At 32.3% G+C, this 72,089-nt stretch overlaps 1 protein-coding gene across 1 annotated transcript; it reads left to right on the top strand.

Annotated features, from left to right (window-relative positions):
• The first annotated feature begins 12,668 nt into the window (after positions 1 to 12,668).
• Positions 12,669 to 58,301, top strand: LOC137929736 (cyclic nucleotide-gated channel alpha-3). Its single transcript, XM_068772808.1, has 12 exons — positions 12,669 to 12,796; positions 20,317 to 20,460; positions 28,439 to 28,626; positions 29,864 to 30,361; positions 40,814 to 40,957; positions 52,241 to 52,433; positions 53,879 to 53,979; positions 54,230 to 54,367; positions 55,541 to 55,708; positions 56,314 to 56,458; positions 57,298 to 57,540; positions 58,021 to 58,301. Exons 1-12 carry the CDS (start codon positions 12,669 to 12,671, stop codon positions 58,106 to 58,108), a joined length of 2,178 nt encoding a protein of 725 aa, XP_068628909.1. The 3' UTR covers positions 58,109 to 58,301.
• The last annotated feature ends 13,788 nt before the right edge of the window (positions 58,302 to 72,089 follow it).

Below are 72,089 nucleotides of genomic sequence, written 5' to 3'. Positions count from 1 at the left end.
CACAAATTGGTTTTTGATTTCTTTATAAATCAAACACAAATATCTTACCCTTCACGGAATTCATTTTATTATAACAACACAAAATGAGAAACGGCCGTCTTAATATCAATAAATTTGCATTTTGAGGTACCTCGTTTCGATGAATAAAATATACGGGAGACTGAATTGAAAACGAGGCTATGAATTCTGCTATGGAGGTAGTAATGGTTTTTTGGGTGTTATATCAACGAAAGATGTGTACGATTAGGTTAAAAGTATTATCAGGACTCTTTTGTAAATTATGTGTAGGTCTTTTTTTACATAGTCTTTTTCTCTTGTCTCTTTCTATGATTGAAGAATTTTTGTTTAAAAATTAAATGTTACTACGTTACAATAAATACATTGGGAATAAAATACGAACGTTCGAAAGACCGTTTAGGTCCTTTATTACATAAAATATTAATAATTCTAAAGAAAATATGTAAACGTATTTTATCTTTTTTATAGAATTAACTTTCGACGATTTATTGCATAGTTAAAAATTAAAGGGTAAAATACAAATAAATAGATATTCGCAGCCTAAACTTGGCACAGCAAAAGTAGAAAGTTTTTACAAGTTTTGCTTTTGTGGGGAATATAAAATACGTGTATTGTAAATTTAAATATTAAACACATAAGTGGATTTGTTGTTTGAAAATGTATTTCGATACCCAGAGATCTCGACGGAATAGCTTTTCGGGCGTATTTTATTAAATCAATGCGTACGTTTTCTGATTTACTAGTATCAGAAAAGCTCCAATTCACAGCACAGGAAATACTTTTATTCCACTTTTAATACTCTTATAGGCCAACTAGTATAGTTTCCATAAGACAACTTATTACTTCGATGGTTATCGAACTAGTGACCGAGCTCCCGACTCAATAATCAAAACGCTGTTTCAACCTCACCACTCTCAATCCTTTTACTGGAAGTTGTCACAAAAGAGTGATGGGGTCGAGTAGTGTTGATATTTAAGACAAATAAAACTACCTTTTATGCAATTATTACACTAGATATAAATAAAGATTTATCTACTGTCTGATTTAGCTACACCAGATAAAAAATAACGGCAATTAGTTTGAAATTGATTGATTTTCTAACATAAACTGGTTCGAATTTTTAATAGTGAGATAACTATGTACATAAGATACGAATAAACCAATCAAAAGTAAATATTTGACCGGAGAGAATCAATGGATTTCGTTTATGTTATCTTGAAAATTAGTTAAAAATTTTGCGTTCAATAATCATTATAGATTGTTACTTAGTATAAACAGATCTAATTAAAAGTGATCTAACAAAGGACCATTAGAAGATTAAGATCGAATAAAACAGCAAGCGGAAACAATCTCTTTTAAAACGTATGCCCTTTTAAAATGAATGTGTACGCTTGTGCCGCTCTCGAAATTCATTTGCCCAAAATCTAATTCAGGTTCGTGAGAGCTCGTCTAATGTGATTATAAACCGCGAGCCAGACTTGCATTATTATATGTATGTTTAAAACTTGCAACACATGTTTGTTGAGAGTTTGTGCAAAATATTTTGCCTATATATTTGTATTAGAGGTCTATACCTGGCAGTTTGTGTCTATCGGCTAAAGTGATAAAGATGATGATGAGGAAAGAATGCTTTTTGTACATCACTTAAATACAAAGTGTGCACAAGTCTAAATTCTTACTTTAAACAATGAATTTAACCAGTACAATATTAACAAAGTAACAATATCTATTAAAAATAAATTGCTTGAAAACAATTTGAGGTTGCACCAGCACATTTAAACAGCGAATGAAACAGAAAAATGAAATGTTTGCATTATTTGCTCTCTTTCTATTATTGTAGTCCGTTGCTACGAAGGTTGCGCGCTTGGAGAAAAGCGGGTCGCGCCGCGGTGAACGTGCCACGGCGTATCTATTAATTGAATTTGAGAACTCGTCGGGAACTTTCGCGAACTTGTGAGAAATTTGATTACGTCGTCATCTTTTCTCGACTGATGAGTTTTAATTTTTAAACTTTTGCATATCCATCAGAGGTTTAGTAACGACATGGTACTTTAGTGATTGTGCTTAATGGAAAATAGATTGGATTTCTTTTTAAAAGTGTTCGCCTTTTTATTATTTCTATATTAATATGGACGATGTCAAGGACTCTAGAGAGCTCTATTAGTAAGATACAGGGTGATTGGTAATAGGTGTAAAAGCGGTGAATAAACATCTCATTTGTTAGCAAAAGTCTTTAAACTTTTTACACTTATTTCACAACCATCCTGCATAAATTATTCACTCTGAAATAAAAAAAATCCTTCTGACAGTACTGAGTCTGTAGTAAGGGATAATAAACAGATATTAATAACCATTAATAACCATTGATTTTTATATAGGCTGTACTATACATTAAATAATGTCTAGTGGGCTTTTAATTTACTCCTTTAAAGCTTCGTCACCTATAAGCAATCGCTCTCGTTAGAGTAAATTGGTCAGGGCAGGTATATAAAATATTTAACTACATGATTAAAACATATTTTAGCGGACGTCTTTAACCTATAGAATCAAATAATATTCACGAGTCGGCTTTACAACGCGTATTAGATAAAAGTAACATCAAAATAATTCTTCTGGTTTACAAGTATTCGTGGTATTTAAGTTGTGTTAGTAAATTTTAAGATATTTATTTTTCCAAGTTCACGAGTTCTTGCATTTATCCTTGTCGTTTTTAACAACGGTTGCTATTCTTTTTATTCTGTGAAGCTACGTAGTGGAACAAATATACACTCACAGAGATTTTTCTAACGTTAACAAAGAATTTGTGATTGGAGTAATCTTGGGAGTAAGAATTTTTTTAAACGAACAAAGTACCCAAACTTTTTATTTTATTTTAGGTTCACATACTAATTACAATATTTAAAAAAATATATAGTATTGACTTTATCGTACGTAAAAACAAATCTAACAAACTGATTAATGTTGAAAAAAAATGTGTATGCTAAAAAAATGGAAATTACTGAATACATGGAATACATGGAAATATATTTTACACTTAGTTCAAGTATTTTACATATTATATACATTACGTACTTATATATATGTAAGTGACATATATAACACGTGATGTATACGTACGTATATATCTTGTAAAACTAAACATAAATGTTTGACATAAGCAATTTGCTCAACATCCAATTTGTTCAATGCATCTTGTATATTGATCTACAAAAGAGACTACTTTTTAAGAGTAAGGAAAATATTTGGAGTTACAAGAGATATTTGAGAATTTAATCAAATAAAGTTTTAGGTTACTAATGGCAACTTTGTTAAACGAAGTGACTACGACATATAAATTTCGAAACTTTAAACATGTAGTCGGTTCTTGAATGTAATTAATTCTAAATCAAAAGCCATATCAAAGAACCCTACTCTTCATTAAGAGGCTACCATAATAAGATCTTTCTTCTTCAAGTAGTCTTAGATGATACTTGACAATTAATTGCTATGGGCTTGCTCTCTCTGCGCCCGCCGCTGTCTCCGACGAACGAATTAATGGAACTAATTAAATTGTTGCTATCTTACGGTACAAAGCTTGTAATAATGAATCGGTCGATGTTACGACTATCTTTAACTAACTGAAATAACAACGGTTGGGGTCAATGACATTCGGAAAATTATCTACGGTTTTCCGGTGATCACACATTTTTTGAGTAATTAACATATTCATCGCAGTAATAGTATATACAATGTCAGGTAAAAGTATTACTTAAGGAAGACAGAGGAGTGACCAATGAAAGGTTATTTGCCGAATAATTATAGTAACGGGTTTGATTCCCCATAAATGCACATTTAGTTAAAATGTTTATATACTTTATAAACGCACGTACGATGAACAACTGGCGTAAACCGACTGTTAGGCTTAAAACTCGGACGATGTGTGACATTTCCAAATCCACACTGAACTAATTCGATAGACTACGCGGTGTTTTAACAGATTAAACAAAACATGGCTAATACAACCAAAACAACAATAAATTAAACATATGTTAATATATGATAAGCTCGAATGCCAGTGACATCAATTGACGTTGTAAAAGGTTTCAGCGTTTCGACCGTCATATTCGCGTGCAAGAACGTAGTAATTTTAAATATTAAAAAGAATCTGGTATTAAATCATTATTTACAAGATATATAGATTATTCTTGGAAATGTAACTTACTTATATGTTTAGATTTACATTTGTATATATTTCATTAATTAAAGCACCGCGCACTCTAATAAAACGACACTAAAATAATTGTGTTTCATCAAGACTAGTGTTTGAATGTTGAATATATTAAATAAAGTAACTTCTCAAACCATTACTTAAGTAAACAAAATGTCATTTAAGTAAAATCGACTAACTTTACAAACTAATACCCCGTCCCCTTCTTTATCTAGCAAGATAGCAGTTTGGACAGATTTGACAGCCCTGTTTGCGGACGCCGTTATCTTACGCACCATCGGTCACAAAGGAAACTTGAACTTTTGCTTCGTTGGTTATAGTTCCCTTGATTTTTACGGATGCTTTATTTCACTGTATTGAATAAAATGGTGTACATGCTGTAAAATGTATCAGAGGTAAAAGATATGTATTAAATTTACTCCTCAATCAAATAAATAACGCGGAGTTTTTTTTCCTCTGTCTGAAATATCAAAAATTTGTTTGATAGCAGATTTTCATTTTTAAAAACATAAATAAAAAAATGTAATATTAAACACGCAGTTTTAATAAATGCATTAAACGAATGAATAGAAACGCGGATTTTATTCTTTGAAAAATATGTCATACCATAATAATATCAAGTTTTTAACGAGGCTTAAAATTTTCCAAAAAAATAATTTTCAGTGAGATCACATTAATAATATGCGTTTTTCGGCCTAATTAGGCGCATTTAAACTACAGGCACAACAAATCCCAATTTCCTAATTACTCCACAACTTGGAAACTATTTCACCTTTTTTCATATATATGACTATGACTAGTGCAACTTGTATTTGCAATAAAAATATAAATGTCAATACATAAATCGTCAGGACAGTCGTTAAATGATTGTAGCAACAATTATATGTATGTCGCTTATTCTAGTATTGGACATTGTTTATATTTAAAGAACTGTGTCAAACAAAGCATTACAATAAATAGAAAGTTTTTTGAATTATTGTTTTTTGTTTCCAAAGGTTCGTATTGATTATTCATCGCCATGACAAAACATCGTCCGTCGGATCAGCTAATGTAGTTTATATATATTTACATATAAACTACACTAGCGATTTTAAATCACAATTATCCCAATTTCTTATCTTACCCTTGGGTTACAAAGCCGTTTTTAAATGGCGACGTTAAAACATTTTGAATAAAGCGGAAATGTAGGCCTAGTAAAATTAACTACACGGAAAGTTCAAAGTTAATATAATATTCGTTTATAAATTTGTAACAGGGGTACTTGGAAGTCACAGAGGTAGTTAAGTTGGCTTTTTTGTTTAATTTTATAAAAGTGACGTACGCGAGCAAGTGTAATACGTTACAATCGGTTCTTAAATTCTGTGACTTTGTGAGTAATGCTCGTATTTTAAAGGTGAGTCATAATCTTATGTAATCCAAAATTAGTTACTGATCGAGCCAAGGTGCGGCTATCTCGGCCTCCTTCGAGTTAGAATACTAATCGCGTTTCGAATGACAGCCCCAGAGGAATCTTCTCCGGGACACAATGCCCCTCTGTCATTCCAGGTAACATCCGTTTAAGTGATCAAAGAGTTTGGTGACATTTAGATCATGTAAAATAAATAATTTAACAAACCGAATCGAGTCCAAAGGTAGCCTTGAGTTTAGTAAAGACCTTCAGACTATATCCCATAACTGGCTTACAGCATTTGCCAATGATAAAAAATCAAAATTTCAAATAAATACGACTGTCTAGCCACGTTGAGTTAAGACACCTATCGTTGTTTTATTTTCCATTTAACATCATAAGAAAGAAAGGTACAATTTTTGAAGGTAGATAGCACGAAAAACCATCTGGTTTATTTACGTATTTATGTTTTCACAGTTGGCATTGAATAAAAATATTACTTTTTATGATTTTATATAGTAGGTAGTAAAGTACGCTAGTAATAACAATAATAATAATCGAAAGATGACAAGTCTTTGTATGGAGTCACATTAAGAATCAAGAGTATCATGTAATCAAGTTGGTCATTAGTTACATTATTTATAGAGTGTCTTTATAATTTAAGACAGTATTTCAAGGTGAATTATAGCGGTTTTTAAACGATATTTTTTGGCGAAGGAAATACTCGCGGCCGTGGTTGCTAACAGGCAATGATACTTTAATGGCCTCTTTTAAAAGAAAATTTACTTCTACCACAGTCCGCATCGTTCTTAAGCGTTTACTGACTACAGTTTTGCGTACACCCATAAAGCATTCATAATATATTATACATAGTATGCTTTAAATTTATTTTTTAATAGCTATTAGAAACAGCAGCGTCAAACTGTTGTGCTATGACCGTACTTAACAAATGGAAATATTTATGTATCTGTGTATTACACATGATATATTTATGAATAAAGTATATATTGAATTTTTCATATTTATTTTTGCCCTTTATGTAGTTACGACCGAAAATACCGAAATTTACGTTAATGAAAGAATTTTTTTTATTTCTTTACATCTTTAGCCTGTGTTCTGAAAGATCAGGGGATAGAAATATAAATCGATTAGTATTAGGAAAATAAAAACTCTCACTGCAATTTTATATTTATTTCACGATTCAACAGTTGCTAAAAAGAAAAAATATTCCGTGGTGTGATAATAACGCCAACTAAGGATAGATCAAAAGATATTTTTCTATATAAATGAGAGGTTATCTATTAAATTTATTATCAATTGTTTAAGACAGAATGAGGAGTGCTAAGATCTGTAGACAATGAAAGTACATTGACTAATGGATTTGCAAGCTGAAGTGGGAATTGGCAGACTACAGCATGCAAGACACGCAAAATAGGTGGTAGCTAAGGCCTTAAGTTCTTAAATCTTAACGGTGGCCGGGTTAGTTCAGTGTAAGGACCCACAAGATGGAAAGATGGCCGTATTAAGTTCGTTGGAAGATGCTGGATGCAGGCCGTTTCAAAGCGGTTCCATAAAGAATTTTTTGAATAGGCCTATGTACAGCGGCGGACGTTCTTCGGTTATGATAATCATTAATTGTATAAATCAAGTGCTACTCGTTTTAAAAACAAAACTATAGTTGGCGTGTTAAACATTTTAAGACATTTGGCGTATTAATATGGATTTCGTTTAGTAATTTTTTTTATTGGAAGCTGTTATTAGAAAGTTGGATTATATTATAGATTTCTTTACACTTTAACTTTTTTATATTATACCAGACAATATAATCTAACACGTTAATATATAGTGACATCGCTGGCAGGGGCGTTACTCTATGCGATGCAATATTTTACTTGCGAAACTGCTAAACCAACCATAATTTTTCTTTCTGAACAAAAAGTAAATTATTCAGCTCTTCAAACAGTTCGAAGATTGGTCATTGTTCCTTCATTGGATTGTAAATAAACTTTACGGAAACTTTAAATGAAAGACGCATTTGATTGTTAGTAAACGATTATTACTAATCTAGGTAAAAATTTTGCACGAGAATTAAATATTTTATTACATAAAATTTATAGTGCTTATTCTGGCTTGTAGCTATAAATAAATTGATATTAGTTGCTCTATGTATCTATCACAGAATATATCTAGAGCTGAAATATAAGTGAACGTATTTTTTTGTAATTTACACAATGCAGCTTAAGCGACATAGCTTGAGCGACATTTTTCGTCCGAGAACCTCTTAAAAGTTACAGTGGCCCAATTTTTGATATAGTGGTGTATTAATTGGACATTTTTACGCTTTTAACAAGGATTTTAACATCTGTTCAATATCAAAAAGCTTGTCTAATACATTTTCCATAACACTATCACCATTAGGATAAATCGTACGCCATAAAATCTGGAGACTTCTTTTTGTTTTTTTTTCGCTATTGTTTCTAGTTCAGTCATCAATGCAAGATATTTATTTTACTTTTGTTTTTATACAAGAAAACCACAAGATGAGTTTAGAATTAATTTACTAAAAGGTAAAGCTTAATAATGAGTGAGCCCATTCTATCCCCTGGCTCTGCACGAAATTTTTGGTCTAATACAATGTCCTCCACAATAGCTCATAGGCTGGGCTCATCACTTTTAGACATAAAATAAACAGCATTACGATTATTTCCTTACATTCTGTTTCATAAAGTTTTCAAATAACGATGCCACGTGGTTTTTGTTAAAATTTTTAAATAAACAGTGGAACTTAATATAGTTCACATTTGTTTTTTAAATTGTTCTTTACAACCAAAGCTTTAAGAGCTCAATGCGTACAACTACTTAACTTGGTTCCGGTAAGATGAGGCCACTTGTCACACAGTTAATACAAGCATGCAGGTTGTATGATAGGTGTTCACAAAAAAAATCATTTAGAAGAGTGGTCATCACGAAATTCTGATTTGTCGATTTATAATTGTTTTATTGAGATGTCTTTTTTTTCTTTTATTGAGAACAGTCTTCTAGTTTCGACAATATTTAATTACCTATAAGCGTCTTGTCTTCCAAATTTTTAGTGTTGTTTTGAAGATATGGAAGACATTTTGAAGATATAATTTTCAAAATAATTATGTACTCGTCTAACTACAACATATATTATATCTACAACATTTTTAACCATACCCAATGTAATGAGAAGAATATTTCATTTGCGCCCGTGGCCCTAGGGCAACGGATATGTGCAATTTTCTGTCTATGTATTGTAAAATGTTATAAATAATTTAAAGTTTAAACAAACGTTTTAGTTTTCAAATGCATAAAAGTGTTAAGAGATGGAAACTCTCTGGTGAAGTCAGAATACATATAACATTATAAAAATACAAATATTTCTGTTACAACAATTTTCAATAAAACAAATGTAAATGACGGACTAGCGACTTGAATGGATATTGTAGTGCGTTCTAGATAGTAGTAAATTTTAATGATAAGTTGCGTCGCAGTGCGGCACCCTTCCGGAAACGACCGACACGTTTGCAATCGCCCTCGCTACTCCGAAATTAGTACTCGGATTCTTTAAATATTATTCCATATTCAAATTAACTTTAACTTTTCTGCATGTGGATTCTTTATTGCCTTACTTAATAAAAGATTCATAATAAATTTGTGATTTCTCAACAACCGTATTCAATAATACAAAGTTATAAAGGAAATTAATGCATTGAACATAAAAAGAAAAATAAAGATGTATTGTACTTTTGTGACTGCATTAAATACTTTGTAGTGACTTGCGCGAAGAAAATATTTTAACCACTGCGGTATGACGTCATCTAAATATAATTGAAATCGTTAACATGACAATTTACACTTTTATTATAACTTGAATTGGCCGCTTTAATCTGGTCAACGCTTTCTTTTGTAATTGTTCTAAAATTTTAATCACATTATGTGTGGTTATCACTATCATTATTAATATAGTACTATCATTAGTAATTTTTAGGAATTTTGTTATGATTATACAAATTTTAGTACTTTCCATTGTAATAATGTGAAAGATTAATTTAGATTAATATTTACGAGTTTTAATAAATTGAAGTATATCTACTAACGCTTAACACTTTTTTATATCTATTGCAACGTCCGTGGTAACTTAGGTGCTAAGGACCGTGACATACAATTCGGGGACATATATATAACTTAGATATATATACATGAGTCAAAGTTTCCGATCCGTAAAAGCTTGTATCGCAGTAAATGGAAACATTACAAAAGTAGCGATGTATTGTAAATTAACTTTTATTACCGTTGTATCAGCTTTTTTTGTATTCCAAATCACTAGTAAAAAGTTTAAGGCAATATATAGAAAGTAGTAACCATTATTTCAAACATATTCAGAGTTCCATTACCTTCTATTGATTCACAGCGCTGGTTGTCATAACCCCTGTTAGTGAATTTGAATATCTAATACGTCGGTAATTAATGCCGACTTTGCATACCGCGGTAGGTGCTTTTACTTTATATAATGTTTTAATATTCATTTTAAATTATCTCGTTTATTTGAAATTCACGTGCAATCAAAATGAAATATTGCTATCTAAAATGAATAAAACTGTCAGAGAAATTCGTAGAAATCGAATACATTGAATGAGCGCTTTGTCTCCTTTTCTACGGCTTTTGTATTTGTACTGGCGACGATCTCCGTCTGACATCCGCGAACGAGATATTTCCAAGCCGTCACACATAAATTTTACCGAGAAATGGATTTAGGAACAATATTCGTTCTTTATACGCAATACGACACGAGGAATTGTACCTGCTTGACATTATCTAAAAAGTATCCTTTGCTCTACAAAAAGAATTGAATAGTAAAAAAAAAAGATTTTTTTTTGTTCCCACTATTTTGTATCGTTATCACGATACATTACAATGTGTTTCTACTTTTTTGTAGGTCACATATACATCCGGTAATCCGTTTTTGTTAAAGACATTTAGACAGATATAACTGCGTAGTACATAACTGTCACCGAACAATAATATTTATTTTAATAGGTAACATATTTATGTATCCCAGTGGAAGTTAACAAAGATAATGACACGTACTGTTTTATGTAGCATTCGCACTGTCTTGTGTGTGTTTTCATAAAATTCATTCTTGGCAGTTGTATGTTAAAGAATACCAAAAAAATTCTGGAATAAATATTAAAAATATGCATTTTTGTCACACACTACATCAACCCCTTTGCAGGAGGCATTTCGTAAAATCAGTTCTTAGTAATCTCTATTTAATAAAAGAAATATTTTTAATAAATTACAAGTCTCTAAGCCTTATGATTGCAGAGATATCGTGATGAGTCAGTACATAAGTGAAAATATCTTATATATAGATACATAGACGAGTAGAGAAGGTATTTCCAATGACTGTTAGGCATTAGAATCGACATAACCTATTTAAAATAAGTATAAGCAGTTTGTAGGTGAAATAACTTATCTTCCGCACTGCGACGAAACATGACATTAAAATTTACCAAAAACCAGTGCCTGCTGCGAATGAAACAATTCACGTACAAGCTATTTACATACAGATTCGCTTGTGACGTCAGATACGCTTGTGACGTCAGAGCTCAGTTATGCGACGCGGGTTGTCCGATAAATAATTATTACTTTTGCATTTCTTTCAGTTAAATTCATCTTCCTCTTGGTATAATATTTCTCTCACAAATCTCGTAGTTGATATTTTTTGGATTTTTGTATAAGGGAATGCTAGTTTCTAAATCTAACAAGCGACCTATCGTGTTACGGCATTATTGTCACTCACAAAGCTACAACTACTATGATACATTCATTTTTTAAAATAAGAATAAACAATTTCTCATTACTTTTACTTATAATTATGTTAAGCGTAATACTAAACACGTAATGCATTTTTATAAAAACGAAAGCCTTGTTAATTTTTTTTGCACATCTAAAATATATTTACTTTGCTTACATGAATAATGTTCAGTATTAATATTGTCCGTGATAAATCTCCTTTTCTAAACAATTTTTGTTTAACGCTGGATTTTTCATTTTTTGATTTTGTATTACAAAACTATACTTGGTCGTTATGGACGCGCCGTATCACTTACAATCAGGAGAACGCCTTCATTTCGACTCTTTGTGATATAATAATGTAAATCAAACATCCTCGTTGTATTTCGTACTTGGTACTGTACCTTTGTAAAAAATCTTCTGCTTTAACAGTGTAATTTTAAAGGCCATTTAAAATTTTTATTTAGCAATGCCTCTGTAAGCCGAAGTATTCTGGTAGGAATTTCTTTCAGTCTGGTAATTTGGATCGGAACTTTAGAGAACTGAGCTCTATAGAGAGCAAAATTGTAGTCGACAGCTTATAAAAAGGCTGGCCCGTAACAATAGCCTTTATTCGATTTATTCATTTTGTTCGTTTCGCAAGATGGCTCACCTTTATTGTCTTCGTTATTTTCCTTTTATTAAACCTCCTTTGTCGCGTGTATTTTACTACTTTTGTGCATTAAACAATATAGTTATTTGAATATGTTCTACAGTTTTATGTGCATATTTACGTATGTTCAGTACTTAACTTCTAAAACTTATTAAAAGTTCTATAAAACATGTCCAGAGAAGATTCCTATTTGTATTATTAGTGGACATACAATCAAGAAGTTTTACTTCATTATCATACGATAACGGAAACAGAGTCAGTACATAGGTGGTAATCTCATGCTTTTTGTATGTATCCATTATATCATCATCATCACCATCATCATCTTCATATCACCCATGAATACTCATAGCGAAGCCTTTGGCCTCCTCAAAGATTGCCACAATTATATGTATCGATATATAACTCAAATATATATCGTTATAATATTTACATCACAAAACTTTTCGCTTAGACAGTCTCCAGCTCTCAAATTATCGATTGCACGAATAATATTATTGTATAATATTCGTTATATCACGACCAATTCGTTATGCAGTTGAGGGGTTGGATGTATTTTAACGTGCGGTTGTTTTAATGCAGAAATGATGACGTGCCGGCTGAGTTCGCGGCGGCTGGGCGGGTCGCGCGGTTCACTGCAAGCCGGTACTGCGTGTTCCGCCGCCAGCGAGCTCGACTTGTCCTCGCGTTCTCGACGCTCGCACAAAGCTAGGTTTGTATATGATCTTTTTTTAAATATTAACATTTCATTACAAATATTGTCGACTGTATACTACGCTTAAAATCAAAAATAGAATCGCGTTAAGTAAAGATGAATTATTCCCTTTGTTCTGTATTTTCTGTCTAGTAGAAATCTTTTGCAATAGAATACTCTGCTTCTGCGTTGAGCGATGGTAACCCAGAGGTAGGGGACTGATATTTGCGATCGTAGGTTGCTAGTTCATTTCACATTAATTATAAAAAACTGCCACTGCTCACAAACATGTTTCCAGGACATGGGCACCAGCGTCCTCTGCATACCATAACACTACACTGTGATTGCCAACTCGCCTACAAGCGCTGCCACTTTGGTATATAGTCCCATAAATATTTTCGGGGGTGATTTAGGCTCAACAGTGGGCATCTATCTGAAAAGAAACTCTGAGCTGTTACTAGTATCAATATTATTGATATTGACAGATATTAACTTACAATAATAAACAAGGCACTCTTTTTATTAGCCGCCCATGAATCAGAAAATCTTCGTAAAGAAGGGGTGTATTGAGCTCACGAATATTAGCAACAGTGATCACAAGTCATACAGAAGAACCTGATATGAAATGTATTACCCGTATTTATAAAAAAAGGGATGTAAAGCGATTACGGTAATTCATATTTATTTAGCGATATATTGTTGAGAATATTATAATAGATGAAGTATATTATTACAAAAATATTAGGATGATAATCGATAAATAATATTAATGATAACCAAAACAAACTCATACAAAATATTGAAAAAGAAATTGTTGAGCACGCTTTTCCTTTTTAAGGACAGTTTATGTCAGAAATAAAAAAGTTTTAAATGGTAGTGAAAACGAATTTTAATTATATTTTCGTAATCCAGTATTTGTGAAATTTATGTAACGTTCGTATGCACTTCAATCTTCATCTGTTCGAAACTCCACAATATTAATAGCGGAATACCTTCATTTTGGCACTCACGAACTGCTAGCAGAATGCAATTCACGTTACGAATTAATGTTGAAATAGCCATTACTCTTGAAATAGCAAATAATTGGAACATCTTAGTTATCTCATTTTATGATTAATGTTTCATAATTTTATATACATAAAAGTTTATTTTTGTTTAAGCTAGATAATCAGCTATGGTGTTGTTCGCAAAACTGATTTTATTTGAAATATAGTTACGAAACAAGTCATTGTAATTTATTGTAATTATTTGTAACTTGCCGTCCCGAAGGAGTTCGCAATATCAACAGTTATTAGCCTGTTATAATCTGATAGAATAAAAAAACAAAATGTATTTCAGAGTGATCAATTCAATTCGACACGATTTCTAAACATTTTTTTCAAATGTATAGTGTATCCAATATTTTTGGCTTAATTAGATCCTTACATGCCTTTTGTTAGTTTTGTTAGACGTTAGTTTGAAAGCATTCATTTACTCTATAATTTGTACGTGAAAAGAAAAAAGTTTTTATTATTTCCAACAAGTTTCGCGCTTTGTACAACATTAGGGGATAGATTTATGTTTACATATAATAGATTTGGAAAACATAATCAACCATTAGATTATTCTACACTACAGTATTTGAACAATTTATTTGATGTAGTAAAATAAAAGACGGCAATTGTTATTTTCACCATCTTGATTACATGAATATGTTTATTCTTTTATGAACTGATAAATATTTATGTATTAGTTTCCATGTATGTTTATATATGAATAAAAGTCTATGTACTAATCCATTTATAAATTTTTATTGGTTGAAAAAATATCTGATGATAATTTTGTTATTTATACCTTTAAATTTATTACAGGTGCGTATATTTTTTGGGATAATTGATACACGACTTTTGTGACATATATCACATTTTGTCCGTACTTAACGGGTGCGTATACTACCTTAACTGCCAAGAGGGTCACATTAATCTTCCGGCCCTCTATCGCTGAACCCTCGTCCTAGTCCTTGTCTTAGCGTTATGTTTTATCCTGAATATATTAATACACCCACGTCGATTTTCTCGGAGCGTGTCAAGTGATTTGCCACGTAACATGCTACTTTACTTTAGCAGGTTCCAGAACATTAAGTTTATATTTTAGTATAGACAGAAAATAGACTAGTACACATATTTTTGGTGAATTTATGTGTAATATTTTCATTGTTATATCATAAGCGAATTCTAAGATTATCAAATAATCTTTTAACATCTTTGTCCTTCTCACCTTATTGTTTCAAGCATCCTACTTTGAAATAAACTGTACATCGATAAAGGACTAAGACTTGCGATTGTATGTCGCGGAATCGATTTTCGGGATACAATTTTATATAATTCACACTTTGTGTGTTAATTACATAGGACTACCACTGCCCACAAACAAGCCTCCAGAGAACGGGTAGCAGCGTCCTTTATGTACCATAATACCACACTGCAATCGCCAACCTACCTGTCAAGCATGGCAATTATAGTTTACCACCCCGTAGGTATCTTTGGAGAAGAAATATGCTTTGCAGTGGGCGTCTATGTGCTGAAACTACCACGCCGATTACAGAAAGTGTATATTTATGTTATTAATACAACAATATACATAATATTTACCGGTATTTAATGTGATGCCTATACAGGCAATAAAATTGAGCGATGGCAATACTGTGCACCGGTTAAGGTGTTGATCGTAGTATAGTAGTGATACGACAAAAACTTTTCTGAAGAGCTTACTTCAACTGGTCAATGTTAACATCGTGATCATTGTTATTATCATTTCAGTTCTCGGGTGTCCCCAACTGAACATAGGCCTTCCTCATATATTTACAATAGGACTTGTTGAATGTGGACTGCATTCAGAATCTACCAACGACCGTCCCACCCAGCACGTGCCGAATCGTAGTCTACATTCCTGACTCTTTAAGACCACACTAGGCTATATTGCCACACTCTGGATTTCTTAACGAGATCGAATCATGAATTAGCAGATCCATTGGACGAAAGTTACCGATTTGTGCCATTGAATTGGAAGTTAAAGTGATAGTTTGCAGCCCACAAAGCACGCACTGTGAACACGGCTTTCTAACTTAATTGAAGTTGAATAGAGTAGTAAACAATAGATACAGTATGGCAAAGGATATTTTGAGCAATTATTGTTACTGCAAGTTATGTATTATATAAATATTGTTATTGCAAGTTATGTTTGTTTGCTAAATTCGTCACTTATCGATATAATAAAATAAACATATTCTACTTTTGCCACTGTACTATAAGTATTCACATATTCATTTTTATGACAGACTTACAGTCCAAGCGATGGCAGAAGTTCGGTGCGAAACGTCGTCGCATAGAAATCTGTCAAGTTGGGGCAAACGATAAAAAAGATATATCGCGTTTATAACACTTTTAGCTTCACTGGGTTATGAACCCATTTATCCGAAAGCTCATTGACAAGAACACTTAGCAATCTCCTTATTAAATTAATATCTTTATTTGGGTTCTGTTGATATAAAGGAGTGTTAAAATAAAATTTCATAAATTAGCTTTAATAACATAGTATATGGAATTAACAAGAGAATGTCCGGAATTTGAAAATTTGTTTAAAAAAATTATATACATAACTAAAATCTGGCGATAAGCCTTTATATTTCAATTTATATCAATAATTGAAATAAAGTTCGTTTGAAATATGTATCGTATTTGGTTTTTTAATAATATATGCATTCCATTTATCGCATTTATTTTATAGTTAAGTATTTATATTGTACTATGTGATTAAATTTAGGTTAGGTTGATGGTTTTTTCTTCTTTTATCAATATTTTTTTGTTATTGTCGTTCATATATTAATCTAGTCGTTCGCAAGGTTAGCGCTATCCCACGATCCTCCTGTAGCGAGAGGCACAAAATACGGGTGCCAGATTTCAACATTTGGTTAGTCTTTTTTTTAATTCAAAATCCGAATTTTGCGATAAGACCCCCCCCCCTATGTATCTGTGCACCTCTGAATAGATTAACTGGCATGAAATGACATGGGCATTATGTTCGCCTTCATTCTGAATATAAGAAATGTAAAATCAATGTATAATATAACAAACGAATTCTGCTAATTCACTTTTTCGAATTCTTAGTAACAACAAAAGAAAAACTAGAAGCCTATCGGGCATCGAAAATATAGAAGGCACGAAAGTGAATAACGGGCGATGGACATGTTTCATGTTTTATTTGTTAACCGGAATCTGTTACTATAGAGACAAAATAAACAGACCATCTATTTTAATATTATAAAGTATTGCTAAAATCTATTTAAATAAAAATTGAGTAACGAATAGATATTGTACAAATAAAACAGCAGCTTATCTAGACGGAGAAAGTAAAAAGAGTTTCTAAATGTAAGATTAAAAATATTTGCCAGCGCTGTGTTTTCTTTCAAATGCGTTCACAAAGAAAATTTACTTTGATATAACAGAACATTCCACTCAAAGAATTTAATTTTAATGATATTTTACTATCCAAGATGCAGAGGGAAACATTATATGTTAAAAATTACTTTCTATTTCTAGATTAATAGCTTTAATTTCTATTCTTTAGCGTTTGGGTTTTTTTGGTCTTGAATAATTGGGACAGCTTCAGTATTTACCTTAAACTATCGCTTTCGACTCGTATAGTTCATTCAATATCAACATATATTATTTTGTGTTTGCCCCTTTAACGAACTTAAATGTTAATTTAGATGAATGATTGATAATTAAGAATTATAATGCTCTCTGGACCTTATCGGCAAGCTTATGATCGCGAGACGACTATGCTCGGAATTTGTAGAAGATATCGAATCAAGAATAAGAAGATGGACCGAAAGTAACCGACTTAATCCAGCATATAAGCACATTGAACTGGCAGCGGGTCGGCAACATAGCTCGTAAAACAAATAGCCGCTGGGGCTTTAACGTTCCAAAGTGGAGAACACTGATCGGCAAGCGCAGCATAAGGGATCGGTCTAATCCATAAGGTGAACGTTCCTTGGATGTAAGCACCTTTCAGCCAGATCTATAGGAAATCTATAAGGGGAAGGTCTATGTCCAACACTGCACGTTCTATAGTTTAAATGGTGATACAAAGACAAGTGTCACAGATGACTGACTATTTCAAGAGAATAAAAAAAATTTGTTTTGTAAAAGAAATATTTTCGGAAAGTATCAATTTTATTAACGTGGCATATTTAAACGTGCAGCGACTCCATTAAGGTATCGGTAAAGTGGTTCGAGAGCCTGTCTCTTGTTTGCTGAGAAGAAAGAGCCCTTAGCCGAAGTACCGCCTTAATCATGAGTGTTGACTTGATGAATTCTCTCCCCTTAACTGGAAGGGCTTGTTATGAGTATTATAAGAACAACAACATTAAATAAAAATGAATTCAATACTCTGCATCGGAAATGGTGCTTATTGACAAATTGTTGAAAATGTATGAGGAAAGCTCCAGCTGTGGACGTACTACGATTGAAAAAATAATGATCATAATGAGATATAGAAAGGTTAAATTAATAATTTTACTTGTCTTTGTCTACTAATTTTGATTTTTACTACAAGCAATCGCTCAATAGCTGAAAGTTGGAGGTAGAACTTTATGGTCGTAATTTTTTTATCAATAAATCGATTTACAGCCTTTTTACTACTTAACAACAACTCTTTTACTGTAGTTTATAACTCGCTCTTTGATATCTTCTAATTATCAACATTTTCTAATCAAAACTATTAAATTTGTCGTGAACAGGATGATTTGTTAGAAGTTTAAAAGATTTAAAGGGTTGAATGTATGAATATTTCATTTGCTGCTTCTTATTGTATGGTATACCCCTTTAAAGATCAATAGTTTCGGACGTAATAAATAATGTAAGTAAGAAAAAGCGTCTGCGGAATACGGGTAACAACATCTTAAAGATTTTCAAAAGACATTTTTAACATCTTTATACAGTATAATTGAATATGGGTGTAAAAGATTTAAATATTTTTTCAAACAAATGAGCTACACATTCTCCATTTTAAAACCATAATTTTTTATGGTTTTTAAAAGGCGAATTTAACACATTTATAACCAAAAATCATGTATAAAATGATTTTACCAAATCAAATGTAGCCTGTTATCGTCCTCGAAATTACCAGAAATTTCTTTCAGCGCGTGTGTCACCCTTGAAATCCATCATTTCGCTTCGGCAGCGTTAAGCCGGTGAATTTGGTACATAGGAAGCGTATCGACGTCTATCCAATAGAACCTATCACATTTTTGAGCGGTTTATATCTCATTTTACGGTACGACAGCTCAGTGGCGGTTCTTTTAGATTTCAGCATTTGGACGTGGAAGGGAGGAAACCGATTTCAAACGTGGTCGCTCGTGTTCCACTAAAACGATTGGACCTTTATTCCTTTTTGCGGCACTGGTTCTTTGATAAGAAAAATCGATGTGTTGGATTTTAAGTAAATTGTTTTCCTATTTGATTCAAGCTGAAACATTTTCTACATTACTACAAATATATCCTTACAAAATGCCGATCGAATTTTTACTGTTTCTTTGATTCATTTGAATATAAAACAGTTAGTTATTCGTCTATTGTATTTTGTATTAAATTGTATCAGAGTCTGCACGCAAATTTTTTCTTATTAATCTATCTGAATTGTTGTTAACTCTCACTTTTTAATACATTGAATCAGTAAACTTATTTAAATGCCTTGTTTTGATTTTAACGAATTAAAATGGTTTGGTATTATACAATTCTATTTTAGTAATAAAACTAAAATTAAGCTATTAATGAATACATAATCGTATCGAAAACATAAATCACATGTAAAAATAGAGAAGAAAAGATGGCCAATGCCACGAACCTATACGCGCAACGTAACGTGTTGTCCTTGTTAAGGTCTTCGGAAAGCGCTGGATACAAGCCGCTTCTAACCGGCATCATTGGAAATCTGTGACTCCACAGCCTATTTTGAGCAGTGGAAGTACGGCTTTAATGATGATGATGTTATATTCACACCTTTTACATCTCTAACAATTGGGGATGTTTTTTTAAATGTCTAATGTCACGTCTAAACTTCTTGATGAATTTACTTTTAGCGGTCAACTTAGTATAGATTCCTGGTTTACTACGATCGAATTTGTCAAGGGATGTTACTAAATTAAATGACAACGTTCACTATTTTCTTAACGCGTAAAGACAGAGATATTGGATGTAGGTGTAAAAAATTTAAAGAGCTGAATGTATGTATGGGCTATGCACTAGTATTAATGGTAATTATTGTATAGTAAATCCTGTCCAAAAATCAACCGTTTCAAAAAAAAAAAACGACAAAATAGTACAAAAGAAACTTTATACATGGTGATTGGAAATAGATGCAAAGGCTTTAAAGCTTTTTACTGACAAATGAGCTTTACGTTAACACGTTTAAAACTTTTACACCTATAATAAATTACTATAGGACCTAACAAAGGTGGTTGAGTGGTTGCGGATGACGTAGTTTGGTGTTAACAGATTAAAATTATTGGGTGCTAGCGGAGAGGCGCCCCTGCTGAGCGGCTGGCGAAGTACCCCGCACACGCCGCACGCGCCTGCCACGCCCGCGCCACATCACTCCCATAATCACCTCGCAACGCCGCACTGCAACGGGACGGACAGGTATCTCATTTATTACAAACAATTCAACCAAAGTCGTCAGAAGATGCGGGATGCAGGCCACATTCAATCGGGTTTATTGAATATGTGGAGAGGCTATCCAGCTGTGGAGGTTCTACGGCTGGAATGATGACGATGATAAATTATTCTAGATAAATACAATTGTAAAACGCTATTGGAACCGAAAGGTACTCCTGTGGTGATCACGAATCGGCAGACGCAGCGTGTACAGGTCTGCCCTTAGGTTGACCGACGATATAGTTAAGGGTTATAGGCCGCGGAGACTCGTTGGGTTCCGGCAGCGCAATAGCGGTCATTGTAGCAATCTTTTGTGAGAGCTGTACATCTTACAGAGAGGCTGTATATATGATTATAATGGTTGTATACGAATGCTATAAATTGTTAATACAAAAATTAAAATAAAATGATGCTTGAATGAACAATAATAAATAATTTAGTATATATATTTAGTGTTAATAATCTATAATTTCTGTCGAGAATTTAACGATATCATACAAAGTAAATAAATTCATGATATTCAACCAGTCATCATCGCCTAATTTTACTTTTTAGACGTCTTCTTATAAAAAAGTAGTCACAAATAAACTTATACAAAATGTCTAGTAAATCATCAACGGATTGTTTAAATTGGACAGGGTAAATAGTGTACTCCGAAAAATTGTTAATTAAAATCGTTATGGCATTTTAAAAATTATCACCATTTAAAAAGTAAATAATTTTTATGCGCGTTGTGGTGTTCTCTCTATAAATACAAAACTTTCACACTTGGTTTTTTTATTAATTTTCATGATACCATTTGTAACATCTTTATATTACAACAATAATTCTTTTACTTCAAAAATTCAATGACTTATTTACATTATTATTCACGTAACTTAATTTAATACTTGTGTACATCATGACAAGAATGCCAGAAAAGCCCAATTTCATAAAAACCAAATAGAATCGGATTGAACTTTTCCATAAAGATATCCTTCAACCTAAAGCTTCGAGAGTTTATATTGCAATGGCTTTCTTTTTCAAACCAATCACTTAAAATTATTACCACATCCATATTTAACCGACCGTGTTAAAAGTAAAACATAAGAATACAGATTTTTATTAATTTTCCGACACGCCCTTTCTTTTGATTTCGATTTGGCGTTAGATTATGGGACATCTAAAACAATTTTTAATATTATTGAAGCGTAATTAATTGCAATGCAGAGAGAAGATTACTATGAAAAATTAAAAAAACATTAATTTTATTCGTGTATCATATCCCTATTATATTATATTTCACACGTACAAATATTGAATGTTTTTCATTCTAGGTCTAGTGACAATGTAATTAATATACAAAAATAATATTAGCTTTCGATTTATGAAGTCACTATGTTTTTTTATGAATAATTGTTAGTTCTCTAAGAGAAATGTTACAATTATTTTAACAACTGAAACTGCAAGGCTTTCTTGGCAATACTAAAGAATACAGATCAGCAAGAAGTAGCATCTAGTAGGCCTTTGCCACGGGTTCATAAAATTTCATTATTTTTGTTTTATTAATTTACCAGAAAAAGATACTTGAATACCCACCATGGGGAAAATTTTGCGTAAATTAATTTTACCCCAGGGGGTTTTCTTAAACTTGTATTTAAAGCTTTAAAAAAAAATATTCATCACGAAAGTTCAGCCATCACGGTGTTTACCTGCGCCGTCACAAGAAATTTTATTGTTCCATAAACTGAGTGCTGCGAACAGGAACAGGAACAGGTTTCCATTTTGATGATATAATTTTTGGTATAAAAATTATTTGTGAACTTTATTAACTAATCAACATTTTTTGATAGACTACAGACTTTTTATTCGATGTACGAAGTGTTATTTTTTGCGAAACTTTTTATCTTTGAAATGAATAATTTGTTAGTCTTTTACCTTTTAATAAAAGTTTTACGGGACAATACAGAATCATTTTTCTTTTTAATTTATTTTGTGTTATAATTCTGCTTCCAGATAGTATATATTTTAAATAGAATATGGAGTACTTGCATATATTTTATGGAAAGTATGTTGGAAAAGAAATACAAAATACCTAAAACATTGCAAGCAAATGTGCTTAATTGATATTTTCGTTCAGTTCTATGTCAACACATAGTTTTGTAAAATATTATTCGGTTACCCAATTACCCGTTTATCAAGCGAGGCAGTCAGGCACATAGATCCCTACTCTACGCGGTCGATACTCTATCAGTTTAAACGAATTTCTATGAAGCTTTTTCGATCAACGGTGTACAATAAAGTTATAGAAATCCATCGACGAACCCTTGTCACGTTGTCGGTTAAACTGTCCGGACTTGATCGACCAACATGTTTCTAAATAATTTCCTCTTTTATATCACACCATGTTCTTTTATAAATAATCAATGAAACGTTAATGTAATTTGTGTGTTTTGCTTTACTTATAATTTTTTGTTAAAAAATGCGTATACAGAAATGTATTACTTTTAAAATAATAATTACGAAAACAGCACGTCAAAAAGCATCATTAAAAAAGTATGTCCAATAATTTTTAGTTTATTTTATTAGAAAAATGCGGAGCGAATTTGAATTTCTCGATTTCTACTGTTCATCTTTGCATATAAAATGAACCCGAGTCCATAAAATCTGTAATGAGATCCCTTTGCAAATTTCCCGTTCAGCTCGGAACCAAATTTTTCAAGAGAATCTTTTTTGCTTTACTTTTTGCACATTGCCAATTTCTGTAATGTTACAAAAGTTAAGTAAAGAGGATAGTTTCCATTAGAGGGTTCGTTAGCCTGATTGCCTCTTTTATCTGATAAAAATCTGCTCTTTATTCGTAGCATGTTCAAAAAGTGAGCATAGAGATCAGGTTATATTATAAATCGGTCGTTAGGGTATCTTTCATAAAACTTATGTTTTTGATTTCATAGTTATAATAGTTTTAAAGAAAATATTCATATAGCCTTTATGCTCTAACTAAATAAACTAATCGGAGTTAAAATTAAACAGAGGAAATGTTTAAACTTAAATCTATTGCTTAGAGCATGTATATATATATGTTTAGAGCATTATATTTCCGAAGTTGAGACAACCGACCGACAAGCGCAAGGAATGACGGCCACGCACAAGGTGGATAGATGACCTTGTTAGGCTGGAAGGCGCTAGATGCAGGTCGCTTCCAACCAGTCCTATTGAAAATCTATGCCGGAGAACCATGTACCGACGAATACACAATAATGGCGAACATAAAATTTAATAATTAATTAATTTTCTGTCATTACTGCGTAAGAATTCTAAATTTTAATATAAAGTAAATAAAATCATGTTTTACAAAAGGTCTTTCTAGAATAATCGCATTCATTGACAGTGTTAATTTGAAAATTAACGTTAATTCCTAAAGGGCGGCCACATTTCAGTTCAGTGGACATTTCCGGTCAAATTCAATCAGCAATTTAAATATCCACAATTTTACCGAAGTTTCGTTTTCGTTTTTATTACAATTACGATATATCTTAATCAAACAACTGTTAATACAAATTTTTACAAATAATTTCTTAGTTATTAAGCTGAATAGTGATCATTGGAGTATATGTAAGAAGTTCGTTATGATAATGAATATTCTTCTAATATAAAATAGAGAAACCTTTCTATTATAATTGCTCTACCTATAAATATCATTATTACGGAAAAATCTTTTCTCTTACATAAAACGTTTTTAAAGTAATGTTTATAACATTGAAACTATTAGATTAAAACTGTATGGAGCTCACTCAAAACGATCTTTACACATTTTTGTTTCCTTTTTTCATTGTGTTTATTAATAGCGCGGTGTACAATCATTCAACTAATACTACCAAGCGGATAGAGAGTTTCAAAACTTGCATTTGGCCTCATAACTACTTTGTGTAATGTTGTTACAGCAATATGGTCTCTTCGACACCCTACTCCATTTTAATATCATAAAAATACGTAAAGAAATTAGTTTGTATTTTGTATTGTACCGCGCTTATTTAATGTTAGTAAAGCAGTGGCTGTTTAACCTTCACACTTGCCTGTTTCATTCGTCAAGCGGCAACTGAGACTGGAGTCGCTCGACGAATGGAACAGGAGGTATGTGGAAGGAACGACGGCTTCGGTAACGAGGATGTTTTTCCCGGACGCCGTCTCAGCCTACCGCGTGCTCCGCAGCATCGAGGTGGACGCGGTCTCGGCCCAGCTCTTCACGGGGCACGGGGGGTTCTCTGAGTACCTTCATAGGTTTAAGCTCAAGGAGGACCCCTCGTGCTTCTGTGAACCGGGCGTGGGCCAGACCGTGATCCACCTTGTGGCCCGGTGTCCCGCATTCGGGGGACTCCGGTTCGGCTTCGAGTGCCGGTCTGGAATTCAAGTCAGGGAGGAGACAATACCCTCCCTGATCAGTGGCGAAAATAAAAAGACATTTTTATCCCTATGTCGAGAAATCGCAAAAAAAGCCATCGACAGAAACAAAACAAACATTGTGTAAAAAATATAAAACAAAATAAAAAGCTAGAAGAACAAAAATGTAAAATAATAGTATAAGATCAATGTTAAGCAATGTTAAATAAAATTAAAATTATAAATGTAAAAAGGAGAAAAAAGGGAAGAATGTCAGACGAATAGAGCGAATGAGAAAGAAAGACGAAATGTAACATGAAAGATAGACAAGACTGAAAGATTATGTGAAGAACGATAGAAGAGAAAGACAATAAAAATTCTGTGAAAAAATTATATTAAAAGATTAAGTCCCTGTCCCACTCAAGATAGGGGTACGAGAGGCCCCCAATAACGGGGGTCATAAAAAAAAAAAAAAAAAAAAAAAAAAAAAAAAAAAAAAAAAAAACCTTCACACTTGATGACGCCGTTAATAATGGTATTATGAAGACGTCCATTGCGGTCGCCGGTTGGTAAAGGAATTGGTACTCGAGATGTCAAAATGATAATTAAAAATGTAAAAGAAAAAACTTTTAAAAAGGAACCGACAATTTAAACGATAACTTTAAATTTTATTTCTCTGTTTTCAGAACAGGGCATTATTTTTTTTTTGACGCATGTACTTACATATCGAGAGAAATTGTCTTATAAATATTTAACACCGATTGGTGCGAAACGGGAAATCACAAAAAAAATAATAATAACAAATTTCAAATTGAAAAGATATATACACATATATATTTAATTGAAGCAGTATCTATAGCAATATGGCCTGACTAAATATAAAAGATTTTTCATTTAAATAACATTTTGTACCTAAATTGCAATGAAGTCCCATTTTATAGATAATATCTTACGTCTGCGGCTTTGAGATAAAAACGTTGGGTTATTAGAGATGAAAGCACGATAAAATTTCCGCATGATAACAGATACCGAGCCGTGCCTACCGGTGGATTTTGTTTTGTTCGGAATAGGCCGGGAAGATTTTGTGCCAATTGCAGAGGCAAACGCTTGGCACTTCTCAATTGAAAATAATTCACTGATATCGAATTCTTTTAGCAAATACTAAATACTTTGATTAATTTTAATTCTAGTTAATTTAAATATCCCTTTTTACGCTTTAAAATATAGTTTCTCGTGTTACAAATATTTATCTTTTTAAGTCTGAAAATAGGCACTGATTGTCGGTTAGGCTTATACTGAGGTCTTTTCCCGGGAACCCACTTTATTTCTTATCACAGCATAGAGCGTCCGCGGCGGTCTCCCAAACCAGTAAAGTATCTAATTTATCTCGAGTCAAGGTGCTAAAGGTAACCCTTGAACCTGTACTAGAACAAAGTTATGGGACAATCATTATCACCGCTTTGCTATCCCCATCCGTTAAAATGTTCATTAGGCAAATATCGGAGTATAATACAATTTATATATATATACATTACTTTCTATACAAATAGATATAAATATGCATACATGTATACATAACCATTTTACATGAAAAAGGTATTAAATAAATAGGATATCCTTGCGTAGGTTATTAAAACATATGGCGCTAAAATCACGTTGTTAGAGAATTTTAGATGATGGTTTTGGTTGACTGATACGGAGAGACAGAAAAATAAGGTTGTGATACGAAAAGGAATCGGCAGAAAGTTAGCCATGCATACTCATATGATCTATAGAAAAGTAGTTACATACAGTTCAATTTCTTGTCTAACATTTATATAGACTATAAAATAAGATAAAGAAAACAAGTCAAAAATAAAACTGTTGACCTCTTTTCATGTGGTATTGGGTAAAATTTATACAATATTTATATATTATTAAGTGACTGCCATGAATACCATTTAAAATTTATGACTTTGTAGAGAATGCAAATCGTGAAACTATTGAAACTGCACTAGTCTTAGATAATGAATCTGGCATTGCCGGCACCACAATCTAGTGGCAAAGCTCCTTCCGCCGAGTTTCCGTGAGATTAATTGGATGTAGATGCCCGAGAACCTTGCGGCTTGTACACAGGTGTTTAATACGGATTCGATAATTTAGACGTGAACTTTATTACTATTGATTTGGAATCTACTTCACACATTTGAACTGATTGTTTAAAGCATAGTTAACAAAATAGATAAAACAGTATATGTTTTATTATTAAAGATTACAAATTCAATTAATCCATCCAATCGTATGTATATTTGCTATACATAAATGTAACATAGTAGTTACGGAAAGTTAAAAGTAAATGTTAAGATAATTAATTCATTATTTATATTATTTTATTATACATTTAAAATAATTTGTTGTGATCATTTATTTACATCACGACCGAAAACTGGAAGAGCCCAATTAGATAAAAACAAATAGCTAATATTATAATAGCACCATTAAAATAAAAATACGAGAGTTACAATCGCGCCCTGGTCTAAGAAGAGACAACAACAAACTGTGATGGGTTTGTTTTGTCGTCATCTTTACAGATATCTATAATACGGTAGCCAGAGCAATTAATTTCCAAGCTTTATTTTGATTTTAAACTGTAATAATTTTTTTACGTTTATTAGTTAAAGATTTATTCCTTTATAATTCATAGATATTACACGGGAATGTTTTGTAAAACCGTACACAGTTGTCCACGTGATTTATTAATTATTTGGACAATATTTTGAATAATCGTCGTTGGCTTATTCGATATATTTTTTTTTATAAAATTTTAATAAGCGTTACTTAAAAAACTTATCAAATATAAAGAGAAAAAAGGACACATTTGTAGTATTAGCACGTACTTGCTCTATCTTAAAACATTTTCACTTACATAGCACATACATATATGTTGTTGCTTATGGACAATATTCGATATTTGGTTCACGAATCGCCTTCTCTAGCAGTCACGTCTCGACGGAATTGATTGCCAGATATCTTATGAAAATATGTATAGATAATGTACGTACGTAAGTACATAAATGTATATATATATATATATGTATGTGTGAGTAGCGTTTAGTTTTATAACGCGTTTGGAGCCAAGCAGAACTTGAAAAAAAATTAGCTCTTCGTTCAGTTATGACAGAAAAATAGGAGTTGAGTATGAGTAATTAGTTGTACCTCTTGAGCGGTGCACAAAATTTGACGTCTTCTTTTGTACCAATACGAAATACGAATATGGAATACGAAAATTTGAAATGTTTCAAGTTTGTTATAATAACATGCTGAATACATAGCTAAACTTTGTTGTTGATGCAGTAAAATAAACGATAAAATATTAAACAACTGCTCTATGTGTGTTTTATCCGGCGCACATTTTAAAACTTTTGCGCACTAAATATGATTTCTGTATAAACTGGCACATTTAAAAGTTATCTATTTGATTTAGCACAAGTTAGCTCAGTACAGCGCACAGAATGAGTCAGAAAGTAGATTAAGAAAACTATTGCAGATTAAATTCAATGCAATCGAAAAGTTTTGGTATTGTTCGTGAATAACTTTGTTGTTTATATTGTTCTATTTGGTGCAGTGGGAGCAGAGGGGGCCTGCGGAGACGGTCGACCTACACCAGTGGGCGGTTACGCTCTGGGCCGCACTGGTCATTCGTGTTCGACCCAGCTGGACGGCTTTGCTATTACTGGTCCATGGTTGTTTCCCTCGCATTTCTTTACAATCTATGGGTGATTGTTTATAGGTTCGCCTTTCAGGAGATCAATGGTAAGTTTTGAAATATGTTAATCATCAATATATTTAAGTTAACGATAGTGATTTACATAAATTTATATACTCGTATTAAGGTAGCAAACAGTCCCATACTCAAACAACGATACATTCAAAAAAGCTTTTAGCACGATTTAAATAGTTTACATGTTTTGAAAAAATAATTTTTGGTTAAATGATATTAAATTACTTGAAAAGATGTTAAACGCACTAAGAAATTTTGTAATAAATAAATAATAATATAAGTGGTAAGAAAAATTAATACATTTAATAATTTGACAGATAAAATTTATGATGGTGTGTCCTTTGATCTTGTCATGAAGAATGAAATTTTAAGGGTAATTTGTTTAAGAAGCCGATAAAATAATAATAACAATATCATTATTAACAACAAAAAACGGTTTACAAATAAAAACTTTCACCAGCGACGTGTGGCGTCTGTCTTGAGTCATAATATTTTCACGAGTCTTTTTCAACTGTCAACACAGTAATTACATATAATAATATGATATGTTCGTGTGATTTTTGTAATCAGTGTATGTAGATAGATTTATTACAAAAATCATACATTGTTAGAAGAGACTAAATAAATTAAAAATGACAGGCAACACAAAACACGGTAATTGCATGGTTCTTTTTGGGAAAAGAAAAGTATTATGTATTTATATATATATATATTATGTGTTCTTTTGTCAACTCGGTTATTTACAATTCGATCTACTAGATCTAAGAAAATAGCAATAAAGAGTCTATTAACCGCGTAGACGATTTAAAATAACGTCATAAATTTAAAGTAAAGGAATTCCATGTATTTAATAGACGACCTTGAAAGAATATTTTCAGAGGATAAAAACTTAATTTTCATTCGATTTCTTATGAAAAGACGTTTTCATTTAAGACAGCAACCAAGATTAGCAGTAACGTTCGGGATGCAACGGCTTAGTGCACTCAGCGTATAGATCTCCACTACTTGTTTCGCTAAGAATTAAATTATTCATCTAAATAGCTTTTCTGAGTTAAACGTCTGGCTAAAAGCAACTACATTCACTGTTTATATACACTTCCAATGCAAAAGCTCGCGAGTATAATCAGATCGTTCTTTATAAACCTGTCAGAAATAAACCTTATCGTATATATAATAAAACTTTTATTTAGAAACGTCAATTTAAAACTGTCATTGATTACTATGTGGTTAGATAGAGCTACAAATTTATAAATGTTTTCTTTGTTTCAGGTGAAACGTTAATAGTGTGGTTCTGTTTAGATTATTTTTCGGATTTCCTTTACCTCGCGGACATTTTGTTTCATTTTCGAACCGGTTACCTAGAAGACGGAGTGTTACAAACGGACGCGGCGAAGTTACGAGCCCATTACATGAACTCTACCACCTTTTACATCGACTGCTTGTGCTTATTACCGCTGGACTTTTTATACTTGTCTATCGGGTTCAATTCCATACTCCGTTCATTCCGACTAGTAAAGATATATCGTTTTTGGGCGTTTATGGATCGCACAGAACGTCACACGAATTATCCTAATCTATTTAGATCGACCAGTTTAATTCATTATTTGTTAGTGATATTTCATTGGAACGGGTGCTTGTACCATATAATATATAAAAATAATGGGTTCGGTAGTAAAAACTGGGTGTACCATGACACGGAGACGGCTGACGTGGTGAAGCAATATCTTCAGAGTTATTACTGGTGTACATTGGCGCTCACCACCATAGGTAAGTATGTTTTGTTCTATTTCTCGTAAACCTTTATTAATAATTTCGGCCGTTGCCAGTAAACACGTGTTTGCTTGTTATGTATTCAGGGTTACTATAAACATGCGTGTCCAAATATTAACAATTTAGGGTTTTGTCCTCGAGGACTCCTACCGTTACATAATGAATTAGACTAAGAACTCATTTTAGTTTATGTCAGTTTTAAAGCGCGGGTTTAGCAGTGAAGCATTTCAAGCGAATTATGTTGAAAAGTAATTTTATAGCGAAATGAGGAATTAGCTTTCATAAGAGTGTTATTATTATTCCAATACAAAAGTAAAACTCTAAGACACTTAACTAACTAAAGAAACATATTTATCATCATAATAATCTTCATAATTTCTGAGTGTTTAAATTTATATTTCCTAATTACATTATTATTGTTTTATAATTACTTTTCATAGACGAAATTTCGTTAGTAATATTTAAAACAAAATATATTTTTTGTAAAACCATTCTATTAAATAGCTGTACATAATTTTGAGGGCCACATTTTACATCTAGTGAGGTTCTAAAGGAAACCACTACCGTGCTTAATCCCTTATGAATAAAGCGGGCATGAATAAAAACTCATCATGTTAATAATCACACGGAGAGGTATAAAATTGTAATCCGTATATCATGCGCCTTTCATTCGACCTGAAAATTGTGTACTCGTGAAAATTGCCATTATTTCCTCGAGGATGTCTCGTTAGCGCCAGCCTGAAGCTGCCGTTAAACTTGATAACCGCATAGATTGCGTGTCACCGTTTCATTATATTGTAACATATTCATCAAAATTCAAACATATAAATGTTACGATGATAAATTTATGTACCTAAATCGCTCACCATTAATTCACTTGTATATAATCAAATCTTTACTATGAACGTCACTGAAACAATTCAAAGTTTATAATTAAATTTGATATTAGATAAACGCGTGTTAAAAAAATTAATTCTCTTATATAAATAAATGGTTTGATAAAACGTTTCTATTAGATAGCCAGAGAATAACAAATGCAAAGGGGGAGAGAAAAGATTAGACTTTTGAAGGAGTAAAAGATTTTATAAGCTTCCATTATGCAAATGAAATTTAGAAGAACGTAAAATATTTCTTTGAGATCCTTGAAATAAGCTTTATCGCTGTCAAGTAGCCGTGATGGTGCCTCTTTATCGACAGACACTGTCGACTCGCTCATTTCGCTTCTCAAGTAGTCTAGGCTTTCTGTACAAACTATAACTAAGATTGTATACGAAATATTGTATAGGAAGTAGTGTTTGAGTGATTTATGTTATTAAAATATTACATATAAATTTTCAATATTTACAAAAGTACTCGGAATGATTCATTAATCATCTTCTCGTCCAATATTATTTAATGCTTAAAGACGAAGGTCCGCAGAGATGATTTACGGCACCGAACTGTGGCTTCTTACTTCTGTTCTTACTGATATGATCACAGCCACTCGACGAGCTATGAAGACGGCTAAACTCGGGCTTTATCTACGAGATCGAATCAGGAATGAGGAGGAGATACGTAGACGGACGAAAGAAACTTACAGCTCAGGAGATTAGCAAAAGAAAGGGCAGTGGACAGGCCGCAGAACAAATGGTGGTCGGGGTCTTGAGATTACGGAGTAAAGATCACGGACAGGCAAGTGCAGTTTAGGATTCACTCATTGGAAGACGCTGGATGCAGGGAGCTTCCAACCAGTCTTATTGGAAATCTATGGCGGAGGCTTGTATTCAGCAGTAGAGGTTCAAGGCGGAAATAAAGATGATAAATCGATAAATGGCTATAAATACAGAGTATGTGCCTGTTGAAAAACAAAAATGCGGCCTACGGTTTTAGTAAAATATATGAACAATTAGGTAATCGCTGTACTTTTTCTACTATTAACTGAAGAATTTATTATTCGTAAATAAATGGAATAAAGATAATTGAAGGAAATTTCACTTATATTACTAAAATAAGTTAGTCTAATAGTTTTATGCTTTATCTGGTTTTACATATTTTATTTTTTAAGTACAATTTTAATATTATTCACGTAATTAAACGGCATTTATGTTGCATTTATTATAAGATATTTATTTTTAATATTTATGAATATTGTATGCTTGTGTATGCTTAATATAAGGTGAGTGTAAGCATGTATTTGTATTTTTATTTTTGATATTGACTACCAGCTACGTGTTCTTCCTGTTTCACGTTATGTTGCCTGCAAGAAGTTGTCTTGAGTATTAACTGCCCATTATACTTTTTAGGTTATAATAACTCTAACTGTTTTTAATTATAAAAATATACACCGTAAAATATGACGGCTTTTGCACTTAGTCCTTGTACATATTAAACGTTGTGTAATTTTGTGATAAAGAATTCATAAAATTTAGTCGATGTTTGTTTCTCTAAATTAATTTATGTTGTTCTCACAACTAATGCCTGTTCATGAACATCGCTTAAATAAAAAGGTAACTCTATGTTTTTGTACTACAGTTATGTGAAATAAATTATTAATAGAATCAACCGAAGCCTGTACATTTTTTAAATCATCGTCTGTGATTATGCATGTTCATTGGAAATATTTAACTTTAAAAATTTCACATATATATCCATTCATCCTGTATATGAAAGAAATAAGAAGCAAAATTTCTATAAACAGAAATAAGAAGCTGCATGTTGCCTAACGAGTTTTCAAGAAATCTCTTCCTAAGTGAAACTTTATCTGTTGCTAATGGTGTCGCTTAACTCGTTCACATATTACTTCACGTTAATGAATGTTTAAATGTTTGCATTACATCACGTACTTAATTAAACGTCGATTTAATTAAAGAAATACTCTTTATGGCGCGGGGCGTGCGTGCTCTCGACATATTGTGCAATTTGCACGCCCTATCATGATATATTTATTTCCGCGATACATGATATTTTTGTTTTTATAAATGATTAATTGTCCACATAATGTTTGAATATTAATAGAAGATTTTATATAAAAAATGAAGCTTGAATTTAATTCCTTATGTATTACAATATAATCGATTCTAATTTTAGTTATTATTTGACTTAATTTTTAATTATTAATTTATTTAATGTTAGGTTCCAGTTCGCGTAAAATCCTTCCCACGGCATGCCCCGTTTCTTTGTCGTTAGGTCTGTTTCGCCAGCTTTTTACCTGCGCTCGCTACAAGCTCAACGAATTTTGAGTATCATTTAATAAAACGCTTGTACGCAGTTTTTAATTCATTGTATTGTTAACGCACTGTGTTTGTATATTTTATACGAAGCAGTTTATGCACTGGTCTTATATTTTAATTACTTCACATAGTTTTATAGTACCGAAAGAAAAATTAATACCGAATACGATATTAATAATGGCACAGTTGCAAGTAGAAGATATAAAATTTTTTAAATATTTTTTTATTGTTATCTGTTTAATAATTTTATATGTTTTCCCCCAATTTAATAGCTTCAGATGTCAGTCCAACAACTATTTATTAAATTTATACTTTGACGTTGCAATGACGTTTTAAAAACAGAATAGCGAATGAATTACTTACAAGATGCTTTTAAAAGTATTTGAATAAATAGAAAAGTCGACTTGGGCGTATGAGCATGAGAGAAAGCTGTACGGTAAATTCTCAATTATCAATGATGTGTCATTATGCCGTAGGAACTGCTTGCTACCTTGTAATTAAATTTGAAATATGTTTTCTTTTCAATGTTACGATATTTGGTCTCTAATTGAAACAATAATCTTTCCTAATGTCTCGTATGTGTAATATATATCTGACTGATACACATCACATCTTAATAATAGCGCATACGGAATTGATAATTTAATATTAACCAAAGGCATTAAGCTTCTCTGTGTTAGAATATTCTAGTTAATGTTTTGAAATGTTTCCAATGTGGTATTATTTCGTGAAACGAGCCGTGCAGAGCCCTCGAGGTTGATCGATTTTCCTTGTATAGCTATGAACTTTGAACAATATTCTTTTTTTTGTACTTTCTTAGAAGTATACGCTTGAGTTCATATTTATGTGGTTTTAATTAGTATGATTTTATGTAAAAACACCAAAACACATGAAGACGAAGGTCTTTATCCAGTGTTGCTGGTGATGATTTACGTATCCGAAACGTAATCGCTTACGATAGGCCTTATAATAAGTTCATCTAGAGAGCAATTGGGTGGGCTGTGCTTGGATTTTTGCTGTGAGGTGGAATCAGAAATTAGTAAATCCGCAGAAGAACGAAGGTCACCGACGTAGCTCAAATAATAGCACGTCTGAAGTGGCATTGGGTGGGACACATCGCTCGTACAACCGTCGGCCGTTGTGGCCGACAGGTTCTCGAGTAGCGTGTGGGTGACAATTAAGTTAAGGTCGCACAAAGTCGCTGGAGGGGGGGCAGGACAAGACCTGTCATTGTGGCGATCTTGAGGGAAGCCCATGCCATGCAAGTGTGTATCTATCGGCAGCTGATACGATTACGTCAGACGTATGCACTTTTAAAAATAAAATGTAGTGACTATGATTTACTATTATGTAGAAATGAAATAATTATTTAGTTAATTTGATGTATAACCTCGCCTGTTCAGCTAGGCATGCTGATCTTAAATATTTAATGGATTAATTTATTAATTAAATATTAATAAATAATTAAATAAATAATTATTTGTTAACATTACGGTATGTAAGTCACTCACGTAATGGTAATATCCTTTATGAGCGTGACAAAAACGTGTTACAGACTCTTTATTGGCGATAGCTTTAGATACCAAGCTTGCCAAACGTAAGAACTGTAATTAACATTAATGGGATCCATACGGTGACACATGTTAAATTACGTGTGATGGAAGTTAAGAAATAATAGTTAATATATTCGTATTGAATTTGTGTATACAACGATATGTATACTATATTACTGCTAGCATGACATTAACAGTTAATATCAATAATTTATATATTGATGCATAAATATCTAATGAAAAGATCCTTTATTACTAAATTGAGAATTAGATTAAAAATGTTATTACTCTAATTGTTTTATTTTTGTTTACAACGTAAAACGTGGTCCATCATTTTGGGCCTCAATGGCCAAGTCCACGTTGCTCAACGAGACAGCAAGAGGTCTGTGTTCAGTATTTCTTAACGAGGTCGAATCAGAAATGAGGAGATCCGTATATGAATCAAAATAACCTTGATAACAAGTTGAATTGACAGTGGGTAGACCATATAGCGCGTTGAATTGATGGCCACCGAGGCATTTAGTTTATGGAGTGAACACCACAGAACGGCAAGCACAGCTTAGTACCCACATAGTGGACAGACGATAATTCTGAGTTCGTCGGAAGACGCTGGATATAGGTTTTTTTTTAATGGCCCCTGCTATGGGGGCCTCTCGTACCCCTAACTTATTGGGATCAGGGACTTTATAATTCAAAATTTTTTTCAGTATTTTCTTTATTAATCACTCTCTTTCACGGCTCACAATATCTTCCATTCTTTACTTTCGTCCTTCATAATATCTTTCGTTTTGCTCTTTTATACCTTCTTTCTTTCTCTTAATCTAAGGTGGCTAGGTACATTTTTTTTATTTATTTATTTTGTTCTTACATTTTATTTTTATCAGCTAGATATAGGTTGCAACCGGTTTAAAACAGGTACACTTGGAAACCTATGCGGTACGCCGATATCCAGCCAAGGATGTCCTAAGGATAAAATTACTATGATGATGGCTCAATTGTTTTTATTCTTGTATTGACGATAGGAACGGTTTATTTATCTTAATTACGACATGTAAAAAAATATAGACAAGAATATTTGCTATACTTTATTTAAGTACTTAGCGTATATGAAAGTTGATATATTCTATATTATAATGTAGTGTGGCGAGAATGGATGTGTTTGCCGACCCCTCCGTCGCCGTCATCGCTTGAGAGGCGATCTGTCTTCCGACGCCCTCTTTCATCCCATTGTGCGAGTTTCCACATCTAATATCGTTTATTGCTTACCAAAATGAGTTATGTTTAAATTACAGTTTGATGTGCTCTCGCTTGTATTAAATTGTAATAAATGTCATGTACTTTAAATTAGTTGTGGTTTCGTTTATTTTTATCATATTTTTCGATAAATCCCGTATATATTTTGAAAAATTTAGTGAATTGTATTTCATTGCATGAACATCAACATTTGGCAAAGTAGCAAAAGTTTAAAGAAAATATTCGAGTAGTGTATATAAAAATTATACGTATACATTTTTCCGTATAATTCAGCATTATATACAATACACATCAACAACATACGCTACAATAGATTTAAAAGCGTCACGTAAGATGTCTTTGATGCAACATAAACCGGAGTAAACTGAATTCTACCTCTCGATATTAATTTACAGCGCGTGTTGCCGGGGCAAAGACAATCTGTGCGATGTTACGTTAAACAAAGCCTTGCATATTATTCGTTTATCGCTTCGACGGGCTTTTATATCGCAGTCCAATTATAATGTTACGATCCAATGAATTGACACCTCACACGTACGAAATAGTTTGTTTATACAACGGAAATTATGGGTAAGGAACGATGGATATTATTAATGATGGGAATTACGAGCGATTATTTTATAAAATAACTATAATTTTACTACTGTCTATAAAATCGATAAATTATAAAGCATTAAAATCGATAAATTCTTAAGTGAAAATCGAACAAGTGGTCTCTGGGGCCCTAAGGTTCTGAAGAGAATAGCACGGACTTTCAAGCATAGCATAAGATGTCCACAAAAGCATATTCAAGCATAGCATAAGACGCCCACAAAAGCATATTCAAGCATAGCATAAGATGTCCACAAAAGCATATTCAAGCATAGCATAAGACGTCCACAAAAGCATATTCTAGCATAGCATAAGGTAATTGAAAGACGTAAGATGCAGGCCGCTTTCAACTGGTCCAACTGGAAATCTAAGGAGGAGGCCCAAATCCAGGAGTTAAAGTCTTACGGTTGAAATAATGATGATGATACTTATAGCATACAAACTGAGGAAAAAAACTGCTTTATGTCGTATTAAAATGTGAATAATATAGACATCGATATTTAAATCTTTAATGTTAGTTTTTATGGTCCATGAAGAAATTTTATAAGTTTACATTATATTGCTCTAAAGAGTCGTATTACGTTAATCGAATTTGGAATATTCTCTTCAAATAGAATCGATATTAACAGAGTAACTTGGGTATTTTGTAATAAACAGTAATGGATTATGTGGCGCACGCAAATTGCTTTCAAGAGATAAGGTTTCTCAAAGTAGAAGATATTACAAAGTTACAAACTAGAAACTCGTCCTCGGTTTCCAAGAGAAGAGGTTATTTAGGATAAACCATCAGTGGAAATAAGTGTTTACTCCTTAAATGACTTACATTAACTTCATGTTATTGTTATTTTCAGTTAAATTTCTTAAGATGTAATTTCGCTGTTCTAACATTAAAATAGTTTTCGAAGTATACGACATTAAAAATAATATCGATACATTTTAATGAAATATATTAAATTTTTATTTAATTGATTTGATTGCTAGAGGTAGAGGCCGAAAAGGGCAGTTTAAAATATTTTCACGTTAGTTTTCAAGTTTCTTGATGAAAATTTACGTTGATGAACACAAATTTAATTTTTTTATGTTGATTAATGGAAGAGAATATACAAATTTAAGTGTCACTTAATATTTGAGAGATGTTTTGTTTATTCTGAATTATTTTTAAATAAACGTTAACTACATTTTCTAATAAAGATTTCTCTTTAGGTTATTTTTTCTCGAAATATTTTAAATATATTCTATATTTTGAGATATATTTCAATTCATTGCAATAATTGGTCATGGGGTTTATATAACGTTGAAAGAGAAGTTATATGAACTTCTTAACGAGCTCCCCGACGCACGGAAATGTCCCGGAAATGCCTTAAAAGTGGGCAAACATTAAACAGTCGTCCGTGCGGAACTGTTTGAACTTCGTAATCGTTTAGGCCATTGGCGCACCGCAAAACTGACGCTTTTGCACCACAGGCGAAGCCTTCTTACTATTATAAAGGTAAGCAATATAAAATCTTGTTCTTTATTCCTCCTGTAGTTGTAGTTGTTTACAGAAATGATGTTCTTCATGATAATAAATGCATTATTTACTTAAGTAATGTAAAGCAAAAGTTTTTTTTTAGATCTACTTATCAGAAAAACTCTAATTCACAGCACAGTAAATACTTTTATTCCACTTTTAATATCCTTTTAAGCCAACTAGCATAGTTTACACTAGACAACTTATCACTTCGATAGTTATCGAACGAGTGACCAAGCTCCCGACTCAGTAATCAAAACGCTGATTCAATCCCACCACTCTCAATCCTTTTCCTGGAAGTTGTCACAAAAGAGTGACGGGGTCGAGTAGCATTGCCATTTAAGAAAAATAAAACTACCTTTCATAAAATTATTATATACCTTAAGGTTTGTATAAAAGCATATGGTTTTAAAAAATAAGCTTGGAAAAAAAATTGTCGCTTTGAGAAAAAATTGTAGGCTTTATTAAATATTGCTTTTACTCTAACATCTTTATCGAAAAGCTGAATGTATATAAAAGCGTGTTGAATGACCATTGTGTAATGGACGTTAATGGGGTCAATATCCAGGCTAAGTTCGTAAATGCCAGCGGTCATGGACATTAAAGGTCACCCGAGCTATGTGAACTCATATCTACGTTAGGTGTTATTCTGAGAGCTTTATGAGCGGTTGACAAAGGCATTGCTAAACAAACTTCCCTCTGTAGCTATTGCTCTGTACCCTTTGGCGTCCTTTACTTACATAATTTTAAAATGGTTTTATTAACGACCAGTCATTTATTTTACATTTTGGTATAAATATTCTAAGATTTTTTCCATTGTTTTTTTTTCGTAATGTTTTGTTAAATATTTTATGTAAAAGTTATAGTAGGCTTTCAATAAACTTGTATACCAATATAGATAATGAGAGAAAAAAATCGTTCTTCTATTGCTATTTGCCGACTTTATTAAAATTATAATCTTTTAAATGGTGAAGCATTTTATTGTTATATATAATTTTAAAAACGTAAATCCATTTTAAATTATTCGCAATCCAGGTGTGTCGCTCGGATTAATTACGTGTAAAAATTTTTGCGGGTTTGTTTAAAATTCATTGAAAGGCTTACTGCTTAATCCGTCACAAAACAAAATGCTTAATAGAGATTTTTTGAGGGTTTTTATTTATATATTACGTGTATGGTGGTTATTAAATGCATTTAAAAGATTTTATTAGTACTGACTCTTTTTTTTATAAATAACAGTCGTAGTTCCTTGAAATGTTACCTGTGTCAAATTATTATAATTGATTTCTTTTAAAACAACAGTAAGTAGAGGAAATTAAAATTTAAAATACTTTCAGCATTTTATAATACATATATGTCTTCAATTAAGTTTTGTGTATAACAATTTAAAAATGTGTCACAATATAATATAGAGATTTAATACTATTCGTCTGAAAGTTCAATAAAGTGGCTGTTCTTTATTTAAACATTTTCTAATGCAAATGCCTACGGATATTAAATATTCATGTATTATTAATGCAATTAACAACTTGAATCCATTGCAAGTAAATATTTGAATTGTACTGTTTCGAAATAAATTCCTCAGAGCCCTGTGCTATCGCTGCTTGGAATAATTTACCTGTCGCTTAAATTACAAGATGTTTGAAATTCGAGTTGTGAAAATTTCAACTTTTCCTTAACGTATTCTACCATTATCTGTTATTTTACATTTTGAACAGAATCTCATTATTCTCTCAATTGTGTTTAAGTGTTCATCGAGATTTATACATTAATAGTAAAGGAAAAAATTAGTTCATTGTTAGCGCTGTGGTTAATTATATAATGTTAACTTTCGATAAGTTGATAGAATTTAAGAACTTGTAAAATTCTATGTGTGTTATTTGGTTTAGACCAAGTTGTTCTTAGGAGGTGATAAAATAAAACAAGAACTCATCAAATCATTATTATTGAAGTTATTATTGGACGAATTTCGCTTCTTTTATGAAAACATCATATGTCGGCAAAAGATATTACATTAGAGTACCAAAGCTCAAACCTTCAAATACTGACATAGGCACGTTTTCAATAAATTCTGTAGCATTCAACCTATCATGTGGGCATATTATAAAAGAACGGTACAGAAGTTACGAATTTAGAATAAATATATATAAATGTAAAGGATTTGCGTTGTATTCAATATTATAAAATATTTTATTATGGTATAATATTTGAAAGAGGAAACTTGTTGGTTTCCTCGTTTAAAAAGAAATTCAGAAGCATAAACAAATTTTGTGTATTATGCGTTATTTTCGTGTCTGATATTATTAATGAAAAGATTTTTTAATTTGTGCAGGCGATTTACCTCGACCACGAAGCAAAGGCGAGTACGTGTTTGTGATTGCGCAGTTACTATTTGGACTGCTTCTCTTCGCCACAGTCCTGGGGCATGTCGCTAACATCGTCACATCAGTTAGTACGGCAAGAAAAGAATTTCAAGGTGAGTACTTTATTATATGTATTTTGATATAAAACGTTTCAGAATTGTTTCATAACAAGCTGTCAGAACTACAGAAAACAAACCATCATCATCGTTGCAGCTGCACGAAGTCTGTAGTTGGACAAAGACTTCTCTCATAGATTTCCAATGGAATCATTAATTGATATTAATCTTCCGACGACCTTTAAAAAAAAAACAAAACAGAAATTTTGGATGAGAAATCCTTTTTTTACTTATATTATATTTATCATGTTCATTTTTGTGTTTAAATTTAATTAAAGTATTAAAAGACATCATTTTAAGTATAAGACGTGCACTAGTAGACACGCTTTCCCCGTAGATTGGAAAATATTTTCGCCGCTAAATTAATATTTTTGATAATAACGTGAAAATATCTTTTATAGCTTATTAGAGCTTGTGTTGGCAGAACGGTGAAGGTAAATTTTTTTGTTAAAAACTTAAATTTCTTTATTGATTGTTTCTGATTATTTATGCCGTAAAAAATATTTAATAATTTTGTCGCATCCGCTACAAATTTATTATTATAAATATTTTGAATTACTTAGTCAAAAAATGTTTAGTACGGAGGCAAAAGCAACTCCCTTGTATTTAATAACAACCGTTAAGTGGCCGTGTTTAGAACTTCGGCTCCTTGAGCGTTGGTTTCAAAATGAAATTAATTCAGTAACGGAGAGCGTAAACATTACCTATGTCGGCCATTTGCACGCTGATAGCACAAGTTGGGGCGCCCAAATTACTGTTACTCCTTTCCAAAATAAAAGTTTTCCTCTAGTCATAACCAGTTTTATAACTACAATTACCTTTGCTGTAAACAGCAGGGTTATTTAGAGGCAAGACTCTCATACTATTTCATATTAAACAAAAAGGAAGTAATTTTCAATAGCATACGTTAATATGTATTAATAAATATATATTTTGTACTAGCGATTACATAACAGTTAACAAGACAAAGCTAAAATTACTGAACTAGCACTGAAACGTGATCTCTTACTGCGTGCCTCATTGTCAAGCTCGCAGTCGCTTAACAAGGTATGGAGGGGACTATGCTCGGGACTTCTCTACGAGATCAAAAGTAGGCATCCGTAAATGAACCAGAATATCTGGCATAGCTCAGCGGAATAGCAAATTGAAGTGACAGTGGGTAAACCACAACGTGCAGAATATATGACCTCTGAAATCTTAAGGTGCGCTGCGTAGGGTGTCCATCACAAACTAAACAGACAACTGAGTCATGGTTGTTAGAAGATGCTGGACGCAGGAGATTCTTTATCCAGCAATGATGATGATAATTGATGAGTATTATTTACATTTCCAAAATTTTAATCTGCAAAATGATTCAACGAAAATTTAGTTATTTTTTGCATGACGTCACAATAAGTGTTGAAATTGGGTCAGCTTTATTCGTAAATTGTAGCGATGTGACGCAACACGCACATTAGGCCGAGAGCAGGTGCGCGTGCTAACATGTCCATTTAGGTGACATGTCTGTTACGGTCTTCAAAAATGTCGATCCTGACAACTTACCATTGCAGGAAACGATGAAAAATAGTGTAAATAAATCTCTAGTGGAAATTAAAATAAATTCACATATAAATTAAAATACATTTATGTACATTAATAACAAAAAAAATGGACAAACATCCTTACCTCGAAGTCTAGAATAAACTCGGTACATGTATTATTTATTACGTTATTACTATCAAAACTACGTGCAACTTTGTTACGTGCTGATAAAATGTCAGCAGTGAAAATGTATTTGATATACATCGCAAAACTTACGATTGCTTGGAAATGAAGATACAATGTTGTCTGAATAATTTTACACTTTCTTAAATGCCAAAACATGATTTAATTAACATAGCAAGAGGCATAGCAATAGCAAAGTTTTTAATTATTTTCTTTGCTTTCTATTGTTTTATACTTATTACTTATTTATCACACTTTGTTATAGATTTATATACGTAAAAAGATGCTTTCTATATCAAAAGATATGATGAGACGATAACATGTCTCTAACCGCAACGGATACGTATATCTCTCTCGATATCAGTGTAGTCACAATATAAAAAATTACTATAGAAGACGATATTTACTTTTTGAAGTTCTTAGTCGAATATATCGTTTCAAATATTATTAATTGATAAAATAACAACAATTCACTAGGTGATTTCGGATGTATTATATAAATTAAGTTAATCAATCAGTTTATTTTTAAACTAGCTTTTATTCACTTCAGTTCTGTATCTCATTTAAAATGCGAGACATGTAAGCCATAACCTAGTGTTTTAGTGCCAATACCATAAATAATTGACATGCTACCCACATTTCACTTTGAGCTTATTAGGCCCTAGACGTGACCGGATTCATTTCATTGCCTCATACAAGATATGAGATAAATGGTAACAAGTGGTTTCTATATAAGAATAAAAATTATTATTGATAGTTAAATGACACAAAATTAAAAATTAGTTGTGTTGTTACATGGATTAAAAAAACTAATAATTTCATATTTAAATAATATATTTATTCCACACAATAGGCACAAAACAAGAATAAAAAACAAGCATAAATAAAACAAAACGAACTAAAGTACTAAATAAATAAACTAGACTAAGTATGTACAAATATAATATTTGGTTTTTTGAATAAAAATCTTTTTTCCCGGCCTTTAGGTTAATATATTAAGTCCAGCGTTTTTTACAATTTTTATATTTATGACATATAATAGATTTCAAATAATAGGTTCAAGGTCAACAAAGTATGCCTTTGCTTCATGACCTCTTCATTAGACTCAAATTTCTTACTACTCAGCTATTTCTTTAAGTATGTAGTGTGACGACACACAACACGTGTAGACTATATGGCATATTGCCGTGTGTAGTCAACACGTGTTCGCTCGTTCATTGTCTTGATGTCTTATATAATCAACTTAAATGCTCTTAATTAAACCAATCAAAGTAGAATAAAAAACCTAGACTAAAATAAATATACACACTGTAAATAATCATTGTGTATGGCAAAAGGATAATGGTGCATTGTAAACGTAGAAAGACCAGCAAAGTGTCGACAAGTTTAATTAGTATTGCAGCATGATTGAAAAGACAATGGCGCCGAGACGGCAGAGAGCAGGCTGAATCCGTGACCTTCTCCGTGGCGCTGCAGCGAAATAGGTCAGCGGCTTGAATGCTATAAATAGCTCGGCGAAAGTCGGGCGCCGCGCCCCTGCGGGAGAGGAGCGTCCCGCGCCATCGATCCGCACCGCCACCGCCACGCCGCCGTGTGCCTCGGGCCTAACAATTCGACAATAATTGATCCACTCGCCCGTAGGCCGCCACCACCACAACAAACAACCTCAACAACGTCGCGTCGCGACCGCATCCGTCCACCGCACGCCGTGTTCATGAAAAGAGCACGTTGTAACCATCAATTGCAATAACACAATTTTCTACATTGATACCTTTTGCTTTTTCCAATTTATATAATTCTTTCAACTCTTTATACAAAAAAGATACGTTCCTTCATAGATACGAGTACGTTCTTTAAAAAAGCGAGCAAAAATTCATCTGAACATACAAGTGACAGAGGGTAAATTTGGGAATACTATGTTTAACGAGTTTAAAAATATGAAAGTGAAAGAATTAACAATGAAATTTATTTTACATAAGTATTTATTAAAGAGAAACATGTAATTTTTTTCAACAAAAAAAATAGTATGCAGTGAAATTTTAGTCAATATGTACATAATATGTATAAAAAAACTTTTATTGGAATTAGGAATAAAATTAATTCAAAGCATGCAATTTATTACGGTCTCGACCAAAATGCTATCATCAGTAGATACTTCAGAAATGGCTAGCAAACTGTTGGGTCGAAGAATGTTCTCTGCGGTCTTTATTGTTTTTTTTTGTTGTTATAAATTTTGTTACAAGATGTTTATATAATTCTTGATAACCAGCTACACAAAACTTAATTTTACGTCGAAACTTCAATGCATGCTCCATGTATAATTAAAAAAAAATTCTGGGATTTGTGCTAGATCACAAAATGGAATAAAAAATATTATAGAAAAGTATAGAAATAGATAAACTACGTTATTTCAACATTGTGTAAAAAAGACTGCGTTAAAAAAATTGGAAGGTTTAGCATAATTACGATCGTACTACGACTTACAGATGACCTTGTTAAAGGTTGACTGTAGATAGTGCGGTTGTTGGAAGACATACAGCTTTCTACCGGTCCTATTAAACATCTCATGGGGGCTCCACGTCCAACAGTGGATATCTTATGGCAGAAATGATAATGATGATGACGACATCAATCTAGAAAGTGATTGGTTATAGACTATAGACATATACGACTATTTCCAATCCCTCCATAAAAAGTGATCAAAATTTTATTTTTTTTCTATTAACAATACGTTATGCCGATAACTAGTGGCCGTACCAATACTGCAGGAATAAATAGTAAAAAATAATTAATTTTAAATACACGTCCCTGGCTGTCAAAGACTTGATGTGACTTGATGTAACATGACATCAAAATGAAAATTAGCAAAATTATCCATAGATAATGTGTACGTCATTTGATTGTAACATCACATAAAAACTGATTTTTTAAGTTATTCATAGTTACAAATGTGACACTTAACAAATATTACAAAATCAATTTTTGTTACAAAAAATTTTTGTAAACTGTATCGGGAGCATCCAGAACCATATACATATATACATAGAAAAGGCGATTGGATGTATAGTTTTTGATTATGTATATTTTGAATATAAACAGATAGACATACACACCTTTTTAAATACACATAAGCAATGCAACACAGCAATATATAAATATTACAAAAATTATTATTAGAAAAGTAAGAATAATGATGTTCATTGGCCTATCGAATCACGTGTACAAGAGTAATGAAATTAGCAGTGAAATTATTTATTTTGGATTTGTTTTAAACAAGAAGGGTAAGTAAAAGAGTTTATTAATTTACTTAAAGTATCGCAGCTTAAATCCTTTACTTGAATTTCACAAAGAAATTAATCGAGGCGAGAGAGAATCTGACTGAGAATTAGATAAATTAAATATTTATTATGAAAAGTGAGTAAAACAATCATAATGGTTAATAAAATTGATTTATTGATGTCAATAAAATGTTGTATTCTTAAATCTTAATATTCCATGTTTTTATTGTGCCTTCTAAATTATTTTTAATGATTCAATTAAATTTTATAACTCTTTGCTGTAAAATAGAATATAAAAATCACTAACGTCCACCCATAAGGTCCATGCCAAATGCAGGTCGTTTCCAATTGGTCCTGTTGAAAATGATAATGTAGAAAATTTTCAGGTATCTTACAATACAAGGAAAATATTTAATAGTAATCACATCGAAGGTTTTTTTTTAAATCTTGTCATGAACGATACGTTCACGTGCAATCTCTTTGTAAATGTTTCAATTTGAAAATAGATTAGCAAAACGACGTTCGGTATGTTAATCAATTCTGGATCGAATAGTAGCTAACTACGACGTGCATCGAACATATTGTGAAGAGAAATTGTCGGCGGAGGCAAGCGGAATGTAAACATGGCGCGGATCAGCCGATCTAGCAGTAACCACCTAGTTTATATTCAAATTGTTGGACGAGTTGTGTTCCATGTATGCAATCAACGTGGTTACTAGTGCTTGCTTTGTACGTACGGACAAAGTCGTGTTGTCAGACGTTGAATTTTATATTATACCCTTAAGCTACTATCTCACTATATTTGTGGTTTGTGTGAAGATTCGTTTGGGCCTACTGGCGCAAATGTTAATGTTTACAATAAATATTTGAAAACTTAAAAGGAATGGTAGATTTAAATATGTCATCATGATTATTCTAGCGCACCGCACTTATTTTCATGTTCTTCAAAAACTTAGATAAAATCTAAACATTTCAGAGATTAATATTTCGGAAATATTATTAATATTCACTATTCATTCTCATCTCTTCAGTCGTAAAACGTCTACAGCAGGACATAGGCCCTCTCTTAAATTTTCAATAGGACCAGTTGAAAGCGGCCACCGTACAGCGTCTTCCAAAGACCGTAAGAAGGCTCTGCTCCTTGATCGTTTGCTCATTGTGGGAGTTCTACACTGCTTCACACTACTTCAAAATATTGAGGCCCCCGCGACCATCTGTTCTGCGCGCTCTGTAGACTGCCTGCTGCCAGTTTTAGTCGTCAATATGTTATGAAACATAATTTAAGAATTGGTCAGATTTTGTTCATGTTTTTGGTTATTTTTACTTACATATATTTTTCCTTTCCTTTGTGATGGTGAAGATCTTTTTTGCAAAAGACCCTCGCGATGCTGCTAAGAATTTGTCATTTTTAACTCTTTACCCATATACGTTTAATATCAATTGGTCGTTTCATATTTTTTTGGTATGTAAGCGAAATTTTTTTTCTGAATATTTTTATCTATTTCGGGATATAGAAAAGTCTTTGCACAGTTTAAAAATTTTAGGGATTTCTAACAATGGACAGGAATATACTATTAATGTTATGCAGAAGCTTGAAAAACTTTGCATCGCGACAGTAGCACAGAAGTGCTTTTGCTTACTTAAAAATGTAACTTTGTGGTCCATAAAAATTAATTCGTAAAAAAGGTTTCTAGACACGTTCGTAAATCAACATTACGTAAGCTTACTGTTGCGTAATATTGCAGAAACTTGTTAACGTAAAGAAAATTTTGTGCATTATTTACTGTATGAAGATACTAGTACAAGTCTAACACTGCTTATTTCCGGCATGCTCTAACTTGATGTTTCGCGCAGACAGCAGTGAGTTTGTGTGAGGGCGAGATTAAATTACTCGAAACATCTGCAATAATAATTCTCTGTTGCCAGATGCGAGGGAACGAATTACTTGTTTTAGTGAGACAGCATAAATAAAATACTCGTTTGTTATTAACCTTCTTAAGTTATGAAACTTTTGAATGTTTTAAAAATCTTACCTATATAATAAAGTTTAGTGTCATGCGACATCTGAAAGGTGATATAGTGGTAGCTAATATACATAAATAGCTGTACACTTAATTCAAGATACCGCCATAAATACTAGGTTTTTAAATATTATGCCTAATTATAGTCCATCTCAATTGATTACGAATTATTTACCATTAATTAGCTTAAACTATACATATTTTTACGAGAATACAAAGGGAATAATTACTGTAATTTATTTTTAAATGTACAAGAAATTGATTTAATACCGATAGGATACAGTACAAAGCCTCAACAGTAAATCAAATAACATAAAATATTAGTAGCGGTCGAAATTTGTAAAAACTTATAGATGTGTTTACGTGGATACGTTTTATAAGGTTTGCCACGTAGACTCTTTGTTGCTGTGTTTACGTATGTACTTACCATAGTTGTTCGAAAAACACATAGATGAAGTCGAAGATTAGATAGGAAACAATGCGAGAACATGCCAAATCTCAAGCTAAACAGAAAACGGTACAAAGTCTGGGTAATAGGAACAATCTATATAAGAGCAAAAAACGCGACCGCATCGTGCAAATAACAAATGTAAACTGACACTTTACTACCATGTAAACATATCCTTACTTGTTCGCCAATGTGAAAAGTTGTCTTACGTACTTATTTTTATTTATTTTTGTAATAGATGATAAAGGTTTTTTTAATTTTAAATCTTTAAATTTATTTTTCGAACCGTAACTTAGTGTACTCATTTAGTGGCATAAAAATGCGTAATTAAACATGTAAATGATAAATACGCCTGTAAATTTCTGAACTGAAATCCTTTTATGCATCAGAACGGAGTGAGACCCAGTTCGTGCATTGTTGACTTTCTCATGCTTAATTAACGCGTATGTTATTCGTGAAAAAGCTTTTCCCATTGATAACCACACTATTTATTTCATTGTAGAAACAACACGCCCAAGTTTTATTAAATGTTTGTCGCTTTAAAATGTTAACGTAACTGATTAAATGTCAATTTTTTTGGTTTTGCGAACGTAGACATTGGCCTCCCCCGCAAGTTTCCCATATGACTGGTTGAAAGCGCTTTCATTCAGCGTCTTCTGAAGGCGGTAACATTAAGGAAGGCCTATATCTAACAATAGACGTTCTGCGGTTGAAATGACGATGATTATATGTGAGCAAGCTTGCTGGTTATGTGATGTCACCGAACAAAATGTTGTATATTTTAGTTTAAGGAATTTTTATATAATTCATTATTGAGTTACATCCGCAATAAGCTTTCTTTGCGCTCACGAGCACGAGGAAAACACAGATATTGTTTTACTGGTTTTTATGACTAATAATCTTTATACTCTATGATTTAGTTTTACTAAAACTGTATTACGTTTTACACTTGCATTTGTGTTCGTCTATATATTTAAAAAAATATCGTATTTATGTGAATTATTACAATTTGAAGCAAAATTCATTATAAGTTCTGTGACGTACACGATATTAAGTGTAGCGTACTTGACATAAGGCGCTTAAACTAGAATTAATTTATATGCGACGACAGTCAAGATTAAGCAAGATTTACTTAATGTTAGAATTCAGACGTCATCGTGCTAAGTGAAATTGGTGCAACTTGGTAACGAAATATGTTATGACGGTACTAGTTTGTCTGAGACTTATACATCAGTTGTTAATTTAATCTATGATTACTTTTCAAACAATTATGGTTTTATAATAGATACGCATAAGTAATAAAATTTAAGTTAAACTGATTAATTACAATCTTAATTCTTCATTCTGTTTAATAATTGGAACTGGCTGCAAAACATTGTATCGCTATGTAGAGAATTAAAAAATTTAAATCTACTTGTATATTAGCGGCAGTCGTCCAAGCTATCTAAACGACTCTACGCCTGATGTATGTAGTAGAGTGGCATAAATGTCGGCCATATTTTCATTTATTTTATTACAAAAACTATGCATTATACGGTTTGCTTACGATGATCATATACGGGGTAAGATACACGAACAGACAGTTTTAGATCCATTTAAGTAGGCATAATAGAGCGTGTCGAGATTCGTCGCTCGCTTAAAACATATACTGTATCCATAGTATGATGCGATTTAAATCATTTACTTTACTTAATAACAAATAAAAGTGCAATAACGAATACCGGTCTAATCAATATTATTAATAGTCAATTTTGGGAATAACACTAATTTCTTTCAATTTAAAAAAAATCTATTATCGATATATATATATATATATATATATATATATATATATATATATATATATATATATATATATATATATATATAATTCACTTAACACATTTAGCAATATTAATAAAAAGCAGTTGAAAGCATCCACAGATTTTGCCTTTATGGAAGAAGCGTGTTGAATCGATTTTAATGACGTTATTTTCTAGACTGAATTCATTGTTATGATATGAATATTTCGATAGGGCTCTTTATACAGAGTAATAGGAAACAGATGTAAAATTTTTGAAAGGGTAAATGTGTAGCTTTTTTGCTATCAATTAAACTAAAGAATACTATCTAAAAATTAATGTTATTATAATTCATATATGTATATCGTCATGATGATATAATAAGAATAAATGTTCCAAAAATTACAATTACTGAATATTAAAATTAATTATTATTTATCATCTATCTGTGCAGATTCTGTACAGAAGTTAGGGGCCTCAAGTAAATAAATTTGTCGCGAAATAATCACAGTAGTCAAAACGCTTGCGCTTATCTGTCAATGCATCGGTCTACGCATGCGCAAAATGTAAGGACGCGCGGCGTATGATTTATAGGCGGTTGTCAAAACCGCGTCTCACCCCAAAAATATTATGAAATATAATAATGGCGAACGGCGTCAAGTGACATGTGTGTTGTTGTTTGTGAATTTTTATTAAATCTTTAGTGCTTGTTCAATAATGGAATATTGAATTAAAGACTATCTTATATTCATTTTGAATCAATGTTTAATATGTACAAATGAGCGGTGAAAGTTTTATGTAAAAATTATTTCATTCGCATGACAAATAATACGAATGACTTTTAAAAATAAACTGCCAATCTTTCATCCAAGCGTTTTAATTTTTGTACTCCAGCTCGTTAGTCTCTAATATTGGCTGCCGAACCTCTTAAACTCCACTCCACTCGAACTCCCACTCCTCTCGAACTCCACCACAAACTAATGTAACATATTTCACAGTGACCACTTTATACGTAGTGATTGAAAACATGTGAAAAAGCTTTCAAGCTTTGCTGACAAAAGAGCTATTCACCCTTTTAAAGCTATTACATTTGTAACCAAATACCCATATAAGTCACTTAGTATATATAAGTGACTTATATGCACATTATTAAATATTTGTATTTAGAAAATCTTGTTAAAATTGGCATCTGTGATTTCCATAGTATTGAATAAAGACATTTTACACTTGTCTGTAGCGTTAACAGATCAAAATAGTAATAAAAAAGCGTAATTGACAATGACAAGGTTCACTCGTTATCAAGCGGGTTCCCTATTCTGAAAAATGATCATTAGTTCTGACCTAAGTAATATTTGGTACCAGTAAATAGCGACTGACGTGTTAACGGTCTATAACATACATGTCTATATTATATAGATTATATATATATAGTTAGTTTACTATTATACTACTTATAATGTCAGTGTTAATTTACTCTTTTGTACTGGTATTCAATGAAGATCTTTTTATTAGGGATCCAGATGAAAGTCCTCTAGAATTAAAGCCATTAAAACAATAATTTAAAGAAATAAAAAATTTGGATTATCAATTGTTCTTGCCTTTATGTTTAACATATATGGAAAGCATATATGTATACAGGCCTGTAGCATTCCGATAGGAATGGAGAAATATCTGTAATATATGTATATGTATATGTATATGTATATGTATAAATATATATATATATATATATATATATATATATATATATATATATATATATATACATATGCCATACTTGTAACGTAACATAACGTAACCGTAAAATATATACAGTATATATTGTTGACAAATATGTTATACATTACATATACATATTATGTACACACAAACACACACACACACACATTTATATATAATATTTGCTTTATTACAGTTAAATTATATTTATTGTACACGTATCATAAACAAGAAAAATATAAAGTCATTAAAACTTCCAAAAAGTAATATGGGTTAGTAAAAGTTGCTATTTAGTTTAGTTTTATTTCATTAGATACGTATTGTTGCAGCAAAACTTGACGGAGTGAAAACATATATGCGAATGAGAAGGGTACCAACGCATCTACAAGTGAAAGTGATAAAATGGTTCGATTATCTCTGGCTGACTCAAAAGTGCTCCGACGAGGAAAAGGCTGTCTCCTGCCTCCCCGACAAACTCAAGGCGGAAATTGCCATCAACGTCCATCTTGACACGTTGAAGAGGTTTGTTTTTCACAAAAGTTGTTCTTTTAAAATTTTCTGTATTCTTTTATTACGTTTCATCTCGTAATTTATAAGTAATTTTTCTTTGCTGTTTTTATTTTGTTTAGACACTGTGATGGAATGTTATTTGCGTTTAAGTAAATGCTGTTTGTAATTACCTACGTCATGGTACAATTTCACCATAACACGTTTGCAGATTTCAAATTGTTTTCTTTTAAAACTTGGGTCTTTTTCTAGGTAACAATACATAATTTAACATCATAATATATTGCACGGTGTCTAAACTGTGTTCTTAACTTCTTGTTAGAATTTGAACATAAGACAATAGAATAGAACAGAATAAGAATGTAACTTAAAGGTTTTCTTAATATAAGTAAATGAAAGTGGCAAGTACGATACGCAACAATCTTATTACTAATGCGCCTCAAATTGTGCTCTGTTCCCAAGAAATGATCTTGCATAAACCGGTTACCCTTATCGACAAACTCAAGTTTTGTATACAAAATTAAGAAGGAAGCCACACAATTACACCCTGTTTCGTAAAGACCGTTTTATATAATTCTTTTATTTCATCGGTTGTTTCTGCAATCCCGTTACACTTAGTACCTTTTATATTTATTAAAATAAATAAAAACACAAATAATACCCTAAGAATTCTCGCAGTTGTTTATAATTATGGTACATTACATTACTATATCTAAAATTACAGTAATCGTTTGTTTAATTCATTAAGAATTATCGCAAATGATTATGATAAATGAGGTCAAATAATTTGTATTATATTTAAACTTAAGCAAGTTTGGATACCTTAAAAAGATTTCAAATACATACTCCGAATCATAAAATTACGTTTTTACTAAATTGCGACTGTAGCTACTAAACGCCACGAGCTGAGGCACAATCCTAATTAATGCAGCGTAGGAGTGACAGTTCAGGCTTAATATCCCGTGTTGTATAATTAAAAACAGAAACATTCACTTTTTACGGCTATGAATAATGCAGAAGCGTTCGTTTATACGATCCGTAATATTCCGAATCCTATTTCGTGCTTTTATTTCTTCCCTATTTTCATTTGTGTGCTTTATTTTTTGTTAAATTGATTTTGTAATATTATGTTGTTTAGTTTTGAAGCATTTTTTGATAATAACTTAGAAAAGAAAAACAAAAAACAATATTCGAACATTGATTATTAAAATATTTATTTTAATATGGACATAACTTGCTAACGTGGTTAGGAATTTTATAATAATGTTCTGAAAAAACTAATTAAAGAAAAAAAATGGTGTCTACTTCATAATTATTTACGTAGATGTTTTTTACTCGAGCAATATTATTAAATTCCAAGGTGTGAAAATAAACTTGTACATTTATTTTAATAGATGATATAATTTATATATTTTTGTATCTGATATTGTACATAGATTCTAAAGATGTTTTTTTTAAAGGGTGGAGATTTTTCAAAACACAGAGGCGGGGTTTCTGTGCGAGTTGGTTCTTAGACTTCGTCCAGTTCTCTTCTCGCCCGGCGATTATATTTGCAGAAAAGGTAATTAAATTAAAAACAAAAGTTTTTACTACTTCTATTATTATGCGATGTAAATATTAATTTAAATTCTAAATGGCAACTAATTTGATCAAATTAGTGCAACTACATATATAATAAAGGGATAAAAGATGAAAAGATGACTTTATTATCATCATCATAATTTCGGCCATTTGCCGTCTATAATCTAGGCTTTCCCCAACGATATGTATGACTTGATCAACATGACTTGTTGATGTGGAATTGTTCTCAGGTGAAGTGGGGAAGGAAATGTACATAGTGAATCGAGGCAAACTCCAGGTGGTAGGGGACAACGGAAAGACGGTGTTGGCAACACTCAAAGCGGGTTCTTATTTTGGCGAAATTTCCATTCTGAACATGGGCACGGCAGGTAAACAACTTGGTAAATATCGCCACGGCCCGAGACGCCACGCCATTATTATTCTATTTATTTCTTGAAAAGTCTTGAAAAGCAAACGCAAACGGTTCGAGGAGACGCTGCAGTCAGGCCGAGGGAGCGGCCGCGACGCTTCCAACAGGTTCTGGGACATCATACATGAACTATTGTTAACGCTCTAGCTGCCTGCCTATTACTATTGAGATGGTTCTCAAAAGTAGTAAAGTGGGATAAACTTGCGCTAACATGTATTCTTATGAAATTTACTAGGGAACGCTTTTACATTTTATTATTTTTTATGAAAGCTATTTGCATTGTAGAGTTATTATTTTCCATTTTATCTAGTCTCCTTTTCATGCTTAATGAAGTTGTAGATATTTTGTTTTCTACATCATTATAATGAACGGTAAGCTATAGAGTTTATATGATTTATTTACATTTGAGTAGCTTCTAGTTTAGACTTCTATCGGAAGTATTAGCGTTCAAGGTCATGTTTTCTTTGCATTCTTCCATCTCCTTTGGTTGTATTGAAGGCAGTGTCCCCGATCGCTTTGCATCCTCCCCGATTTATTCATATATTTGGCGTGACTTCTTGGTGCATGATATACCGATGGTATTGTTACGAGTTATATTTACAGAATTATATTTAAGGTCTTTAGTCGTACTGTCACCTAAGTTATCACACTGGTTTTAGTTTTTTTTCTTGTGGTCGTTGAAACAGGGGCATTATAATAGTAGTGATGCTTAGTAACTTTGTGGTAAGATGTTTTCATTACTATTTTTAACTGGAACGCTTTGTCTATGTAATTGAGCACATACTAACAGTTCGATAGAGGTGGCTTTTTTAGTTATTCAAGGATTGAGTATTGTATTTTAAAAATTTTATTATTCCATTACCTACAGATTTTATCTCGTTTACATAAGATTAGTTCATGCTATTGTTTGTCTCCTGAGCTTATCTGTAATTAAACAAATAATCCATCCTCTCTTACTTACAACAGGTGCTTTCGGCATTTCTTCCTACAGTTATGCATTGTTCCGGCTTAACGAGTCAATTAAATTTATTTCACAATTTGTAATTGGAAACATTCGTGAAGTTGGAACATTGCATGAGATAACAGAGCCGAGCACCGGTTGGCACGGAGTGTGTGGATGACACGTCGACAGGCAACCGGCGGACAGCGTCGGTGCGATCGGTGGGCTACTCGGACCTGTTCGTGCTCAGCAAGAAGGACATGTGGGATGTGCTCAAGGAGTATCCCGCAGCCCGAGTTCGTCTCGAAGCGATCGCCGTCAAAAGACTTGAGAAGTATAAGAAGGCTCCATTAGAAAAAGGTAATTACTCATACTTTAATGAAAAGCACTTATAACAGCGGTATGCATAATTGACATTATTAATCAATGTGATACGTATTCATTAACAGCTATTATAACTTCTAGAGACCGTTGGTATGGTATATAAATAATTTGATCCTTCATCGTCATCGTTTAAGCCTTAGGTATTGAATAGGACCGGTTGGAAGCGGCCTGCGGCCGATCTTCTTCCAACGAACTTAACAAAATCGTCCATACAATATTTAAATAGCGACTTAAAATACAAAAAAATATATATATGTAACCCAGCATAAAATATTAAATTTTGAATCCCTTTCTCAGGGTGAGAAAGGGATTCAAAATTGAGGATGAAATTTCGAAAAATATGTTTCTAGCTGAGCTCTGTTAGACCGTAGAAATATTCATATCAAATTTCATGTCTCTATGTTTATATCGGTACCAGAGATATAGTGATAGGTCTTTAATAACTTAATATGTATCAATTTTGCGTATCGCAATAATAGGCGCTTTAAACATAATAAGCAAAATATATACAAGATGGATTTCGACGTGCTTATAGGCTTAAGTGGATTTGTTATGTTATATTGATTCAAATTATATTCAAGTTGCAATGGGACGGTGTCAATCCACACCAGGATTGGTAGAGACGAGTGGTCGCATCCCTATAGAAGAAATGCAGCTGCCGCCCGCTCCTTTGCCGCCTCCTTTGCACTCTTCACACCCGCCTTCTTATCGGGACCAGCTTTATAGGTATGTAAATATTGAAAATTTATGTGACCGATACTTGAAAATTCACGATTGTCCATAAAAAGACTAACAAAGAGTGGTCACGAGTTAAAATAATTCAGTTAGCTAGTGAGATCGTCTCCTTTCGGAATATCTTTTTTATTTTCCCATTGCTTGTCACTTAAAGTAACAATTTTTATTTTACAAATTTACGTCTTCGCAATAGTAGCAAGTAAATTTGATTTTTCTTTATTAACTAATATGCTTCAGAAATAAAATAAAATAAGAAATAAGTGGTTGTTGCAAAATAACAAATATTTCCAAATAATGTATGATCTCATAATATTTGTCTTTTTTTTAATCTTTTAAAAGACGTCTTGTCTATAGCAATTATAACAATCGTTTTTGATGCTCCGTTTTACTACTACGCTGAAACTATTAATTATTTTAAGGTAATCAGTTTTATGCAAACGATTGTGTTTAAAAGGCAGAATTAATGTAAATACCGTTCTTGTGAATCATATTCTGGCGATATAAAACTCCTTAAGGTGAAGTGTGCAAGTAGCCCGTTTATCTTTTTGAAATATCTTACTTTATTTAGAATATTAAAAATTACGTAAAATCTAATTGGTTTTAAATTATTATTAGTTTTAAAGTAATAAATACACTACCTAAGACATATTTTATCTCGGATCGATAATAGTTCTTTGGATATTTATTTACTTTTGCATTGTTTCGTGTTTTGCGAGAGAGCAAATGCGAGTAAGAATTAATACATAGCTTATCATATAGCCGTAATAAAAATGTCTTAATACATAAATAAAAAAACGTTAAGAATATATTAATAATAAAAATATTACCAGTTCGTCAGTAAGCCCGCTTCGAGTAGCGTCGCCAGTTGCGTCATGTGCTTCGAGCGCTCGCAGCAGCGCAGCCGGCGGGGGCAGCGTCGCAGCGGGCAGCACTGCACCTCGCGTACTGCTCGACTCCCATGAAGTGCTCGAATGCGAGATCAAACGGTTACGGGAACGTCTTTACACGGTAGAGACGGAAAATGCAGCGATGTCCGCAAAACTCAGTCAACAACAATGGGAAGTCGACCAGAGGTTAATATTAATATCATCGATTCCTTATTTGTTCACGTATTTATTGATATTAACGTTTCTTTATTAATTAAACAACATGCGAATGAAAAAGTTGTGAAAAATGCTAAGAATGAAAACAAAAAAATATCAAGATACCAAACCCGTAGGGTGAAATATACTTTGTACCATTGTTAATATCGGCTTTGTGTTTTTTTGGCATTTGGAATATTTCAAAACAATACATACTATTAATCAGCTTTAAAAAAAAAACTTCATTGATAGAGAGATTTTTTCTGACGAATATGGAATAACGCCATTGAACTACGCCTGTTGAATAATGATAAGGTTTTATTTTGTAACTAATAATTTTTAAGGTTATCGTTTTAACTATTATTTTACATTGTGGTAGAAAGTAATGTAATGTACGTTATATATAATAATGCAGTAAGTAAAAAATGACATGAGAAACAATGGCGATTAATTTTTGTACTGTTATAACAGGTTGCAAGAAATAGAGATGCAAATCTGTGGGGGAAGCTCGTTGAGTTCACAAGAGGAAAATGAGCGGAACCGCGAGAGCATCATTTAACGACGCGCCTCCACAGCATCGCGTGAATCGCGACCTCGTCGTGTGTTTTCGCCCTTACCCATGCCGCGCCTCTCCGCAGTGTACTAACACAAGGGACGATTACCGACGCAATCGTTGGCGTCGACGTGAATGATCGTGAATAGCACACGCAGTGCTAAATATCAAACCTAACGAAAGTTGTGAACGCTCGAAAGACTCCAAGTGTTTTTATGATGAATTAATAATATTTAAATACGAATTAACTTTATCAAAATTTATATACATATACCTAGTATATACGGCTCGCTAATAATTGTCGAGTGTTCGTGGAGTGAGATTTTGCCCAGACAATATTATCTTTAAATCTTATATGGTTAAGTATCGGAGTGTGGAGTGTTGCGTGCGAGTGCAAGGTCTCCGTTTATATAACGTGGTTGTTTTGTGCGTTGCACATTAGGATGTCTCCTACATTTTTACATAATATAATTGTTGTACATAGCCCGTGTTTACGGCGACGACGATGCTCTTGTCGTTTGTAATGCTAAGGTATTGTGAAGGTTGGACTACTTGTGTATATTGTATTATGTTGTCATCTTGCGGTAGTTTTACTATGTTGTGTGTAACAGTTACAGTAACTTTGTGTGCATGGACTCTTATGGGTCACCTTAAATGTATGTGTATAATATATTATGTGCCAAATACCAATGCCAAAGACAAGCATCGGAATTTTTGTTGAATGTTTACACTACACAAATGAACAAGTACTTTCTTATCTACTAAATTTGAGCTTTAATTATAGTTAACTTCTGGATGACTTCAGAAATACATACATTCTGGTCCTTGTAAATTACCAACAAATTTCCCCATGTTTATAACACATCAAATTATGGAAAAGGTAGAACTTTCTCGAACAAATTTGATATATTATTCCGTGTATATTCTAAAATCAAATAAATTGTTAGTAATTTCGGAATCGGTTATTCTGACAAATAAAACGACCATAGTAAGTTGTAATTTGTTATATAAAACTTTTATTATTACCTACGTATATATATTAAGAAAGGTAGCTTAAAACTGATAGGTACTTAAATCAGTTTGGTAAATTTTAAAAAAACCACTACTGCCAAAATAAAGTTTAAGTAGATAAAAATGTATTAATATGAAAACATTAAACAAGTAACTGGTGAGTATTTTATACTTAAATTCTTTATAAATTATCAATAATTTGTTTATCTTGTTACGCAACGTTTTCGCATATAAGTAATATTTATTGTTAAAGCTTATGAAAATGTTCATTTGTTTACTTGTTTTATATCTATTTATGTATGTATATAACGATCTCTTTTAAATATATAAAAATCGTACCAAGATGTAAGAACGAATAAAGTAATTTAATAAATAGTAAATTGTAAATACTGTCTACGATACGTATTTATAAGCTAATGTTTTTCAATGGAACATTTTTTATGTGCCACGAGTGATCCGACTGGACGTGTGCGGAGGATAGGATCGAGTTTCGACGACGGCTTTGTTTTTCATTTCACGTATAGATTTTGTTAACAGTTTGTTAAACTAACGCTTTATGTTTAGTTCATGTAAGCATACCCTGTTCAAAAACATTCGTGATCTAATAACTTGTTTTAATTTTGAAAATTTAGTAATAATTTCATTAATTGATATTAATTATTTAATCTTGTTTCCTTAACGCCCAAAAATAAAATAGATAGGGGATACAATTTTTATCTGTAAATAAAAATTTATTTATTGTTACATATATTCCATAAATTTTTCTTCTTACATATTTCTCGATTATAAATTGATAAGAGAAGTGCATTCTGCAATTAAATATAACTAAACGAAAACGCAAATGCTTTTTATCTTATTACTGTCTAGGTATTTGATTCTTTGGAATACGGATGGCAGACAGCTAAAATTTCCTGTTTATGGCAGGTGACCAAAACCATTTGACATAATTTTTTGCCAAACACAAAGGTGTTGTGTTTACATTTATAATAAACAATGGTTTCGAAGTGCGGAGAATACGTAGTTTTAAAGCTGGAATTTAACGAAAATCTCTTCGAAGATGGATTGTGAGTAAATTGGAAATTCAAATATGTATCGCACATGATTAATTTTATTGTTAATAAAAAGATTACGATAATCGGGGTTAAGTTTTTAATTTATCTCCTTAACGTATTGCGTAGTAGTAACATTTCTAAAACATGCCCTTCAGAATTAAAAAAAAAAACTCTTAAGAAAGGCTCAATCTAAAATGTCAACTATTCATTGCTTGGCATCTGGATCAGGATATGAGTTAATAGAATTGTCCAAAAATATAAATACTTTCGTAAAACCGATGAAGAATTGTAGCCAATTTTATAAATATTAATTCCGTTACAGAAATATAATCCTCCTAACAATACTTATAAGTTTTCAATATAGTATAATAATTTGTGTTTATTTTTAAATTGAGTAATCTGATATGAAATACAATACATAACAGCGGGCGAATGTTTTAGAAGTCAGCGCAGTTTCAGTTGAGTCTCGGTATTTGTGCCTTTCGTCAATACTTGACTTATTAAGCACTGCGAGTGTAGTTTGTTGCGGTCACCAGTATATTGTCGTAATCCTTGAACGTTTTGTATGTGTTAGAAATACGTCCACTTACAAAAAAAAAGAAGAACATTTAGTAAAGTTATTGCAAATTTCTGGTTATTCACAAAGTATTCAAAGCTGTTAATAATGTTTCTCTCCATATTTCTCTCATACAAAAGTATTAGCTTGATAAGCAGTCACTGCAATTTATTGTCAAAGTTTATACACTTACCTCATTTTACTTTTGATAAACGACAATACCTGAATTAACAAATTAATATTGCCAGCCCGAAGATTGCCAGGATGACCGGTCATGCGACATCAAGCGACTTTCCATAACCTTGACTATGTCATCGATCCATCTAGTAGGAGACTAGACTAGAATATATAAGTAAAAATAAATAATATTAACTTTACAATAATTAAAAGGTAAAAAAAATATTTGTATTAGCTTTTGCAAAATTAAAAGCTCATGTGATAATATTACTTTTGTCTTGTTTATAACAAAACCAATAAGAGAAAATGGGAGAGATAGGATTTTTTTTTACTTTCTTCTTTCCATTTTTATTTAAAATATTATTAAGAGTTGCGTATTTAAAAAGTAGCTCGTAAATACAGAATTAATAAATTTTAATTTAATTTTAGAAATAAGGGTAGGTTATTTTAGAGGTTACATAGGTTTATTCTTAATATCATAAAATGTTGAAATATGTAAACTCAATGCCATAACAGGCCGCTACTTTTAAATTTAACATACAAAATCACGCGTCGTTGTATTTTCAAAACTTTCCATTTATGTCCTAGAGACATATTTTTTTAGAATTTTATAATTACGTTGAAGGATCAAGCTAAGACGCAACAAAACTTCTGGTTAACTTGCAGAAATAACGGACAAAATATTTTTTACATATAACATTTAAAATTTAAACAACGCAGGGTCTACTTAATAAACGAAACCAAAAGGAGTTAATACCATTTCCAGCTGCATATTTAAAGGATGTAATTAAAGATCATATAATCAATTTAACTAATTTCTAACAATGAATATGCTGTTTTAAGTAGTAGACTTCAATTAAAAGTTTGCATAAACCAGTTGCTGTATTGTAAATTCACAGGTCGAGTACAATGGGGACGGAACAATTATCTGTCGATAGGCACTTACAGTTGTTACAATGCATGAGTTGTTTTTTTTTTCTTAATTGTGTGACTCTTTGTTACTGAGTTTTTAAAATGAATGAAGAATAAACAAAATGTCGACTTATGAATCTGTAATTTGACTCTTTAAAGCTGAAGTTACTTTGTATTGGTTTTTGTATTTGGATGTATTTTCTGAGTTTTTTTTTAAAGTGTATCTATAATTATAAAATATTCATTATAAATGTTTATAACAGGTTTTCGTATATTTTACAATGAGGATACATATTACGCGTAATATTTTCACTAATCGTCGTCAATTTATATTCGTCTAAAATCAGCACAGATTTCATACAAATAATCCTACTATAGGATTAATAAAAAATTATGGAAATCAGGTACAGATGCCGGGCACGGATTTGACGTAAGCGCAGAATGAAACATTAAAAGGGTGACATCACTTGACCTGAATGAGAAATTTTTGCTCTTTTTTGCATACTTAACATTTTACTTTTCATTCATTCTCGGGTACATATTTTTTTCGCTTCAATGTAAATATTTTGAATACGATAATGTTATTTTTGTGGTAAGTAATTTGCAATTTTATCATCCGTTATAGAAATTGTAATAATAATTATTAGGGAAATTAGGACAAAATCATATAATTTTAAAGAATACGTACAAAAATATCTGCAAGCGAAATTTGTTTTGGAAGAACGAAATTCTAACTAAGACTATTGTATAAGAAACAGCCGAGGTTGTAGCATCGGGTGACATCACTAATTAATTAAAGGGGCTTCCGGGGCAGAGCAAGCTCACAACAAAGATTTTAATGCTAAGAATAGGGAATTGGAATGTAGATAAATTGTAAGAATTTTTGCTGTGTGTATTATTAAATGTTTACCACACAAATTAGTAGATGTGCTTTTTCAGAGAAATGTTATTATTTAGAATGGATTCCAGCTAACTGATAACCATACTACTGTAACCTACAACCCCTTACCACTGGGTCATCGTTGTTAATAATATAAATTATATTATTTAAGTGTGTCAATTTAATTTTGTGAAAATCAAATTACTTCTAATGGAAATTTTCTGATATTCTGAATGAAAAAAAAATATTAATGTGTTTTTAAGCGCCAAAGTCGAGAGCGCACCGACTAATCCGGCTTTTTTTCATATTTTCTTTAAAGCACGAGGTAGATTTTAAGGAATATAAAAAAAAGCAAAAATTGTATTCTTTATTTTCTACCAAACATTTGATGACAAGTTTGACAGGATGTAATCTTACAAAAAATGAGGGGTACTATTTATTTCACAAACATTAACACATTATTGGTGCTCTAGCAGTGTATGAAATAATAAAGTCGTTTTTTTTTGTCAGTATTAAGTTTTTTGGTCCTAGGTCAAATAAGAAATTGAAATTACAATTTTTTTCTAACTCACGTTAAATCAACTGAAGTTGCTACATGAACAAAATTTTGGCACAACCGCAGGAAAGTAGCTGCCAAAGTGAATAGACATAACTTGGGTAGGTCCCAAAACACGAGAATATTTTGTATCAGTATCAGTCACAGATCATTAAAATAGTCCTAAGCAATTATAATTTAAATATATAAACAGTCTATAAGATGTTTACTAAAAATAAATTTCAGTTTTATGCTCGCCAGTTTTTATAATACAAAACTTTGTGTAACAAAGTGTTAGCTCTACCCAGAGCGTTCCAGTGGTGTCTGAAAAAGGTGTCGATGACGACCGTGGGGTTTGATCCTATAGGAGTCCGTCGCTTTCGTTCCCTCCTTAACGGGTGGGTATCCTTGGACTGTTTCATCCTGTGTAATCAGTAACATAAAGTTTTTGCTCAGGATTTCTCTAACATGAATAAGGAGTTCCGTAGACAAAAGCAACCGATATAGGTGAACTGATTGGCAAGTTTAAGGGGCTGTAGGCAGACCACAGCTCTCAGAACTGATTGCTGCTGCGGCCTTTTCGGTTTCGGAATGAACATCGAGGACATAGTGTAGCATAAGACTTTCCCCAAGGTATACATCTACATCTGGAGACGATGGATGTAAGCCGCTTCCAACCAGTCCTATTGGAAATCTTTGAGAGTGACCTTTGTACAGTAGTGGACGTACAGCTAAAGTGATTATGGTGAAACGTATATAAGAAATAAAATTATCTAAAAACGACAAAATTAATATTTTAGTTTTACTTATGGGTTAATTTACCATCAACTATAATTAACATATGCACTTAAATAACATTTGCCAACGTTCGATATTAAATAGGTCAGAACCAAAATACAAATTGTAACGTAATTAAAAATACACGCTTCGCAGAGCTTAACTTCGCTGTGTTACTGAACACATTAAGCCTGAATTTGATATTTATATCGTAATGTAAATGTAAATACCAAATGGCTCGCATTATGCACAATTATTACAATATATTTAATAATTATGCTACATTTCAAATAATAATTAATTAAATAGTTGGTCAAGTATAAAATTATTAATGATTTGGCTTATTGAAAAATAATTATACTTTCAAATAAATAGAAGCGAAGAAAAAACATGATGAATTATATAGAACATATATATATATATAAATATATATATATATATGTATATATATATATATATATATATATTTACATATATATATATATACACCCGACAAGCTTAGCGTAGAACGTACGTGTACAAGATGCATAGAGAGATTTGTTAACGTCGGATGCAGGCCGCTAATAGCCTGCTCTATCGGAGATCTGTGGAGAAGGCCTATGTCCGGCTGTGAACGTTCTTGGACTAAAATGATCATGATGATGTTGAATACATATGAACGATAGGCGGCAGTTTCTTTTTTTTCTATTGCACTTTTCTAATTTCATATTCACATATTTACTCACTTTCACATAATTTGTAAATACATATTAAAATTGACAAATTATTTTTTTAATTATACAATTTATACCTAACGGTAAGTGTAGTGTTAAAGATTGATTATGATTAAATCAAATATAACTCTTTATGAAAAGTAAATAACAAGCCGATATGGCACGAACCACAGATAAATATAAATAACTTCATTAAAAATTATTAGAGATAGCGCTATCGATCTTTAGTTTTATAGAAAATAGAAATTATTGATAAAAGAATCATTAACTATTTCAATTATCGCTTGTATGGTAGTGCCGAGGGTCCTCAAAGTTTCATAACTAACGGTCCCTTATGAAACCGTAAATTCCAAAGTGAAAACATTCGACTGACAATACATATATGTTAAGGTTTGATGTGAATATTTCAGAATATATTAAGCAAAATCTTGTTACCGTTACTGCAAAGCAATATACGAAATTTTACTTCAAATTATTAAGTGTTATCAATATTTACATATTATAATTCTAAACGAGGTAATACAAAACAATAAATGGGAGAGTATCAAGTCTTAAAATTTTTGAAATCAATATATATATATGCAAGACTTGCAAATGTTGACACAGGTAAACGGTTTCCAATCTAAATTAATTGTAGTTTTAAAAAGATTGTCGATAAATTTTCGGTTGGCAAAATTTTTGGCAACTGCATTAGTTCCGACTTTGCTACAACGTGCTTTAGAAAAGCGCGACGAGATCGGGGCCGAGTGAATAAGCATATGCCGTGTGCGTTGACGGCGGACTGACAGAACGTAGCGGCCGTTACTCACCCCGTCTCGCCGCGCGCATACCAAAGGTGCGGAACAAAGGTTTCCATAGCAACGTAATTTATTTTAACACTTTCACAATATGTATAACGCCGAACTTAACGTCGAAGTCATTTTCTTCTACCGGTTAACCGTTTGGGCGGTGCAAAGATAATTTAATGAAATGTATGCGAAATAACTTAATATCACAAAAGAGGAAGAAAACATATAAACAACATCTAAGATAAAAACCTTATATAAATATGTAATGACTATTATTATCTATAATAGTATACAAATATATTATAAAACATATTAAAACATCGTCAAATCTTTTAATTATAAAAATTAAAAATAATAAAATAGATATTGTTCAAGCACTAACAGCGGTGACTTTACGGCGTATTACGAAAATGAAAAGAGGCTTTCTAATCGATATTGTGAACTGTTTAGGGCTTTTAAAGCAGAGGTTAGAAAGCTATTACTTGACAAACTGACGAAATCATCACGATAATTCGATTTTATTATTTATTGTATTTATATAAATATTATGTGTTAATACACATGTTATGATATATTTATTTATAATTATATTAAGTATTTTATGTGATTATTTTATCTCTCAATTTGATTACAAATTAGCTTGTTTCACATGACTTCATTAATTTATCTTTGTATCACCTCTCGGTTAACTGGTAGAGAATGCCTTCGGTATTAAGTTCGTCGTTATTCATAAATTGTATAAAAAGTATTTTGAATAAATAAATCAATAAACTGTTGTGTTCATGTAATCTATCAGTACAGGCAATCAATAAATTTTCGCAAAAAAAAAACATTTTCAATAATTAATCCAGTTCCATATTTTAGGGTGCATGAGAACTCTTTCTAATAATCGTGTTTTGTTCAAAGAGAAATTTTATAAATGTTTTTAAAGAAGAAAATTTAGAGACCTCTATAACAGAATAAATCTATACTCGTGTGTATGATTGTTTTTAAACATTGTACCGTATTATACTGTAGATGATAGGTGAAAGAAAACAGCAAGTCGGCAACAAAAGATACATGTATTTAATTAAAATGGGTAGTGGGCAGAAGGCCTGGTCTGATTTTACATCGCGGCTCGGTACTCCCCTGATGGTGTAGGTAGCCAGCCCCGCACGATCTTCCAGGACTGGTCAGGCGGCAGCAAGTCAAGAGCAGGGAGCGCCGGTAGTTCACAGAATGTGTTCGATCCGGTGCAAAGTGATATAAATTCAACCTCATTGATCGTTGGTTATTTTTAGTATAAAATTCGCACCTGTGAATAAATGTCACAGTTATAATATACATATATAAATATATGTACAATTTGCTCCGCTGACTGTAAACCCCAAGATGGCTTGCGATGAAGGAAGGGAAGAAACCGAAAGCAATTGATGTGATTGTTTACTGTCAGAACGGAGACAAAAAATTACAAAATTTAAAACATTGTAAACAAAAATAGAAGAGATAAACAAATAAACAAATCGAAAAGTAATAATGAATACATAATGGTGGAACTATGGACACAGACAAAATGTTGAGCTCTAGCTTATAGTTAAACGCTACTTAATATTAATCTCTTTATAATATTTGTTCAACACTTACTCCTTTGGGGTGCGAGGTGATACAAAGGTTGTGGTGTGATTTTAGAAGTAGCTCCGAGAATGAAAAGAACCAAGACGTGAATTTATAACGTTTCGATATATAATTCGAATTGGCCTTGGCGTGTAAGACGTCTCGTAGCTGGTGAACGCAACCGACACAATGAGAGTGCGTCGGTGCGTGAGACATCATCAAGGACGTTACCAAGATGTCCGTCTTGGGGTTCTGCATGATTTTTGTGAATAACCTTGTCCCACAGTTCAAGCGGGATCACCTCTTTCCATGCAAATTCAGAAGACATGTTAGTCAAAACGAATCCGTTCCTAGTCAGTCTAAAAAGAGCTTTGTTTTTATAATAAAATTAGGAAAATTTTAGGGTTTGGTCAGACAAGAATTATAAACGTTCTCATACCATAAGCCAGTAATTTTAAAAAATTAATTTGTGGTACTAATCGCGCTAATTGGAACAGCTCTTGAAAGGGCATCCGGGATAACATTGTCAACGCCACGACGATATTTTAACTCAAAATTGAACGCAGATAATCTAAAACGTCGACGAGCCAGTCTGCTAGTTGGGTTATTTAAAGAAAGAAACCATTTTAAAGCACTGTGGTCTGTAAAGACAGTGAAGAAATTCCCGTTTTCTAAATAACACCGCCAATGCTCCAATGCTTTAACTACGGCTAATGTTTCGCGCTCTGTAATGCTATAATTCTTTCCTGCTGCTGACAACGACTTTCTCATGTAAGCAATTGGATGCTCCTTACCGTCAACGGTCTGGGTGAACATAGCGCCCACACCGTAGTTGCTGGCATCGGTGTGTACCTCGAAAGGCTTATCATAGTCAGGGCAGGAAAGGACAGGCCGAAACTAAACAATCTTTAAGACGCTGGAATGCATCATCAGCCTTTGGCCTTTCGTGTAAATGGCGGTATTCTCTTTTTTACTTAAGGTCAATCTATTAAGAAGGCCTGCAATGGAGCTGAAGTTAGGGACAAAACGCCGGTACCAAGTAGCGTTCTGTTTATTATAATTGTTCTTGTGAGAATATTTACTATAATTTTGATTTGAACTTTGAGACTTCGACGATGATTGACCATTGTACGCAAATCCAGGTGCAATAGTGTCAACTGTACGTTTGGGAGGCTCACGAAAACCAGCAAGTCGTGTTTGAATATTTTCGTAATTTCGACATAAAGATCTTAAAGAATCAATATCAGATAATACTCTGACCGAAGCTAATGTACTAGCGTAACACGGTCTTATGTTATGAAGAAGGATCTCCATCTTTTCCTCATTTGATAAGGTTTTCGACAATAGCGAGAAAAGCACCGTTATTATCGACAAATAAATAGTTATATTTTCCGATTCGCCTTGGGTTCTTGCGCGGATCTCTGACAGTAAGCGGTAGTCATAATCTGGTTGATAGAAATCTACTTTAAGACGCACAATTAATTCATCCCATTCGGAAAGCTCAGTCTGGTCCTGGAGATCATGATACCAGTGTAACGCGTCACCAGAAAAAAATTCAGTTGCAAACAAAAGCAGCTGTGATGAAGAAATATTTCTGCTTTTACTAAATTCGGTCAGACGTTGGATAAATGAATGCACGCACGTTTTACCGTCGAACCTAATTTTGGCGAGTTCACTAACTACGCCTCGATTGCAGGTTACGTTTATGTTTATTGGTTGAGCTGCCGATTGCTCAGGACTGTTACTAGTAAAGGGTGCTACTAATCTGTCTACAACAGGAGTATCTTTGATGGAATTAAAACGATCATATAGCTCCCGGTACTCAGACTCAGTTATGCAAGTTTCATATGTATCTTGCGTAGCATCATTCAATATTAAGCGATTGAATCTATGATATAGGTGGTGCAAATAGTTCTGCACAAGGTTAAATGCATTCTTATCTAACGGGGAATCAAGAATAAGCTTTATTTTAGCGAGCACGTCTTTTACGCCGTTCAAATCTTCCGAATTTTCTAATGGATTCTTCAAAATGTCCTCAGAGGGAAAAAGAGGGCCCAGTTTAGCAATTTGTTTCCGTAGCTCCTGCATAGTAGCACCGGGAGTACTGCCTCTAATAATTACCTCATATTCTAATTCGGATTTTTGTAAAGATAAACATTTTATTGGGTACGTCATATTTACTATGTTTTAATATTTAGCAAAAGAGAGAATAAAAATAAAATAAATGTACCACAATAAGGAAGGTGTTGAACAAGTACTGTACTGAATCTGCTCCGATCTGTTACAAATTCATTAACGAACGTTATGTTTGCTAGTATAAAAATTAAAAAATATAACACACTGAAAGAAAAATATGAAAATAATATGTATAACTGCAACTAATGTGTTCGGTCCAATGAAAAACTAGCAGAAGGCAAAAATTTAAAACATTAGAACAAAATGTATGTTAAACTAAACAAGAACTGGAAAGTGAAGTAGTTTTTTTTAAGTGAAGGATGTACACTTCAGTTACAGGCAACAAAAAAGGCAAATATAACGTTTCACAAAATTAATTAAATAAAAAAACAATCACACAACTACTCTACAATGCAAAATCAGACCTTAAAATATCACGTTAAAGGGCGCCAGTGTGTCGTATGAGAGAAAATAATTAAAAAGGAAAGGGTAGTGGCAGAAGAAAGATGTATTTAATTAAAATGGGTAGTGGGCAGAAAGCCTGATCTGATTTTACATCGCGGCTCGGTACTCCCCTGATGGTGTAGGTAGCCAGCCCCGCACGATCTTCCAGGACTGGTCAGGCGGCAGCAAGTCAAGAGCAGGGAGCGCCGGTAGTTCACAGAATGTGTTCGATCAGGTGCAAGGTGATATGAATTCAATCTCAATGATCGTAGGTTATTTTTAGTATAAAACTCGCACCTGTGAATGAATGTCACAGTTATAATATACATATATAGATATATGTACAATTTGCTCCGCTGACAGTAAATCCCAAGATGGCTTGCGATAAAGGAAGGGAAGAAATCGAAAGCAATTGATGTGATTGTTTACTGGCAAAACGGAGACAAAAAATTACAAAATTTAAAACATTACAAACAAAAATAGAAGAGATAAACAAATAAACAAATCGAAAAGTAATAATGAATACATAATGGTGGAACTATGGACACAGACAAAATGTTGAGCTCTAACCTACAGCTAAACGCTACTTAATATTAATGTCTTTATAATATTTGTTCAACACTTACCCCTTTGGGGTGCGAGGCGATAAAAAGATCGTGGCGGGAATTTAAAAGTAGTTCCGAGAATGAAAAGAACCAATACGTGAAATTATAACGTAAATTCGAATTGGCCCCGGCGCGTGAGATGTCACGTAGCTGATGAACGCAACCGACACAAAGAGAGTGCGTCGGTGAGTGAGACGTCACCTAGATAGTGAATGCGACCGAGGCCAGGGTCCTTCTCCCGGGCAATGGATGTAAACTGCTGTGGCTGGTGCGCGGGCGCATTGGAATAGTTGTTATAAAAACAAAGGTCCGCTGAACCAATAGCACGCTTCCACGATACCACGTCACTTGAGATGTACCGTTACCCGCCAAGGGTTGAACAATTTCTTGTTGTATTATGATTTATGAGATGTTTCTTGTGTTTATATTTTTTGGTTAAAATTTTAACTTATATTTATGGGACGTTAACTTGCAACGTTACAACATCTACGCGATATCATTTTTCATAGTTGCCTAAGCTTACCTAATCAATAAAACCGAAAGTAGAAAATCCTTTCGTTACTAAAAGAAAATATCTAAAATGAATGTAATTTTAGAGTTTGACAAATAAAACATTATATTAAAGATTTTAAAGTTACTATCAGAATAATACGTTAAAGTAGTTTAATTTTATTATTTAGAGTAAGTAGATGCACGTTGAAGACCGCTGTTGTTGACGTGTATTCAAAAGAGTACACTATCGTTCTTAGAGAAATGAATATTTGCCTTTCGTTTCAGCTTCGTATGCACAAACAGTCAAGCAAAATTTATACACGGTTGAATAGTTAAAATGCGCAAAATATTTTTTTTTGTCATTATAATTTAAAATGTTATTATTTGTTTTTATATTTAAGAAACTGATATCACCAAATTGAATAATATATGAAATTGAAAACTACATAAATAAAGTTCATTATTAATTCAATTTATCAATATCGGATGAAATAATTAATTTGTAGGGATAGACAAGTACGATTGTCGGTAGGACGTAATCAACTTAGGTTAAATTATCTATTATTAATTATTCAGTATTCACTCTAAATATTACTATTACCGTATTAACAATTCGAAATAATCCTACGTTATAAAGGTTTAAAGGTTTTTTGAACATCCGGGCCCTGAGATTAAAGTTGCTATCTTCATCTGCTTAAAATAAAAATAAAAACGTTCCAAGACACACTTATTCGTTATAAGATAAATATCAATTGCCGTATCAGTTCTTACAATGTTGCTATTTTATTCGATAATACCTAAAACATTTTATACTTTTATCTTAAATGTTTTAAAAAGATTCCTTTATCTAAATATGTATATTCATTACATCATTATCATATTTCATGGTCGTTTGCCCACCACGCGGGTGGACGGCCTGCCTTGAGATACCCGATCCATGATTTCTTCTTCAGAACCATAAGGTCCCTGCAGGTATCTGTTCGGTACGAGTTTTGTTCGTACCCGGTTTTCATTTCATCCATAATTCTATCTCGTAGAGTAATCACAACCGTTGAGCGACTAAGAACTTGCTAAGTGTGCCCAAATTGAATGATTATGTTTTGGTGCTTTATGTCATCATTGGTAATACATATTGGTCGCAGGTGGGTATGATTCGCCGAACGACTTTTTTCTCAAAGTAAGATTTTACCAATAATATATCTACTATTTACTAATGTTTTTTGTACGTATATTTGTAATTTAAGTAAATATATTCTTCAAATGTTTTTTCTTTAATG

This window comes from Battus philenor, unplaced genomic scaffold (assembly GCF_028537555.1).
Source record: "Battus philenor isolate CCGP_79_NKW_IND1 unplaced genomic scaffold, ilBatPhil1.0.hap1 SCAF_5, whole genome shotgun sequence".
Classification (NCBI taxonomy): Eukaryota; Metazoa; Arthropoda; class Insecta; order Lepidoptera; family Papilionidae; genus Battus; species Battus philenor.
Note: the sequence above shows the minus strand (reverse complement) of the source record. Positions and strands in the feature narration are given on the sequence as shown.

Excerpts from the sequence above, each read along its gene's own strand:
- LOC137929736 (XM_068772808.1), top strand. The coding sequence starts at position 12,669 with ATGATGACGTGCCGGCTGAGTTCGCGGCGGCTGGGCGGGTCGCGCGGT. Across the intron at positions 40,958-52,240 it reads GGCAAGAAAAGAATTTCAAG|CAAAACTTGACGGAGTGAAA; the intron begins GTGAGTACTTTA and ends GTATTGTTGCAG. Across the intron at positions 54,368-55,540 it reads TCTGAACATGGGCACGGCAG|GCAACCGGCGGACAGCGTCG; the intron begins GTAAACAACTTG and ends ACACGTCGACAG.